The 60,546-nt window shown below is 44.1% G+C and overlaps 1 protein-coding gene and 2 long non-coding RNA genes across 5 annotated transcripts in view; all 3 read right to left on the bottom strand.

Moving 5' to 3' along the window:
- Nucleotides 1-16,163: 16,163 nt before the first annotated feature.
- On the bottom strand, nt 16,164-26,692 carry LOC118015012. Of its 2 annotated transcripts, none has more exons than XR_004680487.1 (2): nt 26,660-26,692; nt 16,164-23,238 (listed from the first exon to the last, which is right to left on the bottom strand). It is a non-coding gene; the product is annotated as an uncharacterized LOC118015012 (long non-coding RNA). The 2 variants fall into 2 exon arrangements; XR_004680490.1 differs by having other exon boundaries at nt 16,164-23,178; nt 26,660-26,675.
- A 46-nt stretch (nt 26,693-26,738) lies between these two features.
- On the bottom strand, nt 26,739-44,774 carry LOC118015015. 2 transcript variants are annotated; one of them, XR_004680506.1, is made up of 4 exons: nt 44,612-44,774; nt 39,260-39,387; nt 38,518-38,613; nt 26,739-26,781 (listed from the first exon to the last, which is right to left on the bottom strand). It is a non-coding gene; the product is annotated as an uncharacterized LOC118015015 (long non-coding RNA). The 2 variants fall into 2 exon arrangements; XR_004680501.1 differs by lacking the exon at nt 26,739-26,781 and adding an exon at nt 27,137-28,011.
- A 15,039-nt stretch (nt 44,775-59,813) lies between these two features.
- Nucleotides 59,814-60,546, bottom strand: part of PNMA6E (PNMA family member 6E) — a 2,724-nt gene continuing 1,991 nt past the window's right edge. Inside the window, exon 3 of the mRNA XM_035010184.1 lies at nt 59,814-60,434. Within this exon, the coding sequence (XP_034866075.1) occupies nt 60,054-60,434 (381 nt within the window). The 3' untranslated portion in view covers nt 59,814-60,053. The remainder of the gene's footprint in view (nt 60,435-60,546) is intronic.

Genomic DNA, 60,546 nt, shown 5'->3' with positions numbered 1-60,546 from the left:
TGGCACACGTGCGATTGTGTTCTGCTGCGTTTAAAGGAGCCCAAGAGGGCGCCTGGGTGGCTCAGTTGGTTAAAGGAGCCCAAGAGTTTCGAGGAGTCCCACCAGCAGTGCACAGTGGTTCCTACTTCTCCACTTGCTTTTTTCCTCCCACGGAAAAAACAATCGTACCATCCTCCTTTATTGAATGGTGCATGCTTTCCCTGCCATCAGCCGTGCCATGTCTGTCATATGCCAACTTTCTCTATGTCCCTGATTCTGCTTCTCTACCCTGTTCCACCAGTCACTTCATTTATCCTGTGCCAAAACCCCAGCTTGTGGTAGAATGAAGGTTCTAGGTCAGATCTGCCTAACTCCGAATCCTCGGGTATTGGCTTGCACTATGATGCCTGAGATCCTTCGGTGATTCCTCAGAGCCTCCACAAGAGGGTCTACCCTACGTATGAGGGCCCTTAGCGTCTTGCCTGGTTTGACTCCCCTCTTAGGCTCTCCATCCAGAGCTTCTTGCAGTTTCCTCAAGCACGCCATTGCTGTTTCCTGCCACTGGGCCTTTGAACAAGCTCAACCAACTTCTCTGTCGAGTCTCGGTTGACACTCCTTCCTTTGCCTGCCACTGTGACTTGTGCCGCCTCTCTCCTCTCACGGTGCCGTGATCCAATCATCTGTGGGCTAATGAGACTGCACTGTTTTGCCTCGCTTTGACCATGCGGGAAACCTGTATAATTCTACCAACCAGATCTGGAGCTTACAGTTCATACGGGTCACTGTTTGCCCGTAAACAAAAACAACATTTCTGTGAGCTTTACTGCCCTTTGAAAGTATACATACCCCCGACCCATTTAATTATCTTAATAACCCTGTGGAAGGTGAATCGGTGTAAGGCCAGTTTATAATTTAAGCGCGGACAAGGATCAAAGGGTAGAAATGCTTGCCCGAGTTTGCTGAGCTGCACAGTAGAGCTAGGACCAGGCCTTTGGTATTTTGACCCATCGCTCTCCCCTGGCCCTCGCCTGTCGCTGCTCAGTGTCACTTCGCTGCTCTGGCAATAAACCACACCTTCAGCTGCAAATCATGATCTCCAGCAGTGTTTGTCTCTTCCAGTAGCAGAGAAAATGGTTTGAAGAGTGCCGCTGTAGACGTGGAAGTCCTTTTACAAGGTTGTTGCTTTCGATGTAAAGTTCAAAACAAGTTCATCGAGGAAGGTACTCCCTATGACATTTTGGAGTGCACCTAAACGTTGTGAAATGACAAACCCATTGAAGAGTTCGTGCAGACCAGACCAGGTGACAAGGAAAAGGGGTTATCCTCGGTAGAGCAAAGATCAGTAGCTCGACAACGACTTTCAGGTCCCAGATTTTCAGGGGCATTCTGATTCTCTGTGGCTGGCACGAGGACGGGAATCTGAATCTGTAAGAAGCTCCCACAAGGGATTTGGGTACTTAATAAAGACAGCGTAAGGAAAGTGCCGTGGTGGGTCCTGTACGTACCTAAGCATTCCATCCTTCACCCTTTCATCCTTACTAACAGAACCTTGACCCCGTTGCATATAGAGGTCAGCACATGGCCCGGTCCAGCTCCTGGGGTGGCCATGATGCTTGTCCCAGATGACCCCGGTGGCATTCCTAGGAGAGCTTCACGAACTGGAAAGACGCAGCTGGTTTCCCCCTTTGAGCTTTCCCCTTTGTCTGGCCCGCAATACAGATCCAATGCCTGTGTCCTTGGAGACAAAAGCCACAGTTAAGGATAGAGGGACAAGAAGAAAGAAGATCCTGGCTCCTTGAGCTGTGGTACCAGCGCTGAATTATGGATTCCTACTGTGTGTTAAAAATGCAGTAAAATGCAATTCATAATGATAGAGCGGTGCGTACCCGAAATTTATTTTTACCCAACTTGTATCAGCTGTGGCAGACTATTCCTGCAACATTTAAACCCAAACATGAATAATGACCCAAAACTACTTCGTTTAGGGCGCCTGGGTGGCTCAGTCGTTGGGCGTCTGCCTTCGGCTCGGGTCGTGACCCCGGGGACCTGGGACCGAGCCCCGCGTCGGGCTCCCTGCTCGGCGGGAAGCCTGCTTCTCCCTCTCCCGCTCCCCCTGCTTGTGTTCCCTCTCTCGCTGTGTCTCTCTCTGTCAAATAAATAAATAAAATCTTAAAACAAAAAACAAAAAACAACTACTTCGTTTATTTCTCCTGTAACATTTCCGGGAAAGTGAATATGTCCTCCTGGTGGGCATTATCCATGCACTTCTACAGGGACCCAGGCTGTCAGAAAGTCTGCCACGTCCAACACGTGGCTTCCACGTTTGCCCCGGAGGCGGCCTGCTTTGCGGTTTGCTAGAAGGGGAAAAGAGCAGAGAGGTGCACCAGGTATGAGGTTTTTACGAGTTAGGTCCGGCAGCGGCACACATCATTTCCGCTGACATCCCATTGCCTAGATCTCAGCCACACAGTCACACCCAACAGCAAGGAAAGCTGGGAAATGATGCCTAGGTTGGGGGCCCGGGAAGAAGAGGCACGCAAGGGTTTAGGTGGTGAGCTGAAAGTCCCTGCAACCTGTGCCTTTTTGTAAAAGCAGTGTAAAACTTGACTACATTGGGTTTCCTTAAAGGGAAACTCACAAAAATGCTCAAAGCATGAACTGAAAGTCCAGCATGAAATTAAACGAGGCTGTCCCACTTACGGACTGTGAGACACTGAACTAATTTCTTGACTTCTCTAAGCCTCGCTGGCTTTCTCGCTACCTTAAAGGCATAACGATAGTATTTGTCTCATAATATTTTGGGTGAAATTAAGCGAAATAAAGCATAAAAACCCTTATGGGCACTCAGTGATATAAAGCGAGCACTCAAATATTAATAACAGTATAATGATATTAAGGTTCATAATTAATTCTATATAATTGTGATTATGTTATCATAATTACTATATTGCCATTATTATGGCCACCTTTTTTTAGTCACTGGTACGCAATTTCCTGAATATCAAACACTGAATGCAAACTAGTGCCCGCTCTATATTTCAAAGCATTAAAAAAATGAATTATTTTCATCATCAGGATTAAATATAACATTTCATTAACAAAGGTGGGTTTGGGACGGGAAATATATATCTCAAGTATACAAATTATTTAGGGTACGTCAAATGTCACAAGGGCATTCTTATTCTTTAAGGCAGTATTTCTCCAAAAGAAGTCCGAGAAGACGACAGATGTTTGAATAAAAGCAAAAAAAAAAAACAAAAAAAAAACCTATGTGCAGTCTGGTTGACCCCTCTCTTCTTTTTTTTCCTTCCACTCTCTTTGTTCTCCTTTGGCCTCCATAACTGCATACTCTGCTGTTATCCACTTTCATTCTGGAAATTTCTTTTCTTTTCTTTTCTTTTTAAGAAATTCAACTCACGTCTTTTATTAAAGGTTCTCATCTGACAAATATTAGTAAAGCTGTCCATTAAACTGTAAATAACTTTTTATTTTTCATTTATTTATTTATTTTTTTAAAGATTTTATTTATTTATTTGAGAGAGAATGAGATCGAGAAAGAGAGCATCAGGGGGGGAGGGTCAGAGGGAGAAGCAGACTCCCCGCCGAGCAGGGAGCCCGATGCGGGACTCGATCCCGGGACTCCAGGATCATGACCCGAGCCGAAGGCAGTCGCTTAACCAACTGAGCCACCCAGGCGCCCGTAAACTGTAAATAACTTTTTAAGTACAAAAATAGGCAGGTGATTTTATAATCTAAAAAAAGATTTTACATTTTCTTTCTTTCTTTTTTTTTTTTAATTTCATTTTATTATGTTAGGCTAGTCACCATACAGTACATCATTAGCTTTTGATGTAGTGATCCACGATCCATTGTTTTCGTATAACACCCAGTGCTCCGTGCAGTACGTGCCCTCCTTAATGCCCATCGCCGGGCTAGTCCATCCCCCCACCCCCCTCCCCTCTAAAACTCTCAGTTTGTTTCTCAGAGTCCATAGTCTCTCGTGGTTTGACCCCCCCCCCGCCGATTCCCCCCCCTTCATTTTTCCCTTCCTTCTCCTAATGTCCTCCATGCTATTCCTTATGTTCCACAAATAAGTGAAACCGTAGGATAATTGTCTTTCTCTGCTTGACCTCTTTCACTTAGCAGAATCTCCTCCAGTCCCATCCGTGTGGATGTAAAAGTTGGGTATTCATCCTTTCCGATGGCTGAGTAATATTCCATTTGTATATATGGACCACATCTTCTTTATCCATTCATCTGTTGAAGGGCATCTCGGCTCTTTCCACAGTTTGGCTATGGCGGACATTGCTGCTATGAACACTGGGGTGCATATGGCCCTTCTTTTCACTACGTCTGTGTCTCTGGGGTAAACACCCAGGAGTGCGATTGCTGGGTCATAGGGTAGCTCTATTTTCAATTTTTTGAGGAACCTCCACACTGTTTTCCAAAGTGGCTGTACCAACCTGGAATCTGCATTTTAAATAAATGCTCCCGGTTGATCTCAACCCCACTAGAGTTGGAACCACTGTATTTGTCAAGGAGGACCTGACTGTCATCAACAATGGCAGCTCAACATCTCCATCTGGTGGCTTCATAACACCAGTGTGCTTTGCAAATGCAGTCCATGGTTGTTAGAAAACTATTAAAAATCTGAAAAACAGGAAGGAAACAGGAACAAAGGACACGAGTGGAGTATCTGCTCCATGAATAACCAAGACTGAGTTGTAACATCTTTTTTTTTTTTTAATTTTATTTTATTATGGTACGTTAGTCGTTAGCTTTTGATGCGGTGATCCACGATTCATTGTTTTCGTATGACACCCAGTGCTCCGTGCAGTACGTGCCCTCCTTAATACCCATCTTTTGACTTTTCCAACACCAAACTTGAACTTGCCTGTATGAAACGTTTGAGGGGAAATCAAACCGATGCATCTCAATTGTCATCCGGCTACACAAAAACACAGGTACTGGATGAATCCTATCTCTAGATCATTACACCACGTTTTGATTTCTTACAGCGGTGCCGGGAAGATTTCATGAATTTTCAAATTATCCTTCCGGAGGTTAGCTAATAAAGAACATTCCACTTTCCAAAAATAACTTAATACAGAGCACTCTTAGTTAAGTTCTACCGTTAAGTCTTTCTTCTAATTATAAAAGCAATAAATATTCATGGTAGAATAACTTTTACAAAATGTAAAATCTACGGAGGAAGTGAGATTCATACTTCATTCCACTACCGAGACACACTATACAGTTTGAAATGGGGGGATACTATCTGCTTCCGTCCTTCCCCCTTCCTCTCTCTCCCTCTTCCCCGTCTATTAGTTTCTTTTAACGTTTCGCTTTTTTGTACCGGCCTTAATTTGCTACCAGCTCTGGGGTTTCTCTTTTTCCCCCTGTTTTTAATCACACATTTTACTTCTTTCATCTAAGATTCGGAAGCAAAGCTTCAATATTTTATTCAGTGCAATCCCACTTTCATACTGACTACTTCAAGTTAACAGGTTAATGCTAAGCCAGTGATGTATGTTTTACTTCTAATTCCCTTCCTTATACTGCTCAGCATTTCATTGGCTCTTGTAAGCATACCAGTGTGTTGGGTGAGGGATGGCTGACGATGACCGTCCAATGGCGGGGTGGGGAGGGGTAAGGATAGCCTCTTCAACAGGTGCCTCTGGGACAATGGTATATCCACATACAAATGAATGAAATTGGACCCTACAGTCGCACCATACACAGAAAGCCTAACTTATAAGAGCTAAAATTATAAAAGTCTTAGGATACAACGTAGTAGTAAAGCTTTGTGACCTTGGGTTTCTTAAATATTAGACCAAAAGCAACAAAAGAAAAAAAAAGTAGGTAAGTTGGCCTTCATCAAAACGAAAGTCCTTTTGCATTAAAAGACACTATTGAGAGAGAGAGAGAAAAAATATCCTACAAGATGGGAGAAAACATTGGCAAATCATATGTCTAGGGAGAGTCTAGTAACCAGATTATGTAAAGAACCCTTACAACTCCAACCAAATGGCAAAGCAAACAATAAAAATGGGAGAGGGATCTGAATACAGATTTCTCCAAGGAAGATATACAAATGGCCATCAGTCACATGATAATATGCTCAACATTACTCGTCATTGGGAATTGCAAATCAAAACCTAACAACAGCTGTTAACACCCATTAGGATGTCTAACATTAGGGGGAAAATAACAAATTGCTGTTGAGAATGTGGGGAAGTTGGAAGCCTTATACACTGCTGGTGGGAATTTAAAATGGTACAGCCACTGTTTTAAAAAAAAAAAAAAACAGTTTGGTGAGGGGCGCCTGGGTGGCTCAGTCGGTTAAGCATCTGCCTTTGGCTCAGGTCGTGATCTCGGGGTCCTGGGATCGAGCCCTGTGGTGGGCTCCCTGCTCGGTGGGGAGCCTGCTTCTCCCTCCCTCTCTCTCTCTCTGCATCTCCCCTTGCTTGTGCTCGTGCTCTCTCTCTCTCTCTCTCTCTGCATCTACCCCTGCTTGTGCTCGTGCTCTCTCTCTCTTTCAAATAAGTAAAATAAAATCTTTAAAAAAATAAAAAGAAGGGCGCCTGGGTGGCTTAGTTGGTTAAGCAACTGCCTTCGGCTCAGGTCATGGTCCTGGAGTCCCGGGATCGAGTCCCGCATCGGGCTCCCTGCTCGGCAGGGAGTCTGCTTCTCCCTCTGACCCCCCCGACCCTCCCCCCTCTCATGCTCTCTCTCTCTCTCTCTCTCATTCTCTCTCTCAAATAAATAAATAGAATCTTTAAAAAATAATAATAAAATAAAAAGAAGTAAAAACAGTTTGGTGGTTCCTCAAAAGCTTAAACATATAATTAGCATATGATGCAGCAGAGATATCCCCACCCCACCCCCCAATTTAAAACAGGCATTCAAAAGACACATGAACAGGTATGTTCATAGTAGCACTATTCAAAACAGCCAAAAGTGGAAGCAACCCAAATTTCTGTCAACAGACGAATGGGATAAACCTAAGGTGGAATAGCCATACAACAGAATATTATGCAGACTTAAAGGGGAATGTTGCAATGTAGATGGACTTTAAAATCATTATTCTATGTATAAAAAGCCACACACAAAAGGTTACATATTGTGTGATTCCATTCATATGAAATATTCAGAATAAGCCAAGCCCTAAGGACGGAAAGTAGATTTGTGGTTGCCAGGGGTTGGGGGCAGGTGGGAGTGAGGAGTGACTGGGTATAAGATGGGTATAAGATTTCCTTTAGAACTTATGAAAATGTTTTGTTAAGAAGATAGAGGTGACGGTTTCACAACATTGCAAATTTACTTAATGCCACTGGATGGTATACTTTAATTTTTTTCTTTTTTTGCCTTAACTCGTTTTCTTAAATTTTATTTTGTTATGTTATATTAGTCACCATACAACACATCATTAGTTTTGGATGTAGTGATCCACGATTCATTGTTTTCGTATAACACCCAGTTGCTCCGTGCACTACGTGCCCTCCTTAATGCCCACCGCCGGGCTAGCCCATCTCCCTACGCCCCCTCCCCTCTAGAACCCTCAGTTTGTTTCTCAGAGTCCATAGTCTCTCGTGGTTCGTCTCCCCCTCCGATTCCCGCCCCCCTTCATTTTTCCCTTCCTTCTCCTAATGTCCTCCATGCTATTCCTTATGTTCCACAAGTAAGTGAAACCGTAGGATAATTGTCTTTCTCTGCTTGACCTCTTTCACTTAGCAGAATCTCCTCCAGTCCCATCCGTGTGGATGTAAAAGTTGGGTATTCCTCCTTTCCGATGGCTGAGGAATATTCCATTTGTATATATGGACCACATCTTCTTTATCCATTCATCTGTTGAAGGGCATCTCGGCTCTTTCCACAGTTTGGCTATGGCGGACATTGCTGCTATGAACATTGGGGTGCACGTGGCCCTCCTTTTCACTACACCTCTGTCTTTGGGGTGGGAATGCAAGTTGGTACAGTCACTTTGGAAAACAGGGTGGAGGTGCCTCAAAAAATTAAAAATAGAGCTCCCCTGTGACCCACCAGTAAGAAAATATTTTAATTAAAGATAATGCTTCTTAGACCACTGTAATAAAGTGTTGAAGTATTTTGAAAAAAATACAAAACAAAACAAAACCTAAGCAGTTCCATTGTAATGTATTCATTTAAGAATAATATTAAGCCCGTTACTGCTTACACGTAAATACGCTTTATGGAAAAAAAAATACTACATTTTTGAAAACCAAGTATTAAAAGTATGGCATTGTTTTCCATCTTTGCAAATCTACTTAATACCTACCTGAATAGGAAAGGCCTGGGCTTTCTTACCTGCCTCTTCACTTCACCTCTTACAATCTGTTGTTTCAATGGAAAGGCAATCCAGATTCACTGATACTGAGTAGGGAGAAGAAGACCTCATTGGTCCTCCAGAGGGTTCTCGGGGACCACCCCCAGCTCTCCCAGAACGACCACTGGGCACTGCCAAAGTCCACTACTGTTCCCTCATGAAGTTTAATCAAGCCTTTGAGAGCAGAGACACTATTGGCTGATTTGACCAAAAAAAAAAAAATGGAGACTAAGGAACAGAGATGTTAGGGTGCAATGTGAAAGTCACACACAGCTGAGGAGAGGCAGAGCTGAGGCTCAAACCTGCATCGGTCTTTCAGAAAGCATCTCTGGTTTGAAAAGATGGATGCACCCCACCATTTTCCGTCCCCAAAACCTACATAGGCTACGTGGGGGGGTCTTGGTATCTCTCTCCCTCTCCTCTACACTAAGAACCCGGTGAAAGCCTCCATTCAGTTGGCACAGTTATAGAAAAGTCCAGCTTGCCCTTCTCTGTTGGATTGCGTCCAGCTTGCCCTTCTCTGTTGGATTGCGTATAGAATATGGGAGGGCTTTGTCTTGCTCCAGAATCTGGGGTCCAGGGCTGTGCTGGGTTTGTCGGGAACCGTCACCTCAAGGGGGCTGATCTGGGGCATCACTTGCCAAATCAGCATTCAGTGACAGCATGTCAGTGGCTTGAAGTCGGCCATAACGGGAGTATTTACATCGTGGAAATAGGAAAACCCTGGAAATTGGAACCGCACTCTCCCCTCCCAAAGGCCTGCTTCCAGCACATCACTGCCCAGGACTGGCCACAGAAGAGTTGCCTGGAGCTCATTAACAGGAGGAAGAGCTGCATCACAGGGCAGCTAATGACTATGAGAGAGGAAGTGTGTGCTGTGTGCCCTGATGATAGGAGCCCTATCTCTGAGCATAGTATTCATTGTCGGTGTGGTCGCAGCAGTCCATGCTGAGCACAGATCCCAAATGTGAGAGGTTCATCTCTATCTCCCTGTTGTCCTAGATCAAGGACATTGTGGGGAGTTGCCTCTCTTCTCAGGAACCATTGGTGTCCTGAAAACCCTGTCAATACATATTTGTCCAAGTGTAGACTCAGGGTCATTTGGTCCTACTGCAACCTGAGTTTCTAGTTTGCCTTCCACTGACATCCAGGTCCTTTATCCTCACACTTTTTCTCCTCTTGGGTCATTTTAAATTGACTGAGAGACCTTGGATCCCACCTAAACAAACACACCTGGCCTCACGTGTCCTGGCAGGTTGAAAGGAGGTCCTTAACAGGACCCGGTTCCTAAGTGGGGTGTGTGTGTGTGTGTGTGTGTGTGTGTGTTCATGTGTGTGAAGGGAAAACAGAAGCGGTTATCTATTTCTACTTTATTTCCTCCATAATCCATTTTGCGAAAACTCCCCTGCCCTCCATGCCTTTTCTGAGAACATTGGGTATTGTCTCTGATATTTCATTCATTCATTCACTCACTCATTCATTCATTGGATTGGTCAGGGTGTAATTGACTGAGAGTGAGATCAGTGCTCTGCATCTGAGGGTGTATTAGGACTTCCTGGTTTCCATAGAAAGCTAACATCAGGGAGAATGTTTTGATGACATTCTGGTTTCCATGACAACCGGGGTAAGCCATTCTTTCCTGGAGGCAGAAACACTTAACAAGGATATTTACAGACTGGAGAGATGGAGTAACTGTAGAAACATCGAGACTAGTCGGTGTCTGCTATCAATGTGAGTCGTGTGTGTGTGTGTGTGTGTGCGCGCGCGCGCGCATGTTTGTGGGTGTTCCTGGTGTGTGGTCTTTAGTTGGACATTGAGAGCTCTAATCCCTCCTGTTTTATAAGAGAGGATGGCAGCTCCTCTTGTGGGGGGTTAAGGTGATTGAATAACCTGTCATACCCCAGCCCCGCTCTGCTGTCCTAAGGTGACACCATTACACAAGGACATTGTTACCTGAGTTCTTGAAAGCAGAGATCCCCAAATATTTCTCATCGTGTACCTCTGCCTAACGATTGTCCCATGAACCCTTAAAGATGTACGTTTACTCATTTACACCTACTTATAGTGAAGTTACTATGTGTCCGATATGAGAGAGAACATTTGAAGTCCGCAAATGAGGCAAATGGGTGGGATTGGAAGACCTGGTGTTACCTTGTGTAGCCTAAGGGATAATACTGTGCTCACGCCGAGTAGCGGACACACACACGAACTAAGAAACATCTCTAAAAGACAAAGTCTGAGCCCAAGCTCTGAGGTCCCCTCCTCAGAGGTCATGGCTTCCCAGAACCACCATATCGTGCCTTGGTTTCTCCAGAGCTACAAGTGCCTACACTTCCTATCGTGGCACTCTTGTCTCATTGTTCCTTTTTGTCTTTTTGTTTTGTTTTGTTTTGTTTTTCTTTTTTGGTCTCCAAATAATTCTGTCAAGCTCTCTCTAATTAAAACAGTAAGAGAATATTGCTTATTAGTCATGTTTGTTTTTCCCTCTTTGCTTTTAAGGCCGTTCTTTTCCCTTTGGTTTCTAGAAGTTTCACTATGATGAGCCTAGACCTGTTTGTATGTGTGTTTCCGTGTGTGCAGGGGGCGGGGGGGAGTGGGAAGGGGGGAAATGTATTATGCTTGCAGTTTGGCACATCAATATACCACCTGATATTTTTCTTTATTTTTGGAACATTGTTGGCTATTGTTCCTTCATACATTCGGCAGCCCTTCTCTCTTCTTGGACTGCAATACGATATCTCTTATGTGTTTAAATATATACAATTTAATAATGACTGTTTCCTTTGATCAATATAAAATAATACCTCAAAGACATTTCTAATCTATTCTCGTTGCTTTCTACGCAGTGGTAGGCTACGGTTTTTGCTTGCCTCCTTCTTTGTTCACTTACATCCAGTATTTCATTTCATATCTCCTTAGAATCTCTGTAAAGTAAGGTTTGGGTGCCTATGAACACATAAATGTGTCCTCCCTGTAATATTTTAAAACATTCGGGAAATGATGATGTCTACCCTCACTCACCACACACTTCCATCCTTTTTCTTCTTCTCTTTTCAATGGAACAATGCCATGGGACATTTCTGTTTACCATTCTAGACTTTTCTCTTGCATTTACATGTCTTTTGTATCCCACGGTGAAGTATATACTGTTGTTCTCCGTGTGAATGTGCGCTTCACGTAAAGCGTATTATTTGTACTTAATTGGTCTCTAGTTAGATTTCTTTTGCCTGAATTTTTTTTTTTTTTCCTGAGTCAGTACATGATGGTCTGCATCAGCCTTTGTGCTGGAGACATAACATGCCCTTGTTGGCTTAGATTATAGGTTTGTTAGTCTTTCCCCACGGGTAGCAAGCACCTGGCATGCATCCAGTGTTGTTGTGACAACCTACAATGCAGTGACTTATCTTGTGAACGAGGGCACCTTTTTCTCCTTGTGCACGACACAGGGAAATCAGTACGTTCTGAAATACACACCTCGCCCACTCGCCTGGATATTAGTAACTATGGAGGTCTCGCCTGCTGGAAGGAGGAGGCTGTCCTTGACTTTTTCAACCCTAATGCCGTGCAGGATTTCAGTAGTGTTACGGACGGTGGTGGAGGCCTCCTTGTGGCAGGTCATAGGGACCGGAGGGGTAACAGAGCATCTTTGGAAGGAAGTTGGCCTACTTGATGGGAGAAACCACCTGAGTTTGTGAGAGGCATGGGAGAGAAGTCACTCTAGTCTTAAAATAAGGCCCTGAGGGAAACCTTGACCTTTGTAGAGTCCTTTGCTCAAGCACTCATGCTTCTCCTTCTCTGGGTAGATAGCTCTTGATGGTGGGTGCCTGCAAGAGTAGCTTCTCTGGTTCCTTCTTTGTTAAGGAAAAATTGGGAGGCAGAGCTTGGCAATTTGAAGGTATATGTGTATTTAGTGTTGTAGCTGATCATTTGTAGGGGAGAAGCAAGCCTAATTTTTTCACTTCTTTGAGAAAACCGAGGACAGTTCATGATTTTTCAGTTTGCAATATTTGCCATTTAAACGTTTGTACAAAAATAGCCCACATTTCCAAGTGACCTTTATGAATTTATGAAACTAGTGAACAACACAAGGGAAGGGTTTGAAGATTATCGATTCCCATTCAGTTATTCTACAAATGGAACTCAAACCCAATGAAAACTTAAAAACTTTTACATGTGAAAGTTCGTGCTGAATTCATCTGGCACTGGAAAGGTGCAAAAACAGGCAAGAACGTATTTTCTTTTACAACTGAAATTACATAAAATGTGCCTTTATAATAAAAAAGGGGGACTGCCAAGTTGTCTTGTCCATTTGTGGAAATACATGTTTTGGGGACAGTTTAAAGTCACAAAACCTACAGCTTAAAAGAGGCTCCCAGGGGGACGGGGTGCCTGGGTGGCTCAGTCGGTTAGGCGTGTCTGCCTTCGGCTCAGGTCATGATCCCGGGGTCCTGGGATCGTGCCCCGTGTCGGGCTCCCTGATCAGTGGGGAGTCTGCTTCTTCCTCTGCTCCTCCACCTGCTTGTGCGCTCTCTCTCTCTCTCTCTGTCTCAAATAAATAAATAAAATCTTTTAAAAAAAAGAAAAAAAAGGAGCTCCAAGGGGTGCCTGGGTGGCTCAGCCGGTTGAGCGTCCCACTCTTGATTTCAGCTTAGGTCTTGATATCAGACTCATGAGACTGAGCCCTGCATTGGGCTCCACCCTAGGCATGGAGCCTGCTTAAGATTCTCTCTCTCCCTCTTCCTATGCCCCTCCCTCCCTTCTCCCTCTCAAAAAAAAAAAAAAAAGAGAGAGAGAGAGAGAGAAAGCTCCAATAAATAAGCAGCAATTGTAGGGAAGGGATGAAGGGGTGTTGGGGTAAAGATGAGAGAACTCCTGCCTCTGGGGAGTGGGGGGGGGGGGGGGGTACGGGAGTCATATCAGGGAAATTGCCCTTATTTTGAGACAATACCTTCAGAGTTATTGTCTTCTTCTTTCTTTGGAAATGATTACAGCCCTCACTGGGGAAAAGAGTTAAGGAATAAAGCTTCCAAAATAATTCTTCCAAAACTCATGGCCGTTGATTGGAGAAATAAATACTCATTGCCATCAAGTTCTTTCATTCATTTTTTTTTAATTTTCAAATTTTTATTAATTCATTTAAAATAAAATCATTATATGTGAACATAATAACATTTTTATGAAAATAACTACATTCTAATGAGATTGGTAGTGATATTAAAAAAAGAAAATAACTATATTCAAAAAATTTTTAAATGTTGTAAGAGGAGTGGCATTGTTTTACACTTTTGCAAGTCTTGTTAATGTCTGGCTTCATAGAAGATAGCTGTATTCCATCTGCTTCCTCATTCAGTCTGTTAAATTTTGTTGGTTTGTTTGAAGTATATGAAGAATATGTTGCCTCACACACATATGCGGCTGAAGAAAATAGGTCTATTTTAGAAGCATTACAAAAGAGCCGTTCCATGCAAGATGGGCCGGTGGATTTTATTGTAAAAGCTCTTTCATTCCTTAACCAAAGAGCAAATGGAATAGAACAAAAGTTATACCAGGACTTAAAAGTTGAAGCTGATCCATCTGAGGGTTCCATTTCTTGATGGTCTGGAATTGACTGTGAAGTTATAGATTGCGGAGTTGCTATTTATACCATTCCCCTTCTGGTTTTTCGTTTTAATATTTATTCATTTGAGAGAGAGAGAGAGAGCACAAGCGGGGGGTGGGAGGGGCAGAAGGAGAGGGAGAAGCAGTCTCGCCGGCCGAGCAGGGAGCCCGATGCGGGACTCCATCCCAGGATCCTGGGGTCATGACCCGAGCTGAAGGCAGATGCCCAACTGACTGAGCCACCCAGGCGCCCACCGAGCTAGGATTTTAATTATTGCCTGAGACTGGGCATCCTCATGACGAAATTGAGCCTTGAGATTTTATTACAAAATTAAAGTTGTTATTATGTGACCAAGACCAGAACAACTTGGGGTCAGATGGAGTTTTCACCTAAGAATAAGGTGAAAAGCTCCCTATCCCATTCATTCAGCAAATACTTGTTGAGCGCCGACTAGGTTACTGGATACATTTTCATATCCAAGCCCTCTGAGGATTGGGGGTTACTTTAAAAGTTACTTTAGTGTCATTCAAGGTTCTATTTTTTAAGACATTGTTCCTGGTGTGCAAAAGAGGATCAACATTTACATATCATTATCTCTCTCTATCTGTCATCTGCCTGTCTATACATCCACCTGTATGCATCTTTAGAGGGAAAGAAGAGAGCTGTGCTCTTGTTAGTACGAAAGATAAAAAGAAAATCATCTGCAATATTAGGTACCAACCCTTAATGGAAGCTGTTTGGACAAGGGGCCAAAGCATATGGTGAGAAGGCCATTGGGGATTTAATATTTTCATTTAACACCCTTCCCTTCTGATCGCCTCTCTCAAGGATGCATTGCTTTGGTAATCGGAAAAAGTAACTGCCATTGATATTTTGGCCGTCCGCTGGAAGTTACTCCATTAAAGTGTTTCATAGTTGAACAGATGTACGCAAATGTGAATAGGAGAGAATATTCAAATCGAACAGATGTACGCAAATGTGAATAGGAGAGAGTATTCAAATCGGTGGTATGGCTTTAAAACCTTTTTAATATCTTATAGAAAATATGTATAAACAGAATAAAAAATGCTGGAGTCTGTGGACCCACATATTTGCAGTTAACATTCCTCCTAGGTGGTCAGATTACTGATGCTTAACATTTTCCCTACTTTATAGCTTTAAACAGCATTTCAGATTTTCCGTGTGTATTTTCAAAACAAGGAACTGAAAGGAGCTGAAAACAACATCTGCACTGGAAGCAGAAACATTTGCATGCGTGTGTAGAGCAGAAAGCATGGATTATATGCACCGGTATCAGGCATCTTGGGTCTCTAAAGTCATCGCTCTGGGTGTGTGTATATATCTGTGAGTGTGTGTGTATGTATGTGTGTCTTGGGGATGGGCAGCTATCTGGTTGGAGTTGAGGTGACTCAGGCACTCCTGTTCTGTATGAGGGGCCGGCAGGTCCTGCTGCAGGGAGACTGCAGTTGGCTGAATCACCTGTTTTTCCTTCTCCCTTTTGTTCTGTGTCCTCACATCACACCTGTGTTCTGAGAGCCAGCACACTGAGTTCTCTAAAGCAGAGGACGCAGTTACCTGCCTGATCATACACTCTGGCAAGAAAAAGTTTGTGCAGGCTATGCCCAAAGTAGGTATAGTTAGTCATCATACATTTCATATTATACCTATGAGTATGTGTGAACAGAGCTGTGCATACATGCATTTATTAGGGAAATAATATTTTGTACTGTGAAACATACCATTTGAAACTGATAATGGATGAGCTAAAAGCTGTAAGTGAACTATAATACATATTTGAACAGTGTATACAGAGAAGTCGAACCCATTCACAGGGTATTTCTTGGGGAGGGGGTGGGGAGAGGGATTGAGAGACCAATTGCACTTTCTGCACTACACACATCTAAATGTTTGAAATGTATTTAAGTAAAGTTTTTAAATGTCAGAGAAACCACATCGTAAAGAGATTCACAAAAACGATGTGAAAAATCAGCATTCACATGAAACAGTGATCACATATGCTCTTGAGTGAAGAAATGTAGTCCTCGGTAATATGTGCGGGCATGTGTATACGGATGCGTCGCAAGTGTGTGACGAGCCCACGTACCATCATACTGACAGTAAGCATCTTTAATGTATTGCCTCCTATATATCTCTCTCTACCCGTTTTATGTTCTCCACAAACCCATTTAGTGTTACTTGAGAAACACCAAAACACACTTGCAGACCCCATTTTTGTTACACACACACACACACACACACAAGCTGCTACTATTAAATCTATGCGTCCAAGACAGACAAAAAAAGACTATGATGAAAGCAGTGGTTCCCACGGTTCTGAAATAGGAGGACTAGCCTAAACTAAGTAGCTTAACGTGGAAATAGTTTTGAAACGCAAAAAGAAGGAAGCAAATAGACGTGTCTACATTATAAATGAGACTTAACTAACATTTCTGTTTCAGAATGGGCTACATTCCAGAGTTGGGGAAGGGAAAAGGATGAATCCATCCCCGTCTCATTGGCTTAATTTCCCGTCTGCTTTTCTGATTTTCTAGATTGACATTAGAGGTACGTAGGAGGTCCTGGGTATCTACCTTTGCTGTCATTTGATCCCTGGAAGGACAGTGCACTTCAGAAGCACAGAGCAGAGGTAAAGGGTCTGCCGGACAAGCAGTTGGGAGTGTGTGAATCAACAGATGCAGCTCACAGAACCTCGCCTCCCCCGACCCACGTGGTGTTCTGTAAGACGTTCCTGTTTTACTAAACATTTCATTTGCAATCACTTCGTGAGGACACTTGGGGAGTGTGGTTTATCTTGCTCCTCACTCTACAGCCACTTCTTTACACAAATATGTGCTGGGGGCAGGGGAAACAGCCTTTTAAGCCACCACAGAGAAATGAAAAAGGGCAGGTCACAGCCAATGGCCCACGCCTGCAGCAATCCTTATGAAGGATGGTACCAGTAACCACCATGATGACCTTCGTGAGCCTCTGGGTTCTAAGCTCACGCTCTTGAACACAACACTGTGCTGACATTCAGTGTCTGTAGGCTGGAGATCGCCTCTGGCTTCCTTGGGTGGCACAGGGTGGCATCGGCACCCCCAGAAAAATGAGAGCTGAAGCACTCCCCCAGGATGAGCCCCAGAGAGCCCCAAAGGCACAGGATGTCCAATAACACAAATGAGATCTGGAAAATGACACCCACCTCCCCACACAGATGCTCTTTAATATTGCAGGAGTAACAAGCAGGGCAAGAAGTTGGGTTTGGAAAGTAATAAAATTCCTCTGGTATCTTCTTCTGCATTTCCCGCCCCCCCCCCCGCCCCGATACTTGCCATGTATTTACCCCCTGTCTGATACACACTCTTTATATTTCTTTGTTTTATCTCTTATCAATCCTCATCGACCAATGTTCTTCTACTTTCACAAAAGGAATTTTTTTCTAATACTTTTCTTCTTTTCCTTTTCCACATTCCAGTATTCTCCAGTATAGTCCATTCAAAACACAAGTTCCAGCGACCCTGGGAGATTCAGGTGAAGAAGGACAGGCCATGCAAGCCGTAAGCCCTTTGTGGTCCCAGGCCAAAGAGGTGTGGTGAACAACATTGCTTTAGGGAAGACCTGCCGTGCCTGTGGGTATGATGGCCGGACCTCGCGACCTCTGTTAATTACCTCTTGAGAGGAAACTCAAGTCGTCATGGATGCTGAGTATGTCCTGTGCAATTGGAAAGGCCATTTTTGGCCAGCAAAGGTTTTGTCCAGATCTAGGATCTCACCAAGAAATAAGAGGAAAGGGGCACTTTCTCTAAAAGTTGAGATACTCTCCGTAGATGAAAAAATTGAGGTGAAAAGCACAGACATAAAGATCCTAAATGAGTCTCAAATTGAATACATTACCTCCTTGCTAACAGCCGAGTCGGAGGCCAGTGTCCCACCAGGACGGGAAGTGCCCTACAGAAACGCCCTTACAGTGGCACTGGAGATTCTGAATGAGAGAGCAAATCTGGGTCCAGCAAGAGCATCAGATGATCCAGAGACCATTAAGCCGTCCCAAAGGGGACCACAAAAGCGATCTCGTAGAAAGTACCGGAAGCCCAAAGGGAACTTACTGCGGGGCCTTAGGAAAAGCAAAAAACTCAAATCGCTGCTGGTACGTTCACAGAGTGAGGACGCCCCAGACGGTGGCCGACCACGGGCACACAGAACCGTCACTCCTCTTCCAAGGAAAATGCAAGGGGAGTCCCCACAAAGCTCCAGCAGGTACCCAAACTTCCCGTCACTTTCAGAGGGAGATTATGAGGAAGAGGGCAAGGAAAAGAGGGACGCCTCAAGAGTTAGGCCCTTGCGTCGCCCAGCCAAGGAGGAGGGTACAAGTGCTAAAGACGGAGGCGCCCTTCCATCTCTGCCACCAGGGTTCAACCTCACTGTACCCAAGGCTCTGAAAGAAGAGGCACGTGACACCGACCCAAAGGCCCTGGCCGTCTCCTCTGAATGCTCTGCCTTCTCCGGGAATGTTGGGGACCACGGAGAGGGTCCCTGGAAGCCAGGCTTGGAAGGTGTGGCAGCATCCTGCAGTGCCCCTAACCCGAAGCTGCGTTACTCACTCCGTCTGGCAAATAGAAAAAGGAAGCTGCAGGTACCAGAGTTTGAGAAAGGGCTGCAAGGACTTCAGCCTTCCATCAGCTCAAAGGCTATCAGCCCCACCACTGCTATTAAAAAGGACGTCAGCAAGGAAATGGGACAACCGACAAGCATGGCTTTTCCACAGGAGCCTTGTCCCATTGAAGGAGGAATGATGGTCTGGTTCAAATTCCAGGATCACCCATTTTGGCCAGCGGTGGTAAAGAGTGTCAGCCAAACAGAGCAGACTGCGAGGGTGCTTTTGATTGAGGCAAACATGCACGGCGAAATGAGTGGCATTCGAGTTCCTCTTCGAAGATTAAAGCATCTGGAGTGTAAAGAGAAAGAAAAACTGATGAAGAGAGCCAGGAAAGTGTACGAGCAAAGTGTGAACTGGTGTTTCTCCCTGATTGCCCACTACAGGGAAGGGCTCAGTCGCGGGTCTTTTGGAGGCTCTTTCCTGGACTATTATGCTGCCGACATCAGTTACCCAATTAGGAAAGCCATCCAAGACGGGGATGTGGAGATTGATTTCCCAAAGGTGAATTATGCCGACCTGGAAGATTCTGAGGAGGAGGCCTCCCTGGGCGGGGGGAAGAGGCCCTGCAAGAAAATTCTCCCTGACCGCATGAGGGCTGCTCGGGACCGAGCCAACCAGAAGCTAGTGGACTTCATCGTGAAAAGAAAGGGAGCTGATCACCATCTTCTGGACATTGTCAAAGGCAGGAAAGAGTCCAGGTGGCTGGCATCATTTCTGAATTCAAGCAGGTACGTGATCTGCATTGAAACATACCTGGAGGATGAAGACCAGTTGGATGTGGTGGTGAGACATTTACAAGAAATCTACAAACAGATAGACAAGAAAATGCTGACTCTGACAAGGGATGACAAAGTGAGTTTTGTTCTGGAAGTTCTTCTGCCAGAAGCAATCATTTGTTCAATTGCTGCACTTGATGGATTAGGCTACAAGGAGGCAGAACAAAGGTACCTACAGGGGCCACCGGTGCATTACCGGGAAAAAGAGCTATTTGATAAAAATGTCCTCAAGGAAATGAGAAAGGGATCAGCAACAAGGGGCAAAGCTAAATAACTCCTCCTGTGCCCGCACTTCAGCAGGGCGACCTCTCACTGCCCTGTCTGTATGAAATGTGTGATTCCTTCCATTCGCTACGGCATGTAAATATGTTCTGTAAATTTGAGACTCCGGGAACATGCTGGATTCATCTTGGAGCAATCTCTAGCACCTATGGGTAGCACGGCCATCATCATTTCTGGTTCCCAAACGCTTCACAAACTAATTTGTTAAAATACTGCAAACAGTTGTACTTCCCTCTACTTGCTTGGATGTGTACCTGTCCAGGTGTTTTCATAATGTTGCTTTTGACAGTACTTCATATTTCAATATAGGATGCGCATTCTTTTATCACATCAAAGACCCCTGGTGTCAGACATTAAGCCACAGTCGTTTTCGAAATCCAGGATAGATGCTCACAGAAACTTCACGTGGATTTCTCATCCTTTTTGCGACGCCTCAGCGTAAATGATTGGATTCCTTCTTGAGATAATTCCTGAATTTGATCTGCCATGCTTATTTGTTTGGAAAAATAGCCCTGAGGGGTGAAGCCAACAGCAGAGATGTTTTCTATACATTGTCACTACCTTCAAATGGTTCTTGGAAAAGCAGTCTGGAATCCAAAGTCAACGGGTCATCTGCATGCCGTCCACAAGTGGATGAACGAAATCTCAGCGGGCAGTAAACATTTTGTCAGCCTGTGCGAGATGGTTAATTCTTCGCTTCCCTAAGATTCCACTTAGGGAAGTAGCTCTTGTTCGCTGGCTAAGCGGTTTCCTAAAACAGACAGGCTCCTGGCTGTCTTCCTAACTGACTGGATGCTCTACACAGAGTGGTTTATCCCCATGTGGAAGACAACGAGAGTCATCATACACACAGTTTAGCTATTTTAGACCTAGGAGCTCAAGCTCCCTGCTAGGAGCCCATCTAAGTGACACAAACTGTAGGGAAGCGTGCGCTTTGTCCTGGACCTGTGTCCCCTAAAACACAGTCATTTGCCTCATACCAAGCAAGCTTTCTCTTTTGACTTATTCATTGACTAGCCCTGACAGGTTCCAACAGTTATAATTGCAGGCTGGTAGGTCACTCCAGGCTGCTTGAGCAATAGTAGATGGACGAGGACCTGGGAACTCAGAAATGGGCAACAGAAAATCTTCCATTTGGCTAAAAATGGCTGTTGTCAGAATACAGTGAAACACATCTAACTAAAAGATAAATTCTGAAGCCCATGAATTGTTATCCTAACTCGAAACAAGATTTTTTTTGCGGGGAAAATAAAAATGTCAGAAAAGCTAGTTTACTTTTAAAACTTGTTGTGAAAATAAACACTAAAGGCTTAACATGAACCTGAGTGCATTTTTATTCTTAGAGGGAGTCAACTGTCACTCACAGGCCCACGTTATGTGTTCATGTGGCCATGAGATGTGTGTGTGTAAAATTTGTAAGAGTTAGCTGTTTTGATTCACAACAAAACCATTGTATCTTTCACCTTGAACTTCTGCTTCATCATACTTTAGATTGTACAACTACATAGTTGGTGTCTCTAAATATGTATATATAATATATGTACAGACACATACATACGTGTGTGCGCGTGTGTGCGTGTGCATACTATTTTGGAATTTCAGTGATTTAGTCATCATCTTTTAAAGTTTATTATGAATTTTCTTCTCATCCTAAATAAACACTCACTTTCATGCTTGTTTTCATCATTTTAGAAGAGGGCCTTCCAAATTGTGTAAGCTTCAGACCCACCAGAACCTTCTTTGGGCTCTGCCTGAGAGACACCAATGACTCCTGAGGCATTCTGCCTGGGCTAATCCACAATGACATCTTCATGGCCCTGAAAAGTACTTGGAAACACACCATCTCCATGCTCTACGTGGACCTTGTACACTGGAACAACACACTTTAGTTCTTCCATAAACACTGTGTCTCTCTGAATCAAATATATCACTCAACTTCAGCCTTCTCATATAGTCAGATCTGGCTCTCCATTCTAATATTTTCTTCACTATCTCATCCATCCATCCATCCATCCATCCATCCATCCATCCATCCATAGCATTGTGAGTCAGTAGAGCAAGTAAGATGTGGTTTAAGACTCTGATCTGAGGATAAATTTCAGGTGCCATAGAAAGAAGATGACAATCTTGGGACCCAGGTGACAATCTAATTTCTAAGATGACTGTGATGCTCTACTTCACATTCTTAGTGAGAAATATTTATCGGCATCATGGATTGATTGCCTATATGTGAAACCAGAGCCCTGGATTTTCCCATACTTGTGAGATTGTGAGTATCTCTTGGTTTGGGGTGAAGGGAGAGGACCTGGTCCCTCCTGGGGTGTCATTTATGCCTGAGGCATTCACTGAAGAGGGCAACATGCCTAGAACATGCATCTCTTCTCCACTTGAACCAGGATCACATTTGGGGTGTGCAGCCGGATTTGGGGGGCCGGCTGTGTAGACTCTGAGATACCTCCCAGCATGAGCAGTTCTTAAGGTGGCTCAGAGATGGCCCTAAACTGGTTCTCTGTCATGGGTGTGTGTGTGTCTGATGGGATAGCCCAACCTGTCACCCACCCTAACCTACTGGATCAAGGAGACCTCCTCTCCTGGGGTCATAAGGCAGATGGTGGAACATCAGGCCCTGACCGTAATTGTTGGTTGGCAGAGATGCATGGAGATGGAATGCACAGAACTTACAGTTCTCCATATTTACGTATGGATCTGACAAAGAAAAAGTGGAACCCCGAGGCACACTAAGGTGATGAGCATGAGAACACCGAATACCCAGAATCCCCTGAAACCTCACCTGGGCATTAGCAGTCCCGTAACTCTTGCTACTGGAGAAGCTTCCTTGTTCCTGGAGACCCTGCAAAGACCTCATCTAAGGCAGCCACCCAAACAGATGTTGCTTCTCTTATTCAACATTAATCTCTGCTAACTTCCATTACTATCGGACTAATAACAAGGGTAGGTAAGACTAGGTAAGATGACAGCACAAGAAAAAAAAAATACAGTTTGGTTTGGAGGGGAAATGCCTTACATTCAGAAGACACTGTAGGACCCGACTCATAGGTACTTGCATGAAGCGAGATAATATATGTGCCAGTGGATTTTGAGAATGTTGGTCCCACAAGACAGGGAACAGAATATAAGTCAGCATGGATAGAACTTACTAACGTGGGAGCACAGAGCTGTGACTTGGGGTTTGATGTCCTTAAAGGGGCCAACCCAGCCCCTTTAAGGGCCCCTATAATGTGCATGTTATAGAAGCGTGGACAACAAACAGTCTACAGTAAATGACACGGAAATACTGGAACTTCCTAGGCAGAGAAAATTGAGGAATCGGCGAGAAGGTCCAGGGGAGTAGGTTTTTAGATATGACTTATAATGTGAGATCAGAGTCCTACCTCCAGCCTCTGTTTCTTTGGAGGGCAGAGAAATCACGACTCAAATAAGGAATGTTGCTGGTGAAGTGGCACTGGCATCTTTGAGGAGCTCAGTGCTGACTCTCCTCTGCAAACCGTTGTTGGAAGCAAGCGATGACGGCATGGAACTGGCAATCAGTGGAGATGACAGGATTCTCAAAAGGCAGGGTCCCAATGGTGGCACAAAACTACCAGGGGCAAGGTGGGCATCATTACCATACCGGGCAGCAAGGCCAGGGTGGAGTCAGTCTCATCTGACTGACTGGAATCTGTGGCAATATAGATAGTATAGATAGTAGGTAGTAGTATTCTAGGGTCTGGATGTATGGACAGCTGGCTGGGGTATTACTTGATTCTCGTAAGGAAAAAAAAAAAAGAGAGCTGGAAAGCAGAAAGCTGATGCTAGCAACCGTAGTGGAAAACATTAGTCCCCCACCAAGTGTCGAGGTCTAAGTCAGCCCATGGGCCCAGAGCCTTGATTAAGGTAGAGGTCAGAAAAACCCAGCCAAGCCTTTCCCAAAAACCTGTGTCTATTTACCAAGGTAAATGTGCACTGTGGTAAGGAGGATATTATTAACTCCTCTTTAAATGTTTGGTAGAATTCCCCTGGGAAGCCATCTGGTCTTGGACTTTCATTTGTTTGGACATTTTTTATAAACTGATTGAATTTCTTTGCTGGTCTGTTCAAGTGCTCTAGTTCTTCCTGTTTCAGTTTTGGTAGCTTATATGTTTCTAGGAACTTATCCATTTCTTCCAGATTGCCCAATTTTTTGGCATATAATTTTTCATAATATTCTCTTACAACTGTTTGTATTTCTGTGGTGCTGGTTGTGATCTCTCCTCTCTCATTCGTGATTTTATTTATTTGGGTCCTTTCTCTTTTCTTTTTGATGAGTCTGACTAGGGGTTTATCAATTTTATTAATTTTTTCAAAGCACCAGCTCCTGGTTTCATTGATCTATTTTACTGTGGGGGGTTTTGTTTGTTTCTTTCTATATCATTTATTTCTGCTCTAATCTTTATTATTTCCCTGCTTCTGCTGGCTTTGGGCTTCATCCTATATTTATAGTAGCATTATCAACAATAGCCAAATTATGGAAAGAGCCCAAATGTCCATCGACTGATGAATGGATAAAGAAATTGTCACCACACACACACACATACACACATAATGGAATATTATATATATAACATATATACATATCACACACACATATATATAATGGAATATTATTCAGCCATAAAAAAGAATGAAATCTTGCCATTTGCAATGATGTGGTTGGACCTAGAGAGTATTATGCTAAGCAAAATAAGTTAGTCTGAGAAAGACACATACCATATGATTTCATTCATATGTGGAATTTAAGAAACATAACAGATGAACATAGGGGGGAAAAAAGAGAGAGGCAAACCACAAAACTTAATTCTCTTAACTATAGAGAACACACTAAGGGTTGCTGGAGAGGGGAGGTTGGTGGGAGGATGGGTTAAATGATTGATGGATATTAAGGAGGGCACTTGTTGAGATGAGCACTGGGTGTTGTATGTAAGTGATGAATCAATAAATCCTACACTTGAAATTAATAATATACTGTATGTTAGCTAACTGGAATTTTTTTTAAGATTTTATTTTTTTATTTGACAGAGAGAGATATAGCAAGAGAGGGAACACAAGCAGGGGGGTGGGAGAGGGAGAAGCAGGCTTCCCGTGGAGCAGGGAGCCTGATGTGGGCCTTGATGCCAGGACCCTGGGATCATGACCTGAGCCGAAGGCCGACGCTTAACGACCTAGCCACCCAGGTGCCCCAGCTAACTGGCATTTAAATAAAAACTTGGAAGAAGAAAACAAAAGAAGTAGAAATACTATATAATCCAGTAATTCCATTACTGGGTATTCAACCAAAGAAAATGTGAACACCAATTCAAAAAGATACACATCCCTATGTTCATTGCAACATTATATACAATAGCCAAGATATGGGAGCAACCTAAGTGTCTACTGATAGATGAGTGGATAAAGAAGATATGGTATTACATAAATATATATATGGTATACATATATATTATATATAATATATATATATATATGGTATACACACACATATGTAATGGAATAAAGAAATGAGATCTTGGGGCGCCTGGGTGGCTCAGTTGGTTAAGCGACTGCCTTCGGCTCAGGTCATGATCCTGGAGTCCCGGGATCGAGTCCCGCATCGGGCTCCCTGCTCAGCAGGGAGTCTGCTTCTCCCTCTGACCCTCCTCCCTCTCCTGCTCTCTCTATCTCAGTCTCTCTCTCAAATAAATAAATAAAATCTTAAAAAAAAAAAAAAAAAGAAATGAGATCTTGCCGTTTATGACAACATGGATGAACCTAGAGGATATAATGCTAAGTGAAATAAGTCAGAGAAAGGCAAATACAATATTATTTCACTTATATGTGGAATCAAAAAAAAAATGAATAAACAAAACGGAAACAGACTGATCAATATGAGCAATACAGGGAACAAATTGGTGGTTGCCAGGGGGAGGGGGGGGGGGGGGGCATAATAGGTGAAGGGGACTAAGAGGTACAAACTTCCAGTATAAAATAAATAAGTCAGGGAGATGAAAAGTATGACATAGGGAATACAGTCCACAATATTGTAATAATGTTGTATGGTGATGAATGGTAACTACATTCATCATGGTGAACACTGTGTAATGTATGGAATTGTCAAATCACTCTGTTGTGTGCCTGAAACACACTCTGTTGTGTGCCCAATATATTTTATGTCAGTTAAACTTCAATAAGAAACAAAGTGCAAGATAGACTAATGGATTTAGTGTAACATTGTGTGAAAATTTCAACAATAAAGTTTCAGATTCCACTTTGCTACTGTTAAAGAAATTATATAAATATAATTTATATTATATAAAATATAAATTTTATATAGTTCCAAAGAAAATGTCCACAATATCTTGAAAGGCTCAACCACTTCTCCTAGAATTAATGGACATCTCTAGAGAAAAGTGACCACAATATCAGGTTTTATTATTTAGATATAGTTCCTCTTTGAACATCTTGGCCTGAAAGTCTTTACTATCTTTTTATTTTATTTTATTTTTTATTTTATTTTATTTTTATTTTATTTTATATTTTATTATTTTATTTTATTGTTATGTTAGTCACCATACATCATTAGTTTTTGATGTAGTGATCCACGATTCATTGTTTTCATATAACACCCAGTGCTCCATGCAGTACGTGCCCTCTTTAATACCCATCACCAGGCTAACCGATCCCCCCACCCCCTCCCCTCTAAAACCTTCAGTTTGTTTCTCAGAGTTCATAGTCTCTCATGGTTCATCTCTCCCTCTGATTACCCCCCTTCCTTCCACTAATGTCCTCCATCTCTTTACTATCTTTTAAGTTTTCTTTAAATTTAATTAAAAAAATTTAAGTTTATTAAAATGCCTCTCCCTTTTCCAATGGTATATCTGTATAAGGCCCAATTTTCCTCATGTACATCCACCAGAATAACACATCTCAATAGTTTAAATGCAGAAGCAGTTAGTAGAGCTCAGTTGTCCTCTATGAAGCCAGATATTAAAGAGATTTGCTTGACTTACTTCACTTAGTGTAATACCCTCTAGTTCCATCCATGTCGATGCAAATGGTAGGTATTCATCCTTTCTGATGGCTGAGTAATATTCTGTTGTATATTTGAATCACATCTTCTTTATCCATTCATCTGTTGGAGCACTGGGTGTTATATGCAACTAATGAATCACTGAACACTACATCAAAAACTAATTATATACTATATGTTGGCTAAGTGAACTTAATAAAAAAGACAGATTTGCAAAAATGTAAATTAATGCCACTCTTTCCCCTAAATTTTTTGGTTTTTGATTTTTTCAGAAGTTTTTTTATGCTTACATGGTTATTTTAATTGAATAAATAAATACAATTGTCTTAGTATCAAGTCTGAATACACTAAATATTGATGGATATAATACATAATACCCAAAGGTACCGCTTCAATAATCCTTAAGAGTCAAAAAGGGTCATGAGACCAAAATGTTTGAGAACTGCTGCACTATATATATATATATATTTTAATTAATACCATATAAATATATGGGATCAGTTTGCTGGTTTCCTTGGGAGGAAATCTTTATGGATAGGAGACAGTTGGGGGCACATGATGTGATGAGCACTGGGTATTATATGCAACTAATGAATCATTGAACATTATATCAAAAACTAATGATGTACTATATGTTGGCTAATTGAATTTAAATTTTTAAAAAGGAGACAGGTAAAATTGTATAAGAGAAATAAAGTGGTATAGTTATGTGTCCACAATTTGGGAATCCGGAGGCCTCATTTCTATTCTGGTCCTAATGGTTTGACTATAAATAGACCACTTGGCCACTGTATAACTCTATTTCTTTCTCCATAACTTGAGGCTCACTGTATCTGCTCCCAACTCGCCCTATCCAGGGGACAGAAAGAGAGGCACACTGGCAGTATTATATAGCATTTCTCAGACTTGCCTTTCTCAACATTTTCAGGACTTCCAAGTCTCATCAAATCTGCCCCCTCTGTTTCTAACAGCACCCAACTTATTTCTGGGAGTGAGTTTCCTGGGAACACTAGCTTTCAGACCAGAGTCTGAGTCTACTTCATTTAGTTGCCCTGTGTATAGAATTTGACCAGTGTATGAGCAGAATCATTGGGCTATGAAGTTTCCATTTTCCAGGCTCTGCTATCTCTACTATTCTAGAGGTCCCAGGAACCTTCCAGGAATTGCTTCTTGGTCTGGTACGATAGAAGAAATCCCATCTTGGGCAGCATGCATCCTACTTCTAGTCTTAGCTCTGCTAATGGCCAACCAGATAGCTGCAGGAAAGTTGATCAACCTTGATACTGGAAAGGGATATCTAAAAGCATCAAGCCAGTGGTCTAGGCCCAGACCCTGTGGGAAAAAAAACAAAAACAAAAACAAAAACGCGTTATAACTGCCCAAACCTACTTGAAGAGAAGGAGGTAAGGACCTGGATTTCACTGCCAAGCCCTACCCACTCCAAGCCTCCAGATATGTTTCCCTGACTTTCTGCTCCCAACGGTCTGGGACCAAAAGGTAACCCTTTAAACTAGGCTTGGGAGTTGGGCTTTTAGGAAGTCAGGAAGGGTGCAGAATTCTGACAACTGAAATCTGGCAGAGGGCCAAGGGGAAGCATAAATTCAGAATGAAAAGTAGAACCATAGTTGACAAAGGTGTTAGATTGACATTGGGATACCAACACTTACTGCTTTGGACATCAAGTAAAAGAGGAACTTAACTTATGTGTGTGATTCACAGACGAATTTATTCAAAAGGTAATTTTCAAAAAATACATGTAGAATTTGAGTTTTATGTATTCAAATTGATAAGAATAAATCTGGAATACAAGGGAAAGTTGCTACACCTACTTGACTATTACTTAGATAAGGAACAAAGACAACAACAACAAACTGTATTATAATCCCCAATCTCTAATTTGTTACCCTCATTTTGACTAGTTTGAAACCTTACCATGTTCCAAGTTTCCAGGTACCATATATATATATATATAAACAGTATGTAACTTCAAAACATTTGAAAGGCTATAGACTGGATGGCCCCAAATAACCTTCCAGCTCCATGACTTTCTCTCTCTCTCATTTCAGAGTTCTCATTGTTCTTTACCGAACTTTTCCATATTGCACAATTCTACCCACTGTTAATATCATTTCATCTGTACCAGCCTAGACATTCTGAAATGTCAAGTAGCAGTCACTGTGGGACTTTTATAGGGACCAAAAGTACAAACACATAATATGTGAGACCATCATGCCCTGAAAAATCCTAACTGTATTTTATATATAGGCTCAAATAATACTTTTAATACTCAACATTTATGTTTAAATCCATCTTTAATTTCAAAGCCCCAACAAATGTTAATCCTCAATCCATTCTAATTTACAGGGAAGAGAGATGTATTTGCAATGGTGTCTTATCCACACAGCATGCAGCACAATCCTAGGCAAAGAGGAGGACCCCAACATTTCCTACAATAAAATCTCAAGGCGGGAAGGGATGTTCAAAGTTAATCTGCAGTAATCCTCATATCCAATGGTCCCACTGAGCATCTCCATTCATTCATAGTTTCTGTCCCCAGTGTTAATACTCTGGTGCTGAACATAGAGTCTCTAAGGGCAGAAATGAGAGCTGATATGGCAGAACTTAAAAATGCTATCAGTGAGATCCAATCTAATCTAGATACTCTAACAGCTAGGGTAAATGAGGCAGAAGAATGAATTAGTGATCTATAAGACAAACTGATAGAAAAGAAGGAACAGGAGGAGGCCTGGAACAAACAGCTTAAAATCCATGAACACAGAATTAGAGAAATAAGTGATGCCATGAAATGTTCCAATGTCAGAATTATTGGGATCGCTGGGGGGGTGGAGAGAGAGAGAGAGAGGACTAGAAGATGTATTTGAGCAAATCATATCTGAGAACTTCCCTAATCTGGGAAATGAAACAAGCATTCGTGTCCTAGAGGCAGAGAGGACCCTTCCCAAAATCAAGGAGAACAGACCAATGCCCCAGCATGTAAGAGTAAAACTCACAAATCTTAGAATCAAGGAAACCATCTTAAGGGCAGTTAGGGGGAAGAGATTCCTTATGTACAGAGGGAGGAACATCAGAATAACGTCAGACCTATCCACAGAGACCTGGCAAGCCAGAAAGGCCTGGCAAGACATATTCAGGGTACTAAATGAGAAGAACATGCGGCCAAGAATACTTTATCTGGCAAGGCTGTCATTTAGAATGGATGGAGAGATGCAGAGCTTCCACGACCGGCAGAAACTGAAAGAATATGTGACCACTAAGCCGGCCCTGCAAGAAATATTAAGGGGGGTTCTATAAAAGGAGAAAGACCCCAAGAGTGATATACAACAGAAATTTACAAGGACAATCTATAAAAACAACGTCTTCACAGGCAACATGATGACAATTCATATCTTTCAATAATCACTCTCAACGTGAATGGCCTAAACGCTCCCATAAAATGGCACAGAGTTGCAGATTGGATAAAAAGACAGGACCCATCCATATGCTGTCTACAAGAGACTCATTTTGAACCTAAAGATACATCCAGACTGAAAGTGAAGGGATGGAGAGCCATCTTCCATGCCAGCGGACCTCAAAAGAAAGCTGGGGTAGCAATTCTTATATCAGACAAATTAGATTTTAAACTAAAGTCTGTAATAAGAGACACGGAAGGACACTGTGTCATTCTTAAAGGGTCTATCCAACAAGAAGATCTAACAATTGTAAATATCTATGCCCCCAACATAGGAGCAGCCATCTATTTAAGCCAACTGTTAACCAAAATAAAGAGTCATATTGATAACAATACGTTAATTGTAGGAGACCTCAATACTCCACTCTCAGCAATGGACAGATCATCTAAGCAGAAAATCAACAAGGAAACAAGAGCTTTGAATGATACACTGGACCAGATGGACCTCATAGTTATTTACAGAACATTCCACCCTAAAACAACAGAATACTCATTCTTCTTGAGTGCACATGGAACTTTCTCCAGAATAGACCATATACTGGGTCACAAATCAGGTCTCAACCGATACCAAAGATTGAGATTATTCCCTGCATATTCTCAGACCATAATGCTTTAAAACTGGAACTCAATCACAAGAAAAAATTTGGCAGAAATTCAAACATTTGGAAGCTAAAGACCACTCTGCTCAAGAATGTTTGGGTCAACCAAGAAATCAAAGAAGAACTTAAACAATTCATGGAAATCAATGAGAACGAAAACACATCAGTCCAAAACCTATGGGATACTGCAAAGGCGGTCCTAAGGGGGAAATACATAGCCATCCAAGCCTCATTCAAAAAAATAGAAAAATCCCGAATTCACCAACTAACTCTACACCTTAAAGAGCTAGAGAAAAAGCAACAAATGACGCCTAAGCCACGCATTAGAAGAGAAATAATTAAAATTAGAGCAGAAATCAATGAATTAGAAACCAGAAACACATTAGACCAGATCAACGAAACTAGAAGTTGGTTCTTTGAAAGAATTAATAAGATCGATAAACCACTGGCCAGACTTATCCAAAAGAAAAGAGAAAGGACCCAAATTAATAAAATTATGAATGAAAGGGGAGAGATCACGACTGACACCGAGGAAATAGAAACAATTATTAGAAATTATTATCAACAACTATATGCCAACAAACTGAGCAATCTGGATGAAATGGAGGCCTTCCGGGAAACCTATAAGCTGCCAAGACTGAAACAGGAAGAAATTGACAACCTGAATAGGCCAATAACCAGTAACGAGATTGAAGCAGTGATCCAAAACCTCCCAAAAAACAAGAGTCCAGGGCCTGATGGATTCCCTGGGGAATTCTACCAAACATTCAAAGAAGAAATAATACCTATTCTACTGAAACTGTTTCAAAAAATAGAAACAGAAGGAAAACTTCCAAACTCATTCTATGAGGCCAGCGTTACCTTAATCCCCAAACCAGGCAAAGACCCCATCAAAAAGGAGAATTTCAGACCGATATCCCTGATGAATATGGATTCCAAAATCCTCAGCAAAATCCTAGCTAATAGGATCCAACAATACATTAAAAGGATCATCCACCACGACCAAGTGGGATTTATCCCTGGGATGCAAGGGTGGTTAAGCATTCGCAAATCAATCAATGTGATAGAACACATTAATAAGAGGAGAGAGAAGAACCATGTTGTCCTCTCAATTGATGAAGAAAAAGCATTTGACAAAATACAACACCCTTTCCTGATTAAAACTCTCCAGAGTACAGGGATAGAGGGAACATTCCTCAAGTTCATAAAATCTATCTATGAAAAACCCACAGCGAATATCATCCTCAACGGGGAAAAGCTGAGAGCCTTTCCCTTAAGATCAGGAACACATCAAGGATGCCCACTCTCGCCACTATTGTTCAACATAGTACTAGAAGTCCTAGCAACAGCAATCAGACAACAAAAAGAAATAAAAGGTATTCAAATTGGCAAAGAAGAAGTCAAACTCTCTCTCTCTTCGCAGGCGACATGATACTTTATGTGGAAAACCCAAAAGACTCCACCCCCAAATTACTAGAACTCATCCAGCAATTCAGTAATGTGGCAGGATACAAAATCAATGCACAGAAATCAGTTGCTTTCTTATACACTAACAATGCAACTGCAGAAAGAGAAATTAGAGAAACGATTCCATTTACAATAGCACCAAAAACCATAAGATACCTCGGAATAAACCTAACCAAAGAGGTAAAGGATCTATACTCTAGGAACTACAAAATACTCATGAAAGAAATTGAAGAAGACACAAAAAGATGGAAAAATATTCCATGCTCATGGATCGGAAGACTAAACATTGTTAAAATGTCTATGCTACCCAGAGCAATCTAGACCTTCAATGCCATCCCGATCAAAATTCCAATGACATTTTTCAAAGTGCTGGAAAAAACAATCCTAAAATTTGTATGGAATCAGAAAAGACCCGAATCACCAAGGAGATGTTGAAAAAGAAAAACAAAGCTGGGGGCATCACGTTGCCTGATTTCAAGCTCTATTACAAAGCTGTAATCACCAAGACAGCATGGTACTGGCACAAAAACAGACATACAGACCAATGGAAAAGAATAGAGAACCCAGATATGGACCCTCAACTCTATGGTCAAATAATCTTTGACAAGGCAGGAAAAAACATGCAATGGAAAAAATACATTCTCCTCAATAAATGGTGCTGGGAAAATTGGACAGCCACATGCAGAAGAATGAAACTCGACCACTCTCTAACACCATTCACAAAGATAAACTCAAAGTGGATGAAAGACCTCAATGTGAGACAAGAATCCATCAAAATCCTAGAAGAGAACATAGGCAGTAACGTCTTTGACATCGGCCACAGCAACTTCTTTCAAGATACATCTCCAAAAGCTAGTGAAACAAAAGCAAAAATGAACTTTTGGGACTTCATCAAGATAAAAAGCTTCTGCACAGCAAAGGAAACAGTCAACAAAACAAAGAGGCAACCCACAGAATGGGAGAAGATATTTGCAAATGACACTACAGATAAAGGGCTGGTATCCAAGATCTATAAAGAACTTCTCAAACTCAACACCCAAAAAACAAATAATCAAGTCAAAAAGTGGGCAGAAGATATGAAAAGACACTTCTCTGAAGAAGACATGCAAATGGCTAACAGACACATGAAAAAATGTTCATCATCATTAGCCATCAGGGAAATCCAAATCAAAACCATACTGAGATACCACCTTACACCAGTTAGAATGGCAAAAATGGACAGGGAAAGAAACAACAAATGTTGGAGAGGTTGTGGAGAAAGGGGAACCCTCTTACACTGTTGGTGGGAATGCAAGTGGGTACAGCCACTTTGGAAAACAGTGTGGAGGTTCCTCAAAAACTTAAAAATAGAGCTACCCTATGACCCAGCAATTGCACTCCTGGGTATTTACCCCAAAGACACAGACGTAGTGAAAAGAAGGGCCATATGCACCCCAATGTTCATAGCAGCAATGTCCGCCATAGCCAAACTGTGGAAAGAGCCAAGATGCCCTTCAACAGATGAATGGATAAAGAAGATGTGGTCCATATATACAAATGGAATATTACTCAGCCATCGGAAAGGATGAATACCCAACTTTTACATCCACACGGATGGGACTGGAGGAGATTATGCTAAGTGAAAGAGGTCAAGCAGAGAAAGTCAACTATCATATGGTTTCACTTATTTGTGGAACATAAGGAATAGCATGGAGGACACTAGGAGAAGGAAGGGAAAAATGGGGGGGGGGGAATCGGAGGGAGAGATGAACCATGAGAGACTATGGACTCTGAGAAACAAACAGAGTTTTAGCGGGGAGGGGGGATTGGTTAGCCCGGTGATGGGTATTAAGGAGGGCACGTACTGCATGGAGCACTGGGTGTTATACGAAAACAATGGATCGTGGATCAACACATCAAAAACAAATGATGTATTGTATGGTGACTGACATAACATAATAAAATTAAAAAAAAAAAAAAGTAAACCAAATGAGTAGCAGCTATGTGAAAGGCACAGTTGCTGAAGGGAAAGGAACCAAGGAGCATTTGGAAGAGGCCCAGTAGTAGGCAAAGCTGTCAAGAGCGTAGCACATGGTGAGAAAACAAATGTTTTTAAGAAAATCTGCACTGGGGGCGCCTGGGTGGCTCAGTTGTTAAGCATGTGCCTTCGGCTCAGGTCATGATCCCAAGGTCCTGGCATCAAGCCCCGCATCAGGCTCCCTGTTCCGTGGGAAGCCTGCTTCTCCCTCTCCCACTCCCCCTGCTTGTGTTCCCGCTCTCGCTGTGTCTCTCTCTGTCAAATAAATAAATAAAATCTTAAAAAAAAAGAAAAAGAAAGAAAGAAAATCTGCACTGTCCAACATGGCAGAGAGGCATAAGAGAACAACAGTGAGGGCCAGCCAATGGGGATCTCTCTAAGGGGCAGGGGTCACATGCTGAGTTCGCACTAGAGGATTTTCACAAATTCAGGAGACACACTTCATATTAGAAAAGATAATAGGAGTGAGCATGAAGTTCTGATTCTGATGGAAGGCAGAGCAGGCATGACTTCAAGAGGAAAGGATGAAGTTACTGAAGAGAGAGAAGATGTCATAATTATGGGGGCAAGAGTAGGAGGAGGAACTAGGATGGGCTCCAGAGTGCAAGCAGAAGGGCACGCTTCAAAGAGGAAACTAGAAGGAGTAAGACAGTCTAGATGTTCAGATTAATGGTCTATGGTTCCCCAGATCCCGTCATTAAGAGGGGAACCTGGAGGAACAGGGGTATAAAATAAGAAATGGCCAACAAACACTTGAAAAAAGTTCAAAATTAAAACTGTTTTGCCTTTTTCAAATTGGCAGGGATTTTTAAAAACTATAGTACATGCTGGCAGGGTGTGGTGACATACACATTCTCATATACCGCTGCAAGAATGTAAACTGGAAAGCTTTTTGATAAGTAATTCATAACACAAATCAAGTACCTTGAAAATTCATGTTTTCTAGTTATTCTAGAAGGAAAAAAAAAAACACCAGAGCTGTGGAGAAACATTTCGATGCAAGGATGCTCATAACAGTGTGAGTAATCACTATAAAAAGGGAAAAATTAAAATTTCCCACAACAGAGAAATGATTAAATTATATATCTAGATGATGAAATGCTCAGTCATCGAAGATCATGCTTTTGAAGAATTTTTAATGATTTGTAAAAATGGTTATGATATAAAACTAAACAAAAGTCAGTATAGTAGGGGTGCCTGGGTGGCTCAGTCAATTAAATGTCTGCCTTCGGCTCAGGTCATGATCCCAGGGTCCTGGGATCGAGTCCCACAGCAGGCTCCCTGCTCAGCGGGGAATGTGCTTCTCCCTCTCCCTCTGCCCTTCCCCGCCCCCCACTTGTGTTCTCTCTCTCTCTCAAATAAATCAGTAAATAAAATATTTTTAAAAATCCATATACAAGTACATGACCATAATCTGTATGTAGTTAATATATAACTCTAAGTACATATATACTTACATGTGTGCATAAAAAATGGAAGTAAATACACTAAAACATTAATAGTGCTTTTCTCTAACAAGTGATTTTATTCGCTCCTTTATACTTTTCTGCCTGTTAAATCTTTTTCTGCAACCAACACATCATATTTTTATGATTAAAAGAAACTCTGCCGGGCGCCTGGGTGGCTCAGTTGGTTAAGCAACTGCCTTCGGCTCAGGTCATGATCCTGGAGTCCCGGGATCGAGTCCCGCATCGGGCTCCCTGCTCAGCAGGGAGTCTGCTTCTCCCTCTGACCCTCCCCCCTCTCATGCTCTCTCTATCTCATTCTCTCTTTCAAATAAATAAATAAAATCTTAAAAAAAAAAAAAAGAAAGAAAGAAAGAAACTCTGCCAACAAGGGACATTATTTACAAACCAGGAGGGGAGAAATCCCAGTTTCCTCCAGCCCTGAAGTTTGAACTGCATGAAAGAATTGAGCTCCTATGCAAAACTGCCCACTGCCTTGAATAGGGAACCAGAAGGCACTTTTGTTCTGGAATGAGTGGGGTTGAACTCGGCTTTGATCAGTAGGGAGGGGAAAGAGATGTAGAAAGCAGGATCATATATCAGCCCTGGAGGGTTCATTCACAAACAAGAAGAGGCATATGTCCTACCAAGTGAACACAGGTAAGTGCCACATCTTAATTCAACTGAGATGGAGGGGGAGGAGGGGACACCATTGGCAGCTCGCGGAAGTTGGCTAGCTGGGGCATGGAGCACCTGTGTCTACCAGCTTTGTGAACTGGGAAGGGAAGGTGCACTGCCTTAAATGCACCTGGAAGCCCCTGGAGCCAACCGCACAGGTCTTACTCCTGGCTCAACCACATATTTGCTGTGTGAATTTGGACAAATTACTTAAGTCTTTTAGGGCCTCCATTTCTTCATCGGTGAAATGAGGATGATGGCAACTGGTACCTAAGGCTATCTGTACGATGAACTAAGCTATAGAAAAGTACTTATAACTGCATGTCTGCACACTGTAAATGCTCTACAAGTGTTTGCTATTGTTATCATTTGTTGCCAGTACCTGCATACTGATTGGACATGGCCTGAAATACAAAGAGTGAATACTAAGGAGCTCAGTTCTAAAATGGAGAAAGTCATCAATCTGTCAGGGAGGCCCAGAAGAATTAAAAACAAGAAACTAGAGACTTGGGTGAAAATGAGGAAGTTAAAGGGAACGCCCACATCCCAGCATCATCAATCTTCCTCACAGGCCTGGAGAACTATTTAGAAAATGTTATTTAAGACCAAATCAACTATATTTTGCATTTGGTTAAAAATGTTCCAGGACTGTTGTTAAGTTTAAAGGAAATAATGTATTTTATTTTATTTATTTTTTATTTTGGGGGTCATTATTTAACTTTAATAGGAAATTATTTTAAAAGCTAATAAAATGATAACATAATAAACAGAAATATAACAAAAAAGCAAATAGCCTCTTAATTTGAGTAACTGTCTTCAAATTGTAATAGATAATTTGAAGTGCATTAAAATCTAACTGTTCCCTTGATTTGAACTGACATTTTCAGTTTTCTTTTTATTTATTTATTAACATATAATGTATTAGTTGTTTCAGGGAAATAATGTATTTTAGATGACTTGAACTTCACCATTTGTCCCATCAATACCCCTGCAAGGAATTTATCCATAGGAGCTAGCCTGACAAGTCTACAAAGATGTAGTATAAGCTTGTTTGATTTTGGTGTTGTACAGAATAATGAAAACCTGGAAACAACCTCCTTATCAATTGTGGATTGGGGTAGATAGATTATGACATGCTGGTAAAGTGGAACGCTATGCAGTCATTAAAGGGGATGAATTTCCATATACACCCGTATATGTACTGCATGGAAAGCTGTCCAAAACACATTATTGAAGGCAAAATACCAGGTAGAGGGTCACAGCAGGTATGTCAGAGTAGCCACATCTCCACATGCAGTTGTGCAGAAAGAAAGGGACTAGAAGAATGCTTATACAAAGGTAGATAATGATTGTTTCTGGGAGGTAGGATTTCAAGACATTTGTGTTTTTTTCTTTATGTCTCTTTTTTTTTTTTAATTTCTAGAATGAGCAATGTATTATCTTTGTCATAGGCAAATCTGATTGGGTAAAAAAAATCTTTTGTCAAATGAATGAATGTCTTTTTTTTTATAATATATATTTTTTAAAGATTTTATTTATTTATTTGAGAGAGAGAATGAGATAGAGAGATCATGAGGGTCAGAGGGAGAAGCAGACTCCCTGCTGAGCAGGGAGCCTGATGTGGGACTCGATCCCGGGACTCCAGGATCATGACCTGAGCCGAAGGCAGTCGCTTAACCAACTGAGCCACCCAGGCGCCCCTGAATGAATGTCTTTTAAAAAAAACACAAAATGCAACAAATAGTTTCCTTTGTCACCCTCCTCCCACTGCTTTCTTGGGGGTCAAGTTGCCATTATTAAATATGGTATTCTTTGGACTGGAATGTAAATGTCCTGTGAGGGAGAATGCAATTGGGGACATCTCACACATAATTATGAATGCTGAATCTAACTAGGTAGCAGAGGACAACAAAAACACCACACAACATTTAGAATTCTTAAAATACTCATTTTTCTTCTCAGAACTAGAATTGCAAACTCTATTTCAATCCAGGGCCTCCAAATGGTCAGTTTTCACTTTCTGTGAATGGATCAGGTATGCGTACCTCCCATGGGGGATACAAAATAAACATAAAACTGCTCTCACTACTAGGAACTGAAAAAGGCCATGCAGTCTTTTGTTGACCAGAAGGATATCAACTTACCTGGCTTTCACTCACTCACCTGGACAGAAACCTCATGGCACTTCTCTTTACAGCATCCATGGTTCCTCTGCTGTCTGTAACTGGGAAATCATGTCTGGTTTGGAAATTGGAATCCCTGATTTTTGAAAAATAAAGGGGACTTAGCTATTTGTGCTGGGTACACAATGGTGTCCCAGAGATCCATTCTAATCACTTGGCCTTCAGGAGGAAACGGTATTCTAGGACACCCCACAGAGGGGTACCAAGAATATCTCCACAGGGCCCAATCTGACTTCTAAGAAGGACTGGAGGAAAGGAAGGAGGATGGGTGTGGCAGAGGGAGTGGGAAATTCTCCACTGCAAGGAACAACTGGCTTTGCCTTCCCAGATAGAATGGAAATCTGGTCACATCTCCAGTGGAGTCTGACCTAGAGGATCAGAGGACAGAGAGACCAAAGTCTCTGAAGCAGCATAAGGAAGTTTATCAACAACTCCATTTGCAACTGGGCTTGCAAAAGGAAAAAGAAACAGAAACTATCAGTTTTTGGTTCCCAAGAAAACACAAATCTGAGCCCTGGCTCTCCATCTTTAGCCTACAGGGTCCACAGAAGGTACGCTGTCCTTACCCAGGGAGATCAGTGTCCTATTATTTCACCAGTGTCCCTTCCTTACCTACATCCCTCTGAGCAAGGTCCAGCTAACTCCTACTTTCCTGGCAGAAGTCTGAGGGCACATCTGTAAATATCATAGACTCCTAAAAGACCCAAACCATTCCTACTTACCCTAAGCCTCCTTGGGGAAGGCTGGAATTGGTAGCATTGTAGGAAGATGGACAGGAAGGTCTCCTCTGCCCCAAGTCCAATGCTTACTGAGTACCTAGTATGTGTCTGAGTGCTTTACTCCGTGGAAACTACAAAAAAGAGTAGACACATCTCTTTTGAGAAGAAAGTCGTTTAATCAGGAAAGAAAAGCGTTCAGGCAGACTCCAATGAGCCCCTACATGCTGGGCATGGTAAGATGGGAAATTCAGCAGCAAGGAACTGGCTTGATTTGCCCCTTGGTGTATGCTGAGGACTCCCAATTCCAATCCCTTCCAGCCCCAGCTCTCTGTCTGCTCAATAAATTCTTGTCAAGTGAATAATTAAAACAATTTGAGAACAAAAGCCCTGAGTACAAAGTCAAATGACTAGTTTTATTTTAGAGAGCATAAGGCCTGCTGGAACAACAGAGAAGGAAGAGAGGTGGGGGTGGTGATGATGGATGACTGAGAGTGGATTTATGAAGGACGTGGTCTTTAAGGGAGCGTGAGACTTGGATGGGACACTTCACACCTTTGGCCCATGGCATTGGAAGTCCTTATAACAGCAGTTAAGTCCCTTCATCTACTATTGCTTTGCAGAGAGGGATCGCCACTCTGCCAAACCTTCTGCTGGATTACTGCAACTGTCTTATAACTGGATTTCCTGCCACCTCTAACCTCACGTTCTACCATTCCATCGTCTAAACCAGAGCGGCCATTTGAAATGCAAACCGAGGCACAGCACGCTTCTTTTTAAAAATCCTCTGCAAGCACTCCTTCTAAGATGAAACCACATTCCTTCAGGTGATATTCTAGGCCTTTGCCAACCTGGACCTGATGTACCTGTCTGGTCTCATCTCCTCCTACTCCTGCCCACATAGACTCCACACTCCAGGAAAACAGTCCTTTTCACTGTTCTCTGAATGCGTATGTTATGCTCATTTAAGTTTCCAGTGCTTTTGTGGTTGCTTTCAAACACATTCAAGTTCAAAGGTAATTACCATCTGATCTTAAAAACACCCTCACTGTCTCCTTGAGGATTTAAAACATCTAGAACCTCATAATTACACGCATAAGTGGAAAAGGTGATATGATGACAAAAATAGATACACAAATGGACAAAGATTAGAAGGGAATGCACAAATATGAGATAAGTGTTGTTGAGTAATAGAATTATAAACAGTTTCTTCTCTTCTACAAGAAGAAATATGTTAGTGTTGCTATAACATATTTTTTACTAATTAAAAAAACCCAGCAAGCAATAGTATACCAAATGATAGGAGGCTTTAAGGTAAAGAATCTGCCTTGGGGACAATTATTCAAGTGAAAGGGCAGAGTGGGCTGGACTTACCCCAGACACCATCATGGAAGAGAAGAGTTTTGAGCTAACAGTAGGAGGGAATGGTCTGAACCACGTCACAACAACTAGAAGGAGCAGAAGGCCTCTGCTCCAAAGACACAACCAAGAGTGCTGCCTTTAAAAGGAGGGTCAGGGACTAGAATGGACTGGCTCTGGGTACCATGAAACTTTCCCAACAACCCTGTGAGGTATATACCTCTTAAACCCTTTCATAACAGAAATACATTCAGAGTGGTTCTAGAACTTGCCTAGCACCTAGCATGTAAGTGACAGAGTCAATGAGAGCCTGTGTGTATTTCTGAGCAACCTGAAAGGGAACACAGACACATGAAAGTTGATCATATTGAACAGTGGGATCATGGGTGCTTTCCTGACGACTTCTGCATTTCTTAATGTCGTTATAATAATGTTAAAGCAATTTCTTTTGACTGTAAATTAAAAAGGAATTAGTTTGATGGATTCCTAAATGTCCTCCCCCGCCCCATAGCCATTAACGTGATCTGAAGTCCAGTTTAAAAAATTTAAGGATTAGGATTAAAGTCTCAAAAGTCAACTGTAATAATTTTTCACGTAATTTTTAGAAAGATAAAATACTAAAAGCAAGATTTTTTAAAAACAGTACAGAAAGATCTTGAAATGCCAAAAAAGCAATCATTAAACTCTATAATCAATTTTTTACAAATAAGAGAATGAAAATACATGACAGTTCCCTGAGAAGCAGCCAGAGGCCGGACATCTTGGCTCAGATAGCTGAAGCACTGGATGGACTGATGCCCCTACATCACATTCTAAATGCAAACAACACAATTTTACATGATGGGGACCACAAAGACTAAAACGGTTTATGCTCTGACTGGCCCATAAAATGCAACTGAACCGATTAATCTCAAATCCGTGAAAGAGCGGATTCCTTTAAGCTGCATCTCTCTCAAATTGTCTCAGGTATGTAAATCATGTTTAACAAATGAGCCTAAATTACGGAAAGCACTAGCTTTATTTAAATCTCAAAATGTCTGAAAGTCTTGTGCCAATTCATATGCCCAACACAAGAATGGAGATAAAACTTGAAATCTATTCATTTATTTTTTGCTCTAAATCCACTTCCCTGGTCTTGAAAAGAGTCGCACTGATATTAGATTTGTATATCTGAATTTATATGCAATGTGGAATGTTGAAAAATTTGCGCCTGGGTGGCTCAGTCGGTTGACTGTCCGACTCTTGGTTTCAGCTCAGGTCGTGATCTCAGGGTCGTGAGATGGAGACCCGCATTGGGCTCTGTGCTCAGCAGGGAGTCTGCTTAAGATTCTCTCGCCCTCTGCCCCTCCCCCAACTCGTGTAAATAAATAAAAATCTTTAAAAAAATTTGCCACTTCGAAAATTGACCTAAATTTCTTAATTTTAAAATTGACCTAAAATCACAGTAAATAAATATCTTCTTTATTGTGGCTAATACAATAAAAGATAAACTCTCTTCTGCTTGTTTTCTTGCATCCAGTGAAAACAACTAGCTGGCACCAAAAACCAAGCATTTCCTCCAGGTCTCCACCCAGGCCTGACCAGGTTGTCCCTCCTTAGTGGACCACAGGAAACCCTGCAGGAATCCATGAGTGACTACTTGAGCTAACTGTCCCAGAAAAAGTGGGGGCTTTTTTTTTTTTCCTTTTACACATTGGCAAAGTACTGTAACTTAGATCTTTGAAACCCTTCTTACGTGTAAAACAACAGATTCTTGGAGGGCTTCCTGAGGCCCACTAATAGTTGCTCATTTAGGTCATACAAGGGCTGTAATTTTGCCAGCCTTCTGAGCTAAACAAAACAAAACAAAAACCAAACCAACCAACCAAACAAACAAAAAAACAACAACAACCCCAAACTACACACATACACACAAAACCACATCAGGTCACTTTGGGTCTTCCCTCCTCCAAATGCCCTCTAGGCTTGCCCTAAAATACTGCCTGCAACATGGCAGTCTTCATTCTAAACTTCTTTTCCCTGCTTCCTAATGCATACACAGTAAGGTCCAGTGAAGCTGACTGCCAAGCATGTACACGCCTACCTTGAGGACATCATGTTGAGCGAAAGAAGCCAGACACAAAAGGACACATACTATAGATTCCACTTAGTAGAGCAAGGTCACAGAGACTGAGAGTCAAATGGTGGTTACCAGGGGCTGGGGGTGGGAGGGAGATGTGGAGTTAGTGTTTAATGGGGACAGAGATTCAGTTTGGGAAGATGAAAAAGTTCTGGGGATGGATTGTGGTGATGGTTGGGCAACAATGTGAATGTGCTTAATGCAACTGAGCTGTACACTTAAAAATGGCTAGAACGGTAACTTCTATGTTATATATATTTTGCCACAATAATTTTTTAAAAGAGTGTAAACACCATCTGGGCTTATACTTATGTAGAAACCTAGATTTGTGCCCTGACATACCTTCTCCTCTAGCCTGTCTTCTCATTAGTCCTTGAAAAAACCGTTCATTTCTGTCCCTGAGCCTTTGTCATACTCTTCTCTAGCCTGGAAACTGCCTGACTGTCATTTCTAGGTCTCCAAAGGCAGCTGAAATTTCTCCTTCTTTTGTTCCCCATAGTACTTCCTGTTTAAACTTGTGATATGGGAGGTTAATCATGCAGTTTCTTATTATTTCATCATTGCATAATCAGATCTTGTCCTGTTCTCTCCCCCCTAACAGGCCCTAAGTCCCTTCATGCCCAGGACTGGGTCTTGCATGTGGCATAATAGAGAAGTTTGAGGCACAGAGTAGATCTCAAAGGTGTGATGAATGATCAAATGGTGGGTGGAGAGGAGAAAACTGCAGAAGGGTGTCCTATGAGTTCCATCTTCTTCCAAAACGGGCAATCTGTGAGGAGTTTGAGGCCCAACCTCCTGAAGGCAAGTGGCTCAGGAGAGAAACTGCAGGGCAGGGGGGATGATACACTCTCTACCTAAGAATTGAGGGAGCCTTTCAGAAAGGAGAAAGAAATCCCAACTCACTTCTAAATAGACTGTGAGGAGCCCAATCTTTCCCTATTCTTCTGGGTCATCCTTTTGGGATAAGAGCAGAGTCTTGGGAAGGTAGTGCTGGAGGAGGAGGAAGAAACCATGAGAGACTCTGGCCCCGTCCTGCAGCAAGCTAAGGTAAAAACTGGGTGCTCCTCACCTGTGAAATCACGTTATCGCCTATCCTACCCGCCTTACAGGCACTGCAGTTCAAAATGAGATAAAAGACACGGCAGTGCTTTGCTAAGTGGAACCCAGAACGAAATAAAAGGAATGACTGAATGCCTAAGTGGCAGAAACCTTGGCAAGGCCGGGTTTACACCAGCAGTAGAGGACATCTGAGTTACTCCTCTATACCCAGCCCCATTGAGGGGGCAGCCAAGAGAACACTCTGGGGCTGTGCTGTCCAGGCGGGCAGCTGTGCAGTCATTAAGTGTCTATGCGCTGAGTGTGACTTGAGATGTGCTGTACAGTTCAAATACACACTGGATTTTGAAGAGTTAGTGAAGGAAAAAAGAACGTAAAATATCTCACTGATAAGTTCTTACACGGATCACACGCTGAAATACTACTTTTGGATGTAGTGGGTTAAATCAAAGACACTGTCAAAGTTAATTTCACCACTTTCTTTTAACTTGGGCACACATGCAGCTCGCATCATGTTTCTACTGGACAGCGGTGCCCCCTAGGGAATGGTGGCTGCCTGACATCTCCAGGGCAAAGGATGCCTCCCGTGCACCAAACATCCCGTCTTGGAGTTCTCCCCTCCTCCCAACCCTTCTCCTGCCTCACTCTGGGGAAGGGCTGACCCATCCTACAGCCGCAGCCTGAGGGGCTCGCCTCTCTGCCCCTACTGTCACTCTTCCTTCGCATCGGAGGAGTGCGCTCCAGCACCGAGCCCTTTGGGTTCCAAGCACTGGGGCAGAGGGGCGACCCCGTGGGCAGCGCAGTCGGTCCGCGCACCAGCTTACCTCCGGCGCTCAGCCTCGCCAGCCTCCTCCAGCAAGCTCTCATCCAGGTGTCACACGCGGCAACGCCCGGCCGTCACCACGGCAACTCGGTCCCACAGGCCACCGAAGCCACCCGACCACCGCCAAGGCGCCCGCTCGGAAAGGCCGCCCCGCCGGCCGCAGGCACACAGGGCGCATGCGCCCGGCGGCCCCGCCCCCTCCCAAGCTGCTCCAGGGCCCGCCGGCGCGTTTCTGGAGTCACAGCGTCTCCCGCCGCGCGCTCCTCGGAAAGGGCTGTTAACCACCCCTGGCCCCCGGGGGTACACGGAGGCACTGCAGCGCTCCCGAAGGATCCTGGAAGTTGTAGTCCGCAGCCCAGACGCAGGCGGGCTCTGCGCGGGCACCGCCCCTCCGTAAGCGGCTCGCGAGGAGGCCGCTGCCGTGGCGACTGCATCCGCCGCTAGGACCTCAAGGACGAGGACCTCGGTGATGAGCTAGTGCCCGCTGAGCCGGCTCTGGCTTCCTCGGCCCGGCTGCCTGCTAACACACCTGCAGCCATGGGTGTCCTGGCAGGGAAGGCACCAGTGTGGTTATAGGACAGGCACTTGGGTGTTCCAGCGGACTACAGGGGACAGTGAGGTCGTCGTGAAGATTAACTTCTGCCACAGCTATGGGCTGAGCGCCTTCCATGGGTCAGACACTGGCCCAGGCTCAGGAGAGCAGAGAACCCAGACAGGCACAGGCCCCGCCCTTGGGGAATTAGCACTTACAGAGCAGTGAGTCCAGGTGCAAGGATGCGGGCAGCTACTGGAAAGGGTAGCCAATCCCTCGCGCACAGCAACAGTAGAGGTGGGACGCACGCAGTAGGGGACTTCCAACCAGAGAAATGCCTGACATACCCAGGCCTCGACTCCACGGAGCCGGATTAGGTTCTGGGTCTATGGACCACCTGCTTGTATCAAAGCACTGCTAAAAGGAACAATACAATTTAGCCAGGCAAAGGTGAAGGGCAAATACCAGTTACACCAATAATCTCCTCCAACACCCCCAGACACTATCGAATCCAGCCCAAAATTATGTTCATTTTACCTTCAAACTATCAAATTCGTTTACTTTTCTACACTCCCTTACATACCCCCATAGTCCAACTGAGGGGTCTACAAAAAAGAGGTTTGTGTGCCTCTGGGGATGTGCACACTTTCCAAGGGTTAGGGTGGGGGAAGTTCTATGTTTAATTTCCACATTCAGGTGCTTAAGACCTGATGCTCTGTTCATCCATGCTGTCCATCTCCACAATTGCTTTCTTGAACTTTACGAAGGAAAGCATACTCATTATTCATCCTGAAATATTCATACTGATAACTGAAGTGAATTATCCCAATATTTAAAAACCCCAGTGAGCTGGAAAAATAAAGGAATACCACCAATTATAGTTTAGAAAAACCCTCCATCAGTGAGTTAATCAAATCATCAAGAAATTCTTTAAGACTTGAATTTTCCTACCTTACACACACTAATGTCTGCTGGGAATGATGCATGGTTCCAAAACATCAGTATTTTAGCCTGTCTTGATGATTTGAAGTCTAATGTACCACAATATTATTACATAACTTATACTTTCTGAAAAACAGACTCCCCATAATAGTTTTTTTTTTTTTAACAGTTATTCTTGATGCTTGTGCCTGCAAGGGAAAGGCACAAATAACTGAATCAGGTTAGAATAATCATCATTTCCAGATTATTTGGACTATTTTAATTTATATCTGGAGTATTTTCTGATGCTACCATATATTCAAGATACACTTAATAATACCAACAAATAAAAAGTTCACAAGATTTTTTGAGATAAATTAGCTTCTTAAAATAGTTAGAAACTATTTTTACCAAATTAAATCAAGAGATACTCCAAATATCATTACCGTAGTTTATCTGACAAAATATCTTATATTTTCCACCTCTTTTAAATAAACTAAAGGCCAGCTAGCAAAACAATTAATTTTTAGCAGTATATGCATTTCTCTTTCTTAAGGACATGAGGAAAGGTTGACCATAATGCCTAATAAAATCAGTGAATTTATTCCTGAGGTTTACATGACTGTGATTTATTTATTCCCCAAAGACCAAAACTAGAGTAACAAACATGCAAGGATGCATGTCATGCTTTCTGTTAAAATGCCTTATTGGATAACGTAAAATTTTAGTTACAGATCACATAGGTTTATAATATACTAGGTGATGAGAAACAGCCTTGTTACCCAGTTTTACAATTGATTAGAAAATGGATAAAAATATTACCTCTATAGCATTTAAATCTCGGTATTGAAGACGTTATTAGTATCTATATTCAAAGATGTATCCTATCATGTATTTCTTGGTGGCTTAAAAAATATTCTTCCAGGGGCGCCTGGGTGGCTCAGTCGGTGAAGCGTCTGCCTTCAGCTCAGGTCCATGATCCCAGGGTCGTGGGATCGAGCCCCGTGTCAGGCTCCTTGCAGCTCCCCCTGCCTGTGCGCGCTCTCTCTCCCTCAAATAAAGAAAAAAAAAAATTTTTTTTTAAGTTCTTCCAATTGCATATTAACACAATTACTTAATTTGGGGGAAAGAAAAAAGGTCAGACTGTTCTGACAGAAATTAAGGCCGATGTGCCTCACTGGCGTGACAATGATGATCTCCAGTAAAGTTCCAGGGCATATATTTCCCATACGTTGAATGAGCTAGATCTGCAACTTCAAAGTTTTAGTACCAATATGTGGAAAACATGCATAAGGTAAGAGCATTTTTATCAAGAACTAATTATTATCAAAAACGTATTTAAATTAATTCTCAGTGTGCCCAGACCTTTCCAAGCAAATCCGATGAAACAAAGTAGTAGTCACTTTTCTAGGTGAAAGAGTAAGAGATAGAATTTATAGCCATGTCTTTGCAAAGGCTCTTTGGCTTATTTCTCAGAAATTGTGAAACAAAGGACCCTAATGAGTGGAGGACCCATCCTTTTGCAGGCCAGGTGGTTTCCAAAAGGACTTAATTGAGTTGTCAGCTGATTGATAGGTCCTCAAAAACAGTTTTTGATGAGAGATTGTTGTGCGATTGTTGGCTGACCTCATGGAAGGAATTCAAAGAATGAGATGACATACTACATTAAGTCTGCTTTTGCTCCCATCTGCTGCTTCTTTTTTTTTCTTCTGATTTTTTTTTTAAATTGGAGAATAATTGACATACAATATTGTATTCGTTTCAGGTGTAGAACAGAGAGATTCAACAATTGTATATGTTACAAAATGGTCACCACAGTAAGTCTCGCTACCATCTGTCACCATACAAAGTCATTACAGTATTATTGACTATATATTCCCTATGCTGTACATTACATCCCTGTATCTTATTTATTTTATAGCTGGAAGTTTGTACCTCTCAATCGTCTTCGCCTATTTCATTCATAACTCCCCTCCACCCTCTTACCCCCCTGGCAACCATCAGTTTGTTCCCTGTATCTATGAGTCTGTTTCTATTTTGTTTTGTTTTTTTTGTTTTAGATTCCACATGTAAGTAAAGTCACACGGTATTAGTCTTTCTCTGTCTGATTTATTTCACTTAGCATGATACCCTCTAGATCCATCCATGTTGTCACAAATGGCAACATGTCCTTTCTTTGTGTGGCTGAGTAATATTTCATTGTATATACAACATATCTTCGTTATCCATTTATCTATCGATGGACATTTAGGTTGCTTCTATAGCTCAGCTATTGTAAATAATGCTGGATGAGCATAGGGGTGCATATTCCTTTTTGAATTTGTGTTTTTATTTTTTACTTTTTGATAAATACCTAGAAGGGAGATTGCTGGATCACATGGTATTTCTATTTTTAGTTTTTTGAGGACCCTCCATACTGTTTTCCATAGTGGCTGCACCAATTTACATTCCCACCAACAGTGCACAAGGGTATTAAAAATAGAACTACCATATGATCCAATTATTCCACTACTGGTATTTACCCAAGGACAAAGAAAACACTAATTTGAAAAGATGTGTGCACCCCTGTGTTTATTGCAGCATTATTTACAATAGCCAAGCTATGGAAGCAACCCAAGTGTCCATCAATAGACAAATGGATAAGGGAGATGTGGGGTACACACACACACATGCGCGCGCGCACACACGCACACACGCACATATATACACACAATGGACTATTACACAACCATAAAAAGGATGAGATCGTGCCGTTTGTGACAACATGGATGGAACTAGAAGGTATTATGTTAAGTGAAGTAAGTCAGACTGAGAAAGAAAACCACCATATAATTTCACTCATGTGTGGAATCTAAAAAACAAAACAAATGAATAAACAAACAAGCAGCAGAATCAGACCTGCAAATACAGAGCACAAACTGATGGTTGCACGAGGGGAGGGGGTGGGGGATGGGCAAAACGGGTGTAGGGGAGTGGGAGATACAGACTTCCAGTAATGTAATGAGTATGTCATGGGAATGAAAGGCACAGCACAGGGAATATAGTCAATGATACTGTAACAGCACTGTATGCTGACCCATGGTAGCTACACTTGCGGTGAGCATTACAGAGAGAGATGTTGAATCACCATGTTGTATACCTGAAACTAATGTAACATTGTGTGTCAACTACACTCTAATAAAAAAAATAAAAATAAAAGGTTTTCCCAAAATCTCCAAGGGGAAAAAAAAAAAAAAACAAAACCCAAACCAAAACAAAAAATCAAGCCAAACAAAAAACAGTGCACAAGGGTTCCCCTTTCCCCACATCCTCACTGACACAGGTTATTTTTTGTCTTTTTGACAGTAGTCATCCTGACAGGTGTGAGATGTTATCTCATTGTAGTTTCGATTTTCATTTCCCTGATGATGAGTGATGTCCAGCATCCTTTCATGTGCCTGTTGGCCATCCGCATGTCTTCTTTGGGAAAATGTCTACTCAGGTCCTCTGCCCATTTTTAAAATCAGATTGGGTTTGTTTTTTTTTTTTGGCGGGGGGAGGGAGATATTGAGTTTTATGTCTTCTTTATATATTTTGGATGTTAACCCCTTATCAGATATATCAATTATAAATATCTTCTCCCCTTCAGTAGGCTGTCTTTTTGTCCTGTTAGTGGTTTCCTTTGCTGTACAAAAGCTTTTTAGTCTGATGCAGTCCCAGTTTGTTCATTTTTGTTGTCCTCGCGCGAGGAGACAGATCCAGTGTGTGTGTGTGTGTGTGTGTGTGTGTGTGTGTGTGTGTATTCACTAAGACCAATGTCAAAGACCTTACTGCTTGTTTTCTTCTAGGATTTTTTATGGCTTCAGGTATTACATTTAAGTCTTTAATCAATGTTGAGTTTATTTTTGTACATGGTGTAAGAAAATGGTCCAGTTTCATTTTCTGCATGTAGCTGTCCAGTTTTCCCAACACCATTAATTGAAGAGACTGTCTTTTCCCCATCGTATATTCTTGCCTCCTTTGCTGTAGATTAATCGAGCATACAAGTGTGGGTTTATTTCTGGGCTCTCTATTCTGTTTTAATGAACTATGTTTCTGTTTTTGTGCCAGTACCATACTGTTTTGGTTACTACAACTTTGTAGTATAACTTGAAATCTGGGAGCGTAATACCTCCAGCTTTCTTCTTCTTTCTCAAGATTGCTTTGGGTATTTGGGATCTTTTGTAATTCCATACAAATTTTAGGATTCTTTGTTCTAGCTCTGTGAAGAATGCCATTGGTATTTTTAATAGGGATTGCATTGAATCCATAGATTGCTTTGGGTAGTATGGACATTTTAATAATATTAATTCTTCCAGTCCATGAGCATGGAATATCTTTCCGTTTATTTGAGTTGTCTTCAATTTCTTTCAGCAGTGTCTTATAGTTTCCAGACTACAGGTCTTTCACTTCCTTGGTTCAGTTTATTCCCAGGTATTTTATTCTTTCTGGTACAATTGTAAATGGGATTGTTTTCTTAATTTCTCCTTCTGGTAGTTTCTTATTAGTGTATAGAAACGCAACAGATTTCTGTATATTGGTTTTGTATCCTGCAACTTTACTGAATTCACTTATTAGTTCTAATAGTTTTTGGGTGGAGGCTTTAGGGTTTTCTATATACATATAGTATCATGTCATCTGCGAATAGTGACAGTTTTACTTTTTCCTTTCTGATTTTGATGCTTTTTATTTCTTTTTGTTTTCCAACTGATGTGCCTAGGCTCATCTGCTTCTTTGGATAAAAAAAAAAAAAAGTTAAATAATCCTGCCTCGTATTCACACACCTCATACTTCTCCATGAAAACATCAAGTCATTGAAAAAAATATTCCCATCCACCTCTCCTAAAGATTCATTTCCAACCAAAGAGGCCAAAGAGCTGTTCTCTCATTCAAAAGGAACTGAGAGCTTGACCTGTGGATGCGTTGGGAATGCATGTGGAAGGAAGCAATTGGCCTCCCTTCACTCTTCCCTACACTACAGTTTATGGGGCACTGCCTATGCTCTGAGTTCTCCAAACTTGATGAGTCTTGACACTCAAAGTTTTGTCTTGGGCCAAGAAATCAGGAGCAGGATTAAATCTTAAACTACAAGGTTTTGTTCTAGAACCACCGTCTGTCAGAACTCATTCGCCTGAGACCCACGAAGGGCAGGTGCCTTTAGCCCCACAATGAGCTGGTGGCAGAGTTCATCAAATGCTTAACTTGACGTGGAACAGCTCATGGCTTGTTTACAAGGGCAAAGTGACTTGTATGAATTTGCAGATGGAACTAAACCCTAAAGCCAGGTCAGGTCGGATGGCTCCTATTGCGACACGTTGGTTACCAGTGGCACCCTCTGCCCGGCTGGCTCTGTGTGGTAAATTACTTATGTTGAACTTATTATAAGGGATTCTGTGCCTTTTCAGGATGTGGATTCCAGATTCCACCAGAGTAAAGCCTATTTCATGCAGAATCGTCATGTCAGAAGGCTAGATCATGAGGCTGGGAACTAGCACTCTGCAGAGTGGTTTTCCTTGCAAATCCCATCACCCACGTGAGACGAGTAGTCTGCCGTTGCCGTGGTGAATTGGTGTTATACTGTGACCTTGATTCTGAGCAGAAACGTATGTTGCCTTGACCGTGATTACACACAACACGTTGTCTAGGAAACAGAACAGGAAGGGCTAGATCATTCTTGGCTTTGACTGGAAGCCACACAGAGTTATCTTGTACCCAGTGGGGTCTCAGCTTTCCTCGGGGGCCTCTAGGCTTTGTGTTTGTGTGTGTGACACAGACAGAGACAGAAAGGGAGAGAGCACTAGCTTCCCTCTGCAAACGTTGGGAAATTTCAAGCCAAGACGAGCTTCTGTAGCTATTGTTTAGAAGCAGAAGGGGATTGCAGTGCCCTCTCCCGTCTCTTACTGGGAGGCTGCTGGAGAAGGGAGCAATAACTCTGGCCTCCTGCCTGTTCCCTATCCCCCAATGCAGTTCCAGAGCGGAGGTGTGGCTCTGCGGGAGGGCCCCACTGGGCTCTGGAAAGAGTTGGTCTCCCATAAACAGCGCCTGAAGTTCTCTCTCTCTCTCTCTCTCTCTCTCTCTCTCCCACACACACACACACACCCCCCAAGGGCAGATTGACACAAGAGTAGCTTGTTGAGACTCCAGTCTGTTTCTTTCCCCATATAAACCATGTGTGCCTCAGAGCTGGTTTCCCAGGCCAGCCACAAAAGCCACCTTGACCTAGAAAGGAGCCTACAAGGAGGGATCCTATGAGCCTGTGGCCATAGATGCCAGTGTAGCGGCAGAGGCCATTTCCAGCAGGGCGCACTGAGTAAGGCATCGTTTGACTTCCTGTCCAATGGCTTCCGATTCCCACTATCCCAGGGCCCTCCCATCTCACAACCCGAGAATAGCCCAGATTAGGAGTACATCCTTGACTCCTCTCTGTTCCTCAGCCACAAGCTCAAACCCCTCGCTGATCTATCAGGGACTGCTGTTGTCTCAACACCTTGGCAGACTCACAGTCCAGCCATCTACCCTTCTCCATTCGCCCCGATGCTTACTGTGTCCCAGGCCCTGTCTTCACTCCATTGCCAACTGCATGTAAAAGAAATACAGTAAATACTTCCCAAAAAGACAAGCAAGAGGCAGAGATCACCATTAGGCAACTAGCAAGGGGAGGACACAAGAGGATACATAATGGTGGGACAAGTCAAGTGTTCCAGAAAAGTCCAGAGATGAGTTCAAATCCAGCCCAAATCCCAGCACCCAGAAATCCCCATCATTTACATTGCCCCAAGCGTGCAATGATAGAAAGATGGACAGATGCAGGAATAGGTAGGTGAGACAAGACTATTTCCCCAAAAGGATCATCCAGTATGCTCAGTGAGAGAAGCCAGACTCAAAAACCACATAGTGTATGATTCCATTGATAGGAAATGTCCAGAACAGGCAAATCCTTAGCAACAGAAACAGATCAGTAGGGGTCAGGGGCTGGGGGAGCAGGGAATGGGGGATGCCTGCTAATGGGCACGGGATCTCCTTTTGGAGTGATGGAAATGTCCTGGGAGCCGATGGTCGTAACAGCCAGAAGATTTTGTGAATATACAGTACTAAATACACGGAACTGTGCACTAAAATGGTATGTGTATTATATCTCAGTAAAAATAGGATCATGACATATGCTTTGTGTTTAATCTAATGTATTACACTCCTCTCATTTGTGAACAAAGAAAAAAACAGAAAGTGAAAAGAATTGTTGAAATTGTAATAAATGTTCCTTTATAAGAAAAAGTCCTAGTTCTTAAGAGATCCCACAAAGGTTAAGGAATGAAACTCTGAAAAACGCTAAGCTTTTTGAAATACCCGAAACGTTACGCTCAATTTCACGTTTCAACACAGTATCTGCTCTGACAGATGAAGAAACCATCCCATGCTCTTCCCCCCACCCCTCAGTTTTCCACCTCTGCCTTGTGTTACATTACGACTTTTATATTGTCAAGGTTTCTAAGATTTGCATTGTTCCCCAAAGCAGGACAGGTGTGACTGCGTGATCTCGCACTTGTGTGATATTAATTCTGCATGTACACGGATTCAGTGTGTGTTCTTCCACTTCTAGGATCTTTGTTTAAATTTATCTTTATCGTCCAGTGGCCGTTTTGACTTTCTGCTTTTTGACTTGACAGGCAAGTTAGATAGAACTTTTTCTTCTCTTGTTCTCTCTTTCAGGAATACCGATTTTGTATACACATGTATAATTTCCTTTTCTACCTTCTCTCCAACCCTCTGCTCTCTCGCATTTTGTACAAGCCTTACAAAGATGTCCCCAGGCGGCCATGATGCATGTGGTCTCCTTGATCATGTTTACTCAAAGTGTGAATTGCTCTTAGTGTGGCTTTCATCTCAGTAATACTGGTATTTCTCTCTCCCAATTCTTTTCTGAGTTCTGCTGCCTTTCTTTCATTTCCTTCTGCTTTCTCATCGTCTCTTCTTTAAATTCTCTTTTCTTTTGAGGAATCAAGTTTTCTGAAATTGCTTTGCATCAGTGGAGGGTTTTTGGCTTTGTTTTTGTTTGTTTGGTTGGTTGGTTGTTTTTTGTTTTGTCGGGTTTTTTTTCTCTGGAGTCTCCCTGTCGTTTTTGTGTAACTTTCCCTCGTGATGTGCTTTCGTCTGCTGCTTGCTTCTGTTTCTTTCCTCCTATTATCTGTGGAACTGCTGCTGTTGCCAGTTTACGTATAGGACCCACGATGCGTTGGGAATGTGTTTGATTCTGCCGACGCGTCCACATTGTCTCTGGCTTCCACGTTATCTGACCGGGTCTGCACGGTGATGTTCCACTGCTCCTGAGGCCTGTCCCTGAGTTTCATTAGCCTAACCAGAGATTTGTTTTCTGTTTGTCTACGACTTTCCAGACTGTGGTCCTTGACCTTGGAGCAGTCTGATTCTTGTTCCGTTCCCAAGGAGCCATCACTGACCCAGCGGGCTCCCCACCCCTGTCCAGACGTTAGCAGTGTTTGGCTGGAGAGTGTCCTAATTTGTGGCGAGGGGTTGTTGGAGTTCCCAATGCTGTCTTTCTCTTTGAAGCTGTCTTTGAAGCAAAGCCAGCCCATCGGTTTTCTGTCCGACTACAGAGGAAAAGAGCCCAAGGCCTTGAAGGAATTTCCTTTCTTAAGTCGGTCTCTTTTATGGGCAGCTGAGATTTCAGCATCAACACAGAGCACCCCAGCTCCACCCGCCCTCTGGCTGAGCTAGTCACTAGGGAGTTCTGGACTGGCTCTGGCCCCTCTGATGGACAAGACAAGGCTTCTTGGGCAGTCGCAAGTCTGAGTTGTTCTGAAATCATAACCCAGCAGGGCATGAGACTATGGCACTTCTCCCTCACTTGGGAAAAAGTTCAAGAGAATGGCCTGAAGTAATCCCCGAAAGGCAACAGCAATAGGGAGCGTAAGGCAGGACGGTGGGCCCTGGCTGCCAGCAGCTTGCAGCCCCCCAGGAGGACAGACTGGAGCAAGGGGCAATGAGGAGCCGGCAGCCGTGGACTGGGGGCAGCCAGGGCAGGGCAGCCCCGGGCAGGGAGAGCTCTGTGGGCAGGGTGGACGAGGGCCCGGTGTGAGCCCAGGCTGTGGTGTGCCTGCCGGTTAAGGTTCCTTCGAAATCGGAACTCACTTCCTAAGGGGTACAGATGATGCACCATGAGGATTACACCCCTCTCAGTTAGGGGAACTGCTCCTTTGGGGCCTGATTTCAGCAGAGCTGGCACGAGGGAAGCGGAGATGGCGAGAAGCGGCGGGGTGGTGTGAGAACAAAGCGGAAGCCACAGCTGTGGCCCACCACTTCACACCCGGACTAGGCAGAAGACCTACAGGAGGTGAGTGCCCGGCCCAGCTCTCGGAGAAGTGGTAGGAGGCGATTTGGTGGCAACATCAGGCCAACCACGCTGTGTAACACTGACGTTCTGAGCATATTTGTAAATGACCCTTGCTTCATTTCTCCCTTCCAGTTTCCGTGCAAATCTCTCCCGTGGCCAATCCTAATTCGGGACCATAAAAGGCAGGGAGTTCTGGAAGAACCAGCTGCAGCTTGGGCCGCATCTGGGGGTGCCTCCCTGCTTCCTGCACCCCTCTCCAGCACCCATCTATATGGTAGGGGGACATCCACTTTGTGTTTCAGAAGCACGCACGTCTTTGGCTCCGTGAGCCCCCCCCCCCCGCAGCCTTGTGGGCACTTGTCTCTGTGGGTGCTGGTGGGCAAGGCTGGGAGAGAGGATCACCGAGGGGAAACTGCCCCGGGGGCCCAGCCACGTGGAGAGCACGGCCAGGAAGCACCACCCCTGCAGCAGGGCTGGAGCCGGCTCAAGTACGAGTCCCTGACGCAGCCCTCTTGGCCAGCTCCCCAAGTCCACCAGGATCCCAACACATCTGGAATGCACCAGATGGCGAGAGCCGCAACTGAACACGACAATGACGGAAGCGGGTCCTCACGGGAACGGGCTTGCGGTGCCTCTCCAGCCCTAAACCTTGGAAGAGATCGAGCTCTGGGGCCAGGAAGGTGGTCACGGGGACACAGGCTCACCAAGCTCTCCCTCGAGGCCACCCTGAGCCCAGATCCCCACTTAACCAGAAGAAGTAAGTTGGCTCCCTGGGGACCTGGCTTCTAGAAGCGTCTCCGGAGCCCTGCTCCAGTGGACTTGTCCCCCGAAGCCCAGTGAGGCCATCAGAATGTGTTTGCAGAGCAAGACCCAGGCCTCCACACGAAGCCCCTGTGGGGGAGCTGCTCAAGGCCAGCTCCTGAGTCCCCTCCAAGGGGCAGGCAAAAACTGCCCCCCCGCAAGCAGCCAGCAGGCTTCTGTCTTTTTCATCGTTCAGGGCACTCCGTACCGGGGTCCTAGTGGCCTTTTGCTGAATACCGTCACCCCCTCTACAGACAGGAGATGGGCTGGGACCGGGATAGGCGTGGAGCCAGGTGCGGGTCTCAGCTACCTCTGCACTGGGCTTCAGGGAGGGCAGTCCTCTCTCTCAGCTTCCACTCCTTGGCCATCAGCCATGGATCCGGCCCCGCCCATTGGAAACCGTGGGGCTGGTGCGGTGGAGCGGCTCTCCACTCCTCAAGGCTCTACCAGCTGCCCCGGGGCACAGGCAAGGACAGGAAGGGGCGAGACGGATGCGGACTTGCACTGTGGGCCAGGCGGAGGGCACAGCAAGGAGACCGAGAGGGAAACGTGAACAGCGTTACGGAGGCCTGCCTGTGAGGATGTCTCTGACCACCCCACCCGAGACACGAGTAAAGCACCAGAAGCTCCGGGGAACTAGGGACAGGGGATGGCTCCCCCAGCAGTCTGCTCAGCCCGCTCAACTGGCTGGAGTGAACCAGGGTGTTCTTCCTCCAATTCACAGGCAAACTTCACTTGGGCCTGGGAGGGGTTCTCAGGCCTGTGCCCTGCTGCTGACCCCAGACTGGGGGCTCCTCGATCTCCACCCGACTGACTCCCCCTCGGACTTCAGCTGTAGCACCCAGTTCCAAGACACAAGAGGCAAAGGCCCGCCCACACTGCCCCATACCCCGGGGCCAAAACCGTAAGCTCCCCGGGCCTGATTTCCCCCCACCTGCCCTGGAGGGATTAGGCAGGGCCTTCCCAACTCCCAGCCAGTCAGCCGGAGCTGCGGTAGCAATATCCTCTCCCGTGGGGAGGACGGGTGCTCTTTCAGCGGGGGTCCTTCGGCTCCGGTACCACATCGAGTCTTTAACGATCACACCTCACTGCAGCTGATCGAAGCACAAAGAAAATTAGCCGAAGAGTGGCAGGTGTCTCGTGGGTATTTGGGGAGGGCCGGAGAGCCAGGCTCGGCGGCTTTGCAGAGAGGAACAAGGGTCTGAATCACGCTGCTGTGCTGGGCAGGGGCCAAGCACTCCTGTGGCTCCCTCCCACAACTGGGCACAGACACTGTGACGCGCAGCAGTGGTATGGGACACGGGTGCTGCCGTGAGAGCCCCAGCGGCCGCTGCTCCTCAGGAAACAAGTCTCGACGCTCTTGCTGTCACCGGCACACCCGAGTGCGATCTCTGGCCCCAGATTCATCTCACCCACGGGTCCCGGTCATGGGCCCAGTCCTCGCTTCAGGGAAGGCTGGAAAAGTGCCAACCGGGCATTTTCTGCTCCTCTCACGTGAGCAGAGCTCAGCCTCATCAAGTGGCAACTTCCTAGGACAGAAGAAATGAGCAGTGCCCACTGGGACCACCCAAATGGTCCAACAGCTTCCCACTGCCCTCAGTGTGAAACCCAACTACCCCTCCATCCCTAAGCATGACCCCTTCAGAGAGCAACCCCTCCCCTCCCCCAGCCGCTGTGGGTCCTCCTTCATTGCGCATCTCGGTAGCCTGCTCTTTTTCTTTTCCCTGACAGCAAGTCTGTTTGCAAATGGAGGTGGTAGGAAGATGTGCCCATTCTCCCAGAAACCCAAGTGTCGAGATTTTTTCAGTCTCTCAGTAAGTGTTGTTAATATTGTTCCATGGTGAGATTTTCACGTTTAGGATAACTCAAATTAAAACACATTTGCGGTCCTTCAAAGACCCTACCACTTTTCAGTACTGACCTTCTCAATAAGGACGCTATGGTGGTTGGAGGCATGACGGCCCTCGTGGCCCCACTCCATTCACTGCACACCTTAAGCAATCTACAATCCCGGGAACTGGATGTCAGTGGCCCCTTTAGCTTAGTAAAGGAGAAAACCATGACTATTCCCACTCAATTTCAAAAGGGAAAGAGGACAGGACCATCCCAAGACGAGGACCAACGGAACCCCCAAATTTTACAATTCGCCTATGAAATAGAAGAAAGGTCCTGATCATATCCTAGTCTTCCAATCAAAGTGCCTCACATAACCTCTCAGTGGACAAGTCTCCCATGGGTACTGGACAAAAATCTTTTCTCTGGCTCCCTCCTCCAACCCCAGCAGACCCTTCCGTCGATTGCCCACAGCAGAGGCGAGACTCAGCTGAAACATGCAATGAAATTTATTGAAGAGAAACATTTGCTGAAACCATCGAAGAGAGGGAATGACAACAGAGACAGGAACGTCTAACGGCCACTAGAGACCATAGGTCACGGCCCCCCTCCCCTTGGGGTCCCAAACGAGGTGCCTCTGCTTCCCCCGACACCGTGGCCCTCCTGCCTCAGCCTCCCTTCCTGAGGGCCCCACGATCAACCTCTGGCCAGGACGGTGGACGCTGGTCATGTCCCCTCACTCCAGGGCACCCTCCCCTCTGGCCGACATGCCGGGGCCTGGTCCTGCCCTATGGCCTGCACAGGACAGTCCCAGGACGCTGGAAAACGCAGCACGGGACCCTGGGCCAAGCCAAGGAAACGGAGTCGCAAGGAACAACAGGGTGGCACATCAGAGCACAGTTCCCGTGGAGACTCCCGCATCCTTGGTCCGGTTCTTCCTCCCTGAGGTCACGGGGTGAACACCAGCCGTGCCCTCGGGCATCCTTCCCGCCGTCTCCCGGAACTGGGCTCCGGATTTCCGGGGGGCGGGGGGGCGGGGAGGGCAGCTGCTCAGATAAGAAAACACACACGTCTCCGCAAGAACAAGCAGCGGTTGGCCTAAATGTACCCCGAGAAAGCAGAGGCTGAGCTCACAACACTGGAAGAGAGCGAGCAGAGCCTTGGTTCCCGCTGAAGCTCATGGCACGCACCCGGGCTGAGAGGTGGCGGCCCCGGTAGGCCAGGACACCACCCACGGCGGGTTCCTGCACACCTCAAGGCTCTGCACAGGAATGGTCGCTAGTGGGGTGGGGGAATAACTTGACACGTGGGTCACTAAGGGCCCCACAGAGACGCAAGCGGGCTTCCCAGAACATGGAGCAACGTGCCCCAGGGGAAGTAAATGAGTGTCTCCCTCTCGGGAGACCCAAGAGGCTGGCACCTCTGAAATGGCCCCTAATATCTCCTAGTACAGTGTGGGTGGCAGACGGCTTCGGGTGCCCCTCCCCTAGGCTAGGGCCAGCCACTCAGGGATGTTTCCCAGACTGGCTGCCTGAGTTGGCATGGATTGGGGCTGGGGCTGGGCGTGGGGCTGCCCTGGGTGGAGGGCACCTCTCCCTGCCCCACTTGGTGTCAAGTATGGTCATCTTGGTCACTTGGAAGGGCTGATGGTGGTGTTCAGATCCCCTTAGTAGTAGTGGAGTGCCTGGGGGCTTGGCTGCTGAGTTGGCATGGACTGGGGCTGGGGCTGGGTGTGGAGCTGCCCTGGGTGGGGAGGCAGCTCTCCCTGCCCCATTTGGTGTCAGGCATGGCCATCTTGGTTATTTGGAAGGGCTAATGGTGCTGGCTAGGGTGCCTTGAGGAGGTGGGGTCCTGGGAATTTGTTTGGGCTGAGTGGGTTGTTCCCTCATCCCTGCTCCCCATGTGAAGCGAGGCTGTTGCCCTAGCATGGCCTCCCTCTGCCTCCAGAACTCTGCTGCCTGAGAGGAGAGGGGGTCCCTGGGCCTTCTGAGCCTATTTGCCTGAGGACAACTTGGGGGGGCTCGTCTCCCCAGCGCCATCCTCGTTTTCCGACTCTTCTGGGATGGGCTCGAGCCTCTCCTTGGGGGGCTCCCCAGCCTCCTGGTCTCCTGCCTGGGCGAGGCCCTCTGGCTCACAGCCAGGACCTCTTGGGCCCGCCCTGGAAGCACTGCCCATCTGGGCAGGAGTGGGGCCCCCAGGGGCCTCTGAGGGTCTTGCCTGACCTAGGCCCACAGAGGACGGAGCATTTTCATCTTCCTGAGTGGCAGGGAAGAACTTGGAGATCTCCTGAGGGGCAGGGGCAGCCCTGGCAGCATCATAGGGTTCAGGAGCAGCCCTACGAGCTTCGGCAGTGCCAGGATCTGCCTCACTGGCCTCCACGTTTGCTGGGGCAGGCTTGGCAGTATCTTCATTGGCTGGGAAGGCCTCGGTTTCATCTCCACCGGCAGCGGTGCCCTCGGTGATGACTTCAAGAGCCAGGGCGGAC

The sequence above is a fragment of the Mirounga leonina genome, unplaced genomic scaffold, assembly GCF_011800145.1.
Source record: "Mirounga leonina isolate KUSES-001 unplaced genomic scaffold, KU_Mleo_1.0 Mir_101799, whole genome shotgun sequence".
NCBI lineage: Eukaryota > Metazoa > Chordata > Mammalia > Carnivora > Phocidae > Mirounga > Mirounga leonina.
This window is presented reverse-complemented; position numbering and strand designations above follow the sequence as displayed.